The sequence below is a fragment of the Eimeria tenella genome, genomic scaffold (assembly GCF_000499545.2).
Source record: "Eimeria tenella Houghton genomic scaffold, Eth_scaff39, whole genome shotgun sequence".
Taxonomy (NCBI): Eukaryota; Apicomplexa; class Conoidasida; order Eucoccidiorida; family Eimeriidae; genus Eimeria; species Eimeria tenella.
Window position 1 is genome coordinate 56558 of NW_013543318.1, and position 68160 is coordinate 124717.

At 51.0% G+C, this 68160-nt stretch overlaps 14 protein-coding genes across 14 annotated transcripts in view; 7 read left to right on the forward strand and 7 right to left on the reverse strand.

Moving 5' to 3' along the window:
* Positions 1 to 4788: 4788 nt before the first annotated feature.
* Positions 4789 to 5565, forward strand: ETH_00007325 (uncharacterized protein; the record flags this gene model as incomplete). The annotated part of the gene is made up of 1 exon (XM_013376654.1): positions 4789 to 5565. One exon carries the CDS (start codon positions 4789 to 4791, stop codon positions 5563 to 5565), a length of 777 nt encoding a protein of 258 aa, XP_013232108.1.
* A 346-nt stretch (positions 5566 to 5911) lies between these two features.
* ETH_00007330 (uncharacterized protein) lies at positions 5912 to 6743 on the reverse strand (the record flags this gene model as incomplete). The annotated part of the gene is made up of 2 exons (XM_013376655.1): positions 5912 to 6041; positions 6628 to 6743. 2 exons carry the CDS (start codon positions 6741 to 6743, stop codon positions 5912 to 5914), a joined length of 246 nt encoding a protein of 81 aa, XP_013232109.1.
* Positions 6744 to 12451: 5708 nt separating this feature from the next.
* Positions 12452 to 16617, reverse strand: ETH_00007335 (uncharacterized protein; the record flags this gene model as incomplete). The annotated part of the gene is made up of 8 exons (XM_013376656.1): positions 12452 to 12508; positions 12608 to 12703; positions 13001 to 13166; positions 13309 to 13445; positions 13616 to 13942; positions 14303 to 14391; positions 14555 to 14827; positions 14946 to 16617. The coding sequence occupies 8 exons, from the start codon at positions 16615 to 16617 to the stop codon at positions 12452 to 12454; spliced, it is 2817 nt and encodes a 938-aa protein (XP_013232110.1).
* Positions 16618 to 16972: 355 nt separating this feature from the next.
* Positions 16973 to 17896, forward strand: ETH_00007340 (uncharacterized protein; the record flags this gene model as incomplete). Its single annotated transcript, XM_013376657.1, has 2 exons — positions 16973 to 17457; positions 17731 to 17896. 2 exons carry the CDS (start codon positions 16973 to 16975, stop codon positions 17894 to 17896), a joined length of 651 nt encoding a protein of 216 aa, XP_013232111.1.
* A 2568-nt stretch (positions 17897 to 20464) lies between these two features.
* Positions 20465 to 25936, reverse strand: ETH_00007345 (uncharacterized protein; the record flags this gene model as incomplete). The annotated part of the gene is made up of 9 exons (XM_013376658.1): positions 20465 to 20725; positions 20885 to 21877; positions 22007 to 22242; positions 22587 to 22766; positions 22897 to 23092; positions 23231 to 23887; positions 24134 to 24593; positions 24749 to 25128; positions 25280 to 25936. The coding sequence occupies 9 exons, from the start codon at positions 25934 to 25936 to the stop codon at positions 20465 to 20467; spliced, it is 4020 nt and encodes a 1339-aa protein (XP_013232112.1).
* Positions 25937 to 26643: 707 nt separating this feature from the next.
* On the reverse strand, positions 26644 to 28710 carry ETH_00007350 (M16 family peptidase, putative; the record flags this gene model as incomplete). Its single annotated transcript, XM_013376659.1, has 5 exons — positions 26644 to 26948; positions 27103 to 27364; positions 27556 to 27746; positions 27924 to 28071; positions 28180 to 28710. The coding sequence occupies 5 exons, from the start codon at positions 28708 to 28710 to the stop codon at positions 26644 to 26646; spliced, it is 1437 nt and encodes a 478-aa protein (XP_013232113.1).
* Positions 28711 to 32803: 4093 nt separating this feature from the next.
* Positions 32804 to 35811, reverse strand: ETH_00007355 (uncharacterized protein; the record flags this gene model as incomplete). The annotated part of the gene is made up of 6 exons (XM_013376660.1): positions 32804 to 33238; positions 33677 to 33735; positions 33888 to 34005; positions 34279 to 34335; positions 34447 to 35172; positions 35386 to 35811. The coding sequence occupies 6 exons, from the start codon at positions 35809 to 35811 to the stop codon at positions 32804 to 32806; spliced, it is 1821 nt and encodes a 606-aa protein (XP_013232114.1).
* A 2480-nt stretch (positions 35812 to 38291) lies between these two features.
* On the reverse strand, positions 38292 to 39590 carry ETH_00007360 (uncharacterized protein; the record flags this gene model as incomplete). The annotated part of the gene is made up of 1 exon (XM_013376661.1): positions 38292 to 39590. One exon carries the CDS (start codon positions 39588 to 39590, stop codon positions 38292 to 38294), a length of 1299 nt encoding a protein of 432 aa, XP_013232115.1.
* Positions 39591 to 42392: 2802 nt separating this feature from the next.
* Positions 42393 to 43442, forward strand: ETH_00007365 (uncharacterized protein; the record flags this gene model as incomplete). The annotated part of the gene is made up of 1 exon (XM_013376662.1): positions 42393 to 43442. One exon carries the CDS (start codon positions 42393 to 42395, stop codon positions 43440 to 43442), a length of 1050 nt encoding a protein of 349 aa, XP_013232116.1.
* A 1509-nt stretch (positions 43443 to 44951) lies between these two features.
* Positions 44952 to 46145, reverse strand: ETH_00007370 (myosin light chain TgMLC1, putative; the record flags this gene model as incomplete). Its single annotated transcript, XM_013376663.1, has 4 exons — positions 44952 to 45003; positions 45166 to 45257; positions 45419 to 45708; positions 45968 to 46145. 4 exons carry the CDS (start codon positions 46143 to 46145, stop codon positions 44952 to 44954), a joined length of 612 nt encoding a protein of 203 aa, XP_013232117.1.
* Positions 46146 to 52144: 5999 nt separating this feature from the next.
* On the forward strand, positions 52145 to 55311 carry ETH_00007375 (uncharacterized protein; the record flags this gene model as incomplete). The annotated part of the gene is made up of 2 exons (XM_013376664.1): positions 52145 to 54655; positions 55015 to 55311. The coding sequence occupies 2 exons, from the start codon at positions 52145 to 52147 to the stop codon at positions 55309 to 55311; spliced, it is 2808 nt and encodes a 935-aa protein (XP_013232118.1).
* Positions 55312 to 57155: 1844 nt separating this feature from the next.
* Positions 57156 to 58709, forward strand: ETH_00007380 (uncharacterized protein; the record flags this gene model as incomplete). The annotated part of the gene is made up of 1 exon (XM_013376665.1): positions 57156 to 58709. One exon carries the CDS (start codon positions 57156 to 57158, stop codon positions 58707 to 58709), a length of 1554 nt encoding a protein of 517 aa, XP_013232119.1.
* Positions 58710 to 61885: 3176 nt separating this feature from the next.
* Positions 61886 to 64911, forward strand: ETH_00007385 (heat shock protein 90; the record flags this gene model as incomplete). The annotated part of the gene is made up of 3 exons (XM_013376666.1): positions 61886 to 61937; positions 62205 to 63478; positions 64096 to 64911. 3 exons carry the CDS (start codon positions 61886 to 61888, stop codon positions 64909 to 64911), a joined length of 2142 nt encoding a protein of 713 aa, XP_013232120.1.
* Positions 64912 to 65980: 1069 nt separating this feature from the next.
* Positions 65981 to 68160, forward strand: part of ETH_00007390 (uncharacterized protein) — a gene marked incomplete at both ends in the record, with an annotated part of 3573 nt that continues 1393 nt past the window's right edge. Inside the window, 3 exons of the mRNA XM_013376667.1 lie at positions 65981 to 66397; positions 66529 to 66826; positions 66897 to 68160. The exon at positions 66897 to 68160 is cut by the window's right edge and continues 1393 nt beyond it. Of these exons, the coding sequence (XP_013232121.1) occupies positions 65981 to 66397; positions 66529 to 66826; positions 66897 to 68160 (1979 nt within the window). The remainder of the gene's footprint in view (positions 66398 to 66528; positions 66827 to 66896) is intronic.

Below are 68160 nucleotides of genomic sequence, written 5' to 3' on the forward strand. Positions count from 1 at the left end.
GCGCTACTCCTCAGGTCGCCTTCCAGCTGGCAATTCCCAAATGACACTCACGAGGGCCCGTCAGTCTTCCGCCTTTCCCACCGGCAACCTACCCAGTGCTACTCAAATTTCTCCATAGCAATTCAAAGCGCCTTCACTGACTCTAACGCTTACTGGCTGTCAAAATTCACCCTTCATGCACCACGTCAGAAAAATCCATTTTCCTCTCCTCATCCTCGACACTACCACCACAGCCGCATCAACGCTATGCACTGGTGTGATTAACAGACCAAACCTAATTGCTGAAGCCACCAACAACGCAGCACTAGAGTCCGCCTTCAAACGTCGTATCCTCTCGGCGTATGTTAAGTAGACAGGCGTGCTGCTTACAAGAGCAGAGCCCTCCGCAGAACTGGCGGACATTCTCATTCTTTTTGGCCGCGCAGCTCTCCAAAGCCTCGGTGAGTCCTACTGGAATGCTTGCCTCCTCGCATATCCGCGTACATCCTGCGCAACCAAAAGTGCAACCGCGCAAACTGCAAAGTCTCAGGCCACACCCCTTATCATTCTTCCAGGCAGGCAAATCATCGTGTCGCGCGCGACACATCGTTGCGCCACCCAGCGGCGGAAACACAACTCTTGGGATCTTCAAAGCATTTGCCTCAAACCAAAAGGTACACGATTGTCGAGCCCTTAACCCTACCACGCAGATGCGGATAGTCTATGCGCGTTGCTCCACCCTACACAAAACTGCCGAACCGTCAGCTGACAGCTGTGCCGTCAAGATCAGAAGGTCGAAAAAATATCGGCTGCACTCACGCTAGCAGCGCGCCAGCCAAGGCAACCATAGAATTCCTTGCTTCTTTGCGCAACTTCTGCGTGCAACACTAATTCACTTTCCGGCCCGCATGGCGTTGCCTATTCGTCGACATTCACAGGCTCATTTGCACTCGCAACTACGCAAAATGCTAACTTGCCGACATTATCACCATTGAACATCCAATCTCCTCGCAAACGTCTCCTCGCCAAATCCAAGCCCGCACAAACAGACAAATGCACGTCATATGCCAGCACCACCTGCACTGCAGGCACTTCAAACACCGCACCTCAAGTGGCGCATCAGCATGCCGCCCTTCACTCCACAAGCGGCCCTCGTCATCCTCACACCCATTTTACTGTCTCCCGTCGCCACTGGGTACCGACCAAAACGTCCTAATCAACACACACACGGGATACGAGAACGCCACTTCACTCCGAACAGCATAGCCCTGCCAAGACCTGCACTCCACACCTACATACTGAATAGCATCACGCTGATCATGCACAATCCACGCACTTGCATATGAAGATATTCGCCTCATCATCAACTCGCGTTACGCCTCGGATCAGCAGATGCTCACACACACGTCCCGCACTCTGACATTCGAAATCTCACTATGGTTCGCCTCAAAGACTTTAGCAAAGCCTACGTCTACCACACGTCTCCCAAGCCAGAGCAGCATCGCCAAAGCCAACCGATTCCGACGTCTGTGCCTTTGTGACCTGTCTCCGCCAAATAGAAGCAAACCAAAGCAGCCACAAAGAGGACTCGACATCTTCTTCGCAACCTCTGCAAGCACCAGCATGCTCTTGCTCTTCCATCGCTTGATGCTGCCAATAAACACACCGTCGTCGTCGCCACCACGCTCGAGCGTACTTTTGTCGTCTTAATGTCCAGCACATACCGAGCATATACTCGCCACTTCAAGCTCTGCAGCACTCCCACAGAAACACCACATGCGTCGCAAAGCAGGACAAACCAAGCAGCTCAAACGTGTAATGCAAGCGCAGTCGCGCAGAACGCACTTCACTCCCGTCGCCGCTCAGGCCCACCATCCTCGGAAAATATGCTGTGCCAAAGCTCGCTACAGCCAGGTGCACGTGATGTCGTGTCCCTCGACGACACTCAAATGTCAACAATTACGTGCCGCATCGCAGTTCCTTCACAGCTTCATACCTGAGCGCCTGCACCGCGAAACCCGCGTCTCCATATGCCGCTACATGCGCTGTTCCTCCTGTCGCCGTACAGCTGTCAAATCCCAAACAACACTCACGAAAGATCCGCCATCTTCCACCACTCCCAGCCGCACCCTACCCAGTGCTACTCAAATTGCTCCATATCGCTTCAAAACGCCTTCACTGACTCTAACGCTTACTGGCTGTCAAAATTCACCTTTCATGCACCACGTCAGAAAAATCCACGTTCCTCCCCTCATCCTCGACACTACCACCACAGCCGCATCAACGCTATGCACTGGTGTGATTAACACACCAAACCTAATTGCTGAAGACATCAACAACGCAACAGTAGAAACGACTTTCAAATGCCGTATCCTCTCGGCGTATGCTGGGTAGGCAGGCGTGCTGCTTACAAGAGCAGAGCCCTCCGCAGAACTGGCGGACATTCTCATTCTCTTCGCCGCACAGCTCTCCAAAGCCCCGGTGACACCTACTGGAATGTTTGCCTCCTCGCATATCCACGTACATCCTGCGCAACCAAAGGTGCAACCACACAAAGTGCAAAGTCTCAGGCCACACCCCTTATCATTCTTCCAGGCAGGCAAATCAACGTGTGGCGCGGGACACATCGTTGCGCCACCCAGCAGCGCAAACACAACTTTTGGGATCTTCAAAGCACTTGCCTCAAACCAAAAGGTACACGATTGTCGAGCCCTTTACCCTACCACGCAGATGCGGATAGTCTATGCGCGTTGCTCCACCCTACACAAAACTGCCGAACAGTCAGCTGACAGCTGTGCCGTCAAGATCAGAAGGTCGAAAAAATATCGGCTGCACTCACGCTAGCAGCGCGCCAACCAACCATAGAATTCCTTGCTTCCTTGCACAACTGCTGCGTGCAACACTAATTCACTTTCCGGCCCGCATGGCGTTGCCTATGCGTCGACATTCACAGGCTCATTTGCACTCGCAACTACGCAAAATGCTAACTTGCCGACATTATCACCTTTGAACATCCAATCTCCTCGCAAACGCCTCCTCGCCAAATCCAAGCCCGCACAAGCAGACAAATGCACGTCATATGCCAGCACCACCTGCACTGCAGGCACTTCAAACACCGCAAGTGGCGCATCAGCATGCCGCCCTTCACTCCACAAGCGGCCCTCGTCTTCCTCACACCCATTTTTCTGTCTCCCGTCGCCACTGGGTACCGACCAAAACGTCCTAATCAACACACACACGGGATGCGAGTACGCCGCTTCACTCCGAACAGCATAGCCCTGCCAAGACCTGCACTCCACACCTACATTCTGAAAAGCATCACGCTGATCATGCACAATCCACGCACTTGCATATGAAGATATTCGCCTCATCATCAACTCGCGTTACGCCTCGGATCAGCAGATGCTCACACACACGTCCCGCACTCTGACATTCGAAATCTCACTATGGTTCGCCTCAAAGACTTTAGCAAAGCCTACGTCTACCACACGTCTCCCAAGCCAGAGCAGCATCGCCAAAGCCAACCGATTCCGACGTCTGTGCCTTTGTGACCTGTCTCCGCCAAATAGAAGCAAACCAAAGCAGCCACAAAGAGGACTCGACATCTTCTTCGCAACCTCTGCAAGCACCAGCATGCTCTTGCCCTTCCATCGCTTGATGCTGGCAATAAACACACCGTCGTCGTCGCCACCACGCTCGAGCGTACTTCCTGCCAATGTCCAGTACATGCCGATTACAAACACAACATTCATACTCGCCACTTCAAGCTCTGCAGCACTCCCACAGAAACACCACATGCGTCGCAAAGCAGGACAAACCAAGCAGCTCAAACGTGGAATGCAAGCGCAGTCGCGCAGAACGCACTTCACTCCCGTCGCCGCTCAGGCCCACCATCCTCGGAAAATATGCTGTGCCAAAGCTCGCTACAGCCAGGTGCACGTGATGTCGTGTCCCTCGACGATACTCAAATGTCAACAATTACGTGCCGCATCGCAGTTCCTTCACAGCTTCATACCTGAGCGCCTGCACCGCGAAACCCGCGTCTCCATATGCCGCCACATCCGCTGTTCCTCCCGTCGCTGTACAGCTGTCAAATCCCAAACAACACTCACGAAAGATCCGTCATCTTCCACCACTCCCAGCCGCACCCTACCCAGTGCTACTCAAATTGCTCCATATCGCTTCAAAACGCCTTCACTGACTCTAACGCTTACTGGCTGTCAAAATTCACCTTTCATGCACCACGTCAGAAAAATCCACGTTCCTCCCCTCATCCTCGATACTACCACCACAGCCGCATCAACGCTATGCACTGGTGTGATTAACAGACCAAACCTAATTGCTGAAGCCATCAACAACGCAGCACTAGAGTCCGCCTTCAAACGTCGTATCCTCTCGGCGTCATTATCGCCATTGAACATGCAATCTCCTCGCAAATGCCTCCTCGCCAAATCCAAGCCCGCACAAACAGACAAATGCACGTCATATGCCAGCACCACCTGCACTGCAGGCACTTCAAACACCGCAAGTGGCGCATCAGCATGCCGCCCTTCACTCCACAAGCGGCCCTCGTCTTCCTCACACCCATTTTTCTGTCTCCCGTCGCCACTGGGTACCGACCAAAACGTCCTAATCAACACACACACGGGATGCGAGTACGCCGCTTCACTCCGAACAGCATAGCCCTGCCAAGACCTGCACTCCACACCTACATTCTGAAAAGCATCACGCTGATCATGCACAATCCACGCACTTGCATATGAAGATATTCGCCTCATCGTCGACTCGCGTTACGCCTCGGATCAGCAGATGCTCACACACACGTCCCGCACTCTGACATTCGAAATCTCACTATGGTTCGCCTCAAAGACTTTAGCAAAGCCTACGTCTACCACACGTCTCCCAAGCCAGAGCAGCATCGCCAAAGCCTACCGATTCCGACGTCTGTGCCTTTGTGACCTGTCTCCGCCAAATAGAAGCAAACCAAAGCAGCCACAAAGAGGACTCGACATCTTCTTCGCAACCTCTGCAAGCACCAGCATGCTCTTGCTCTTCCATCGCTTGATGCTGCCAATAAACACACCGTCGTCGTCGCCACCACGCTCGAGCGTACTTCCTGCCAATGTCCAGTACATGCCGATTACAAACACAACATTCATACTCGCCACTTCAAGCTCTGCAGCACTCCCACAGAAACACCACATGCGTCGCAAAGCAGGACAAACCAAGCAGCTCAAACGTGTAATGCAAGCGCAGTCGCGCAGAACGCACTTCACTCCCGTCGCCGCTCAGGCCCACCATCCTCGGAAAACATGCTGTGCCAAAGCTCGCTACAGCCAGGTGCACGTGATGTCGTGTCCCTCGACGATACTCAAATGTCAACAATTACGTGCCGCATCGCAGTTCCTTCACAGCTTCATACCTGAGCGCCTGCACCGCGAAACCCGCGTCTCCATATGCCGCCACATCCGCTGTTCCTCCCGTCGCTGTACAGCTGTCAAATCCCAAACAACACTCACGAAAGATCCGTCATCTTCCACCACTCCCAGCCGCACCCTACCCAGTGCTACTCAAATTGCTCCATAGCCCTTCAAAACGCCTTCACTGACTCTAACGCTTACTCTCTGTCAAAATTCACCTTTCATGCACCACGTCAGAAAAATCCACCTTCCTCCGCTCATCCTCGGTACTACCACCACAGCCGCATCAACGCTATGCACTGGTGTGATTAACAGACCAAACCTAATTGCTGAAGCCATCAACAACGCAGCACTAGAGTCCGCCTTCAAACGTCGTAGCTTGCTGGCGCTTGGTCACGACAAAAACACGCGTAGCGCTTTCAGAAAAGCTCAGGCTAACAACACGCGAGCAAAATGCGCATCGTGTCACGGCATCCTCTTATGCTTCCCTAATCGCCCTTAGGAAATTTACTTTACTCTGCAACAACGATGCCGTCTCTGGAAGCCCAGTCGCAACGCACTTGTTTGCCCTTCTTGGGTACGCGTGATGTTGGTTTCCTATCTTCATCGTCGAGCGTGCAGTGTCCCCGTTTTGGCTCCTGCCTAAGTTAAAGTCGGTGCAATCCACCAAAAGCAGTCAGTTTGTCGGTAACAACTTCAATCCTAGCACGTCAAACTGTGCACCTGGCTCGTCACATCGGCACGGCGCATATCACTAGACGCACGATCGCCGCATTCCTCAGAGCATTCTTTCCAGTTCGCAAGAGCATTGCTTGTCAAGTACACCGTGCTAGCGTCACAAAAGCGGAGTGCCAGTATGTTGCTTTGCGCCGAATAGCCCAACCCTATCATCAGCAATCGACACATACCTCCTTAAAACGTTCAATCTAACTGTAACTCGATGCATGCAGTTAGCAATTCAAGTGCCTTGCCTGTGAATCGTGACATGCTGAATTCTTGTGCGAAGTGCACAGAAGGAATTTTATTTCCGCCTCGGCAAAGGTGCCATCTAGGATCACCAGAGCTGTGTGAACGCCAAAGTTGCAAAAAGCTAGCGTAGTTCGTTCCATCAACCTCCACATACGTCTACCAAAGGGATTCCCTGCTAGACCAGTATCCTCCAAATCCACCATATTCGCTCTCAAACCATGATTACGTGTTCGCAACACTGCCAAACGAATCAACAGACCCGGTTTGCAGCATGAGGAAGCCACCCGTCCTTATTGACAAAATCGTGTGCTCTTTCCCTGTCATCTTGCGGTAGTTCATCCAGGGTACGTGCAACTCAACATCGTTCACAAGCATTCGCGCAAGGACCGTACATGTGCCTCGCCGAGTTCGGCAGCCCAACTGCTCGATCCATCTTGTATTTGCACGAGATTTGCACATGAAGACAGATTCCAAATGAGTTCCGGTGATTTCCGTGCAGGCTCCGTGGTACCTCAGGAATGCTTGTAAAGTGGATGGCGATATGATTACTTCACTTTTTAACCGGCTAGTTGCTGTTCACGTGCCCACATTTACCTCACAGCTGCAAAATCGGATGCCATTGGCGCCTGTTCATCTCACCATCTGTGTACTCCGCTGTAGCGCCCCCAAGCAGATAGGTACTGCTGGGCTGCCTCACTTGGACAGTCCGCTCATCTGATGTTTTTATCTGCTGTACTTGTTGCCTTTACGAACGCCCGTTGCTGACCAAGGGCCACATTATTTTCAAATTCCTAGTCTAAAGTCGTCTGTTCAGCCATTATAGTGCTGCCACTGTATCCTTAAACAATAACCGCTCGGATGATGAAAGCACGCAAGGTAGTTGCCACACTTCCACGCTTAACGCATGCATTAGTTCCCTTGTCTGCGTAAAAGCCTCCAGAGCACATACTAAATTTTTCGAGAAACGGCTGTCTCTGATTGGTGGATGCACGCATATTAAGGCATTAGAACTACGTAAACAGCGCAGTGCTTTTCTCACCAGCTTTGTCCACACGGTACTTTCTCAATAGTGCCCTTGGTTAAAGTTGGACTCGCAAGCTCTTTTTCACCTAGTTTGCCACCATTCGCTTGCAAAACTGATAAGCAACCCAATACATCCGTCTTGTTTCGCTGATAAGCCTTCAGGCTCCTTCCAAGGAAACGGTTTTAAGCTGCACCTGCGAATTGCATACACATACTTCCTGCCAACGTTTGCCTTTTACCAAACGCAAAGAAAATAGTATAGTTCGTGCATTTGGGTTCACCCTGTATACTGCATCATTAAGACCGTCTCATGCCCAAGACACATGCATAGTTCGCGCACTTGAATTCCCCTGGTATACTGCGCTGCCCACGTCGTTGAGTAGCATGATTTTGCAGATGATCGTCACTCGCCCTTCCTATTCAAGCACGGAGTCACAAAGTTAAATTAAATGAAAGTCGTGTGACACGTGTAGCTCACGTAAAGAATAAGGGGAAACTTGTTACTTCTTTGCTTTCCACATGCAATTATTGGTAAGGGAAACTGGCATCCATGTTTCTAGCAGAAATTGCCAGAAGATCTTGGAAAGCCTGCCATTTCATGCACGATTCTACTGAAGGGATCAGTGAGCGCGAGGTTGTAGGCTGCCATATGCAACGCCTCGTGTGGCAACTCATTTGGTTTAGCTCAAAAGCAAAAAAAAAGAACATTTGGTGACTCGTGCGAGTATGCTACCCACAATCTGGAGAAAAATGTTCACCCGCCGTTTCCATTCTCTGGATGCTCATGCTTACTAGTTCTACAGGCCACGCTCTACACTAAAAGAGATGTACACTGCGTTCATGTCCCATCTTCGTGTATAGTGCTGGCATAACACTATTTACATTCTGCACTGGCATTCAAGAAAGGTGGAAAACTCTAAAGCATCGACATTCATATCTGTCGTGTTACATCTATTTCAAATCTTAGCCATCTGTCAAAGCATGCAAAATGAGCTAACAGAAATGCAATATTAACAGAAATGCAATATTTTTTACATCACTTTTTTTCATACTTCAAATGTGGAGCCTCACCACAATGTTTCCAGCTCATCGTGTAAAATCATTCTCCAAAATCCGCTAGCAATATCTGCCGCATAGGAGTTTTAATAAATTTCTACTCCCTTGATTTCGTGCCTGCGTTGGCTGCCGAGCGCACTTCCTGCCCAGTCATCATACACTTCTTGCACCATCAAGCAGATTAATGGAACTGGTTCTCCGCCTGATCACTCCACGTACTGTTACTAAGATATTAAAACCCTGCCTAGAAGCTGCGCGCATCTCTTGCTTATGTCCTGTAAAGATCGTTTGCAAAGCAGAGGACTTCTGTCAGTGTGATACGTACTATGGAAGTGGCCGCCTCCATTTCGAAGTATCTCTTGGTGCGATTATTAGATTAATCTGTGGATTCTTCTACTTCCAGGTGTCAGTGTTCGGTTAATATCTCTACTCAAAAAACATCTCCATGTCAAAGTGTGTGGTGTATTGTATTTCTATTCAGTGGTTTCATGTTACCCAGCATCACTGTAGTCCCATCTCCACTGAGTGCTTGCGCAGTGGACCCATGCAAAATTGCTCCCCTATTAATAAACGGTGGATCAGGCGAGTTACATCGGCGCTGCAGCTCTGCCTTTTCCGAGCTTCTTTTAGAAAGTTTTAAAGCGCCTACTCCAATTTCGGACAAGCACGGCGTCTTTCACCAGTATATATTTACGTACATCCTTGAAATGCAGAGTTCTAAAGAGCTCTGTAACGCGCCATTCTAGCATATGACTCAGCGGTTGGGTATGCATTTCCAGCAGGTGCAAAATGTATTCCCTTAGACAACAATGGGCATCTGGGGAATCGCTAAACAAATCAACGCATCTGGCACATGGAGGCTAGCTGCTTGTTAAAGGCTCGTTTTGGTTTCAGTGTACATACCTGCATCTATATCTGTGTATTTTTGTAGCGTGGGTGCTTGCACCTTGCCATGGGCCGCGTTTTATCCATAAGGCCACGCTTATTCTGGCCATGTCGATTGACCCTTTACAGCACTATCATTCTGTCCTGTATATTTTGCCTTGTTTCTTGTAAAGATGCGAGTAGTGTGAAGTAGCATTCAGTAACCTTCAGGTTCTCGAGACCTATACTCCGTTTCGTCGTAGCCGTAGGTGTCTGTTAGTGAATGCGAAACACCTGGGAAACATCCGCTTCAGTGTGTAACAAAAGCACATTAGCATTGACATGTGCTCAACCAGAAGATTAAATTGTGCCTTCAAAGCACATGAAAAAATGACGAGTGATTGTCTTTGATAGGTCGCAGCGCTTGCAAGCCCGTGAAACTGTTGAAGCCCAGCATATGCAAGAAAAAAACCCTCCGCCTGTGTCGACACCATCGAACTTTAGATGCATATCTAGCGCATCTACGTGAGCGCCATTCCTTCTCTATAATGAGGTCCGACTCACAGGACACGAAACTGTTCCCCTGGTTGCCAATCTTCTGCCGGTAATGGCATTTGTTCTACCTCTTGAGTGACTTTTGAATGAAGTATAGCACAGAATAGCAGCAAAGCCTAAGGCCAATGCTACGAATATGATTCCAAGTCTCGTCAGCGGTGAAGGAGCCTGTTGCGGGCGGCTCCTCAGTTCTTCTGATAGTTTAAGGTCTTGAACGGCAATATTTTCTCCGTCAAGAGGAATGCTATGATTGAACTGCATTTCAGCTTCAACCGGAAGGCATTTACTAGTTGACACTGCGAAGAGGACTGCGACAGTAGAGGTCGCGACTATCGAGCTGCGTATCATCTTGAGGAAGAAAGAAGAGGAATAGAAAACGAGATGAGAAAATTGAAAGAGAAGCTTAGTGACACTTTCTTCAGAAACTAGATTGGCAAGGGCTATTTTGAAGCTTTTTGGCTGAGCAATGCATGTCCGGTGTGAACCGTGGACATCACTGCACTGCAATGCCGTCTGAAGGTCAACAGTAATGGCCAACAGTAATGACAGTTGGTATACAGCACGCAACAAAAGCAGAGCATGGCCATAATATCACTGGACCCAAAAAATTGTTACTTAAGATGCTACTCAACTCTTATACTGAACAGTGGGGATTATTCTGCATCATGCTGTCCCAGGCAGCATTATCGCCTTTCAACTCGTAAGCATGCTAAATCAGAAGACATGGACCTTGAACGACAGGGATCAGGCCGCAAAATGAGTGCTTAAACAACAAAATTTTATTCAAAATACTCAGCGTGCGTCGTTATTCACGGTGTGTCCTGCACAATCGCGTACAATCGAACCGCAGAATATTTACGTAAGTGTGCCTTTCAAGTTGACATCCTCGGAACGAAGCAAGACCAAAGAATCCTGCTGTTACAAAATGTACAGAAACATTATTTTTATCTGTAGCGAAGGAAACGAATAAGTTGTTGGCAATTTCCAGAAGTCCGAGACCACCGATGCTGCAAGCTGCTGCGGGTGCTGAGTGATCTCAATGAATGTTCTACAGAGCAATTGCAGACTATACGAGTAGACACGCAATTTTTTGCAAACTATTTGAAAGGTCAACTTTTGGACACAAATAAAGCAAGTTCGTGGGTGTCTTTCCTAGCTCAACTGAGTGTTCCTTCCCTATGGGGACTGGGGACCGCCCCAACTATCTCCCCGTCCCTACAGGCGGAAAATCTCCAAAAAGAGGAGATTCGATGAGCTATGCACTTCGGCCGAACCAGGAGCCACTAAGCCATGTGCATTCTTATGGTTCAACGATTTGTTTTGAGAGTTTTTTACGGACTATTTGGAACTGGGACTGGTGTGGGGAGAACAGGTTCTGCTGGCGACCGAAGCTGCGTCTCAAAATATGACGTCTGCAGCGGGCCTAAAAATTAATGGAATAAAGTTCTCATAGAGTAAGCGTCATTTTAAATGAACTCTGCAAATTCCGAGGATGCCGGAACACAACAGTTAAGTAGTGGGGCGCAACTGGCAACGGTAGAACCCCAACTCCCCAGTGGAACGAAGTAGATGCCCAGCGGCCACTTATACAGATTTTTTCTCTTCCTCCCGCTTTATGGCCCGATGTGCTTTCGAAGGGGGAGTAAGACTTCTCTACATAGACTTTGTTAGCTAGAAGGCTACGTTCCAACGTTGCTCTTAACCAGAGCCTCATTCTGGCCTTGCCAACGTTGCCTAAAGGGGCGCAACCCCTTGGGGAACCGGCCTCTCCTCAAGTTCGGTCTCATTTTCTCAAAAAAATGTCTTTTTGAACTCCTTTGCTGGTAACATGAAAGGCGTTCAATAACCTTTACACACCCCTTCAACAACGACACTCTTCCAGCACACAAAGTCGAGAGGGCTCTCTACAGTGCTGTCCATTCGATGTAAGTAGTCACCGTGAAAAACGAGCAAGCGATTAGTACAGGCTAACCTTACAAAATGGTGGGCAGGCGTGAGGCACTGGCCCTACATATGATGAACCGGAAGGCCCGGAGCTCGAGTGGCTAGATCGTGACACTCGGAGACAGCCCATCAAGGGACTGCGTCTCAATTCGCGTTAATTTCCACCGACATAGCAGAGCGAAAACAGTATGCAAGCCATGTGTTCTAAGCATGGAAAATGCAGATAAATAAGGAGCACTTGAGCTGATTGCAGTTATATGGACGAATAAGGATAATTAGGAACTGCGCACCCAAATAATACGCCGTAGTCAGTGTAACTGACCCTCAATTATTCACATATTCAAAAACTGTAGAGCTGAGCATTCATTCTTATGGAGGGCCGTGCCCAGTCCCTGGAATGCGATATGTAAACTTGGCTCCGCCCTCGAAGCGACTGCAGTCACTCTATTGTAGTCATCCTAGCCAATGCGTCGACACACTAGATCGCAACCTGATGCGCGTGCACTCCACTCTTCTGAGTAGAGAGCAGTTGTACGGAACTGACGAAGTTGGCTGCGTGGCATAATACCAGCAGCCAGCACACCCCACCATCCACTGTCAAATCTCCACCCTTGATGGCGAAAAGTGCTGCAGGCCGCGTCTCATGAAGCGTCCTCTTGCAATTCGCACATGGCATCAGCTAAAGTTGGTATGTATTCCTACGGCCATGACAAGATCAGCCAAACAAATCGTACATTAGCGATGCTTCACAGCTCTGTCAGCAAACTGAGTGCCTGAGTGCCTCCTCGCAGGCTTACCTCCTCAGGGTCTTCTGCTGACTGGTACCGAGAAACATCAGCCTCTTGTTCAGCGATGTCATCATCCACTGCCAGCTTCAGAGCAACACAGAGCTCCTGCATGATGCAAATATTATATATCGCATAATGCAAATATTATATAAACCAGTTCTGACGAAACCAAGTGTGTTCCAACAGCGCTTCCGCTTATGCGCAGAGAGTCAAAAGTCGCGCAACTGCATAGAGACGTCCCCACAGAGTTCAGCCCGTCTGTATGTCACTCCATGAAGGAAACTATAGGAGGAACGAAAAAAAACAAATCTTAACCACGTACTTGATTACCCACAACTCTACTCACGCCTATACGGGGATCGGTGTGCCTCACTAACAGACGTGCCACAGCGTGAATCTTACACGAAGCTCATTCAGTTGCCTCCAACTCTTCAGGTCCCGAAAGCGTAAATCGACGGCGCATGCAAGGTGATGGCGAAAGGCACATTCCGCGGGTTGCTGGGAAATTAATCGCAGAACTGACAAGATATCTTTCCCTTCCATGAACTTCAGGCGAGGAGCAAGCTCGCTGCACGGCATAACAGAGACGCGAGTGAAACTCTTTGCGCTTAAGCGAAATTTCAGACGTAAAACCTTCCTTCATTTCTCGCGAAGCAAATTCTGCAGAACGCAAAATACTTTGTATGGGACAGTAAATGTAGAAGCCCCACCGTAGAAGCTCCGATGGGACATTTGCCCCTAGAGTCACGAAAGTCTGCAGCAGCCGCGCCAAACATTTTGCCTCCTGTCGGAAGTGGTGGGCACGGCAAGAACCTGCAGTATCAACAGCTTCTCCTGGAAAACTATCCTGCAAAAACCAAAAACATGACAATGTCACTGTGGAGGAGTCGCTTTTCGCGGCCACTTTCACTAAGGGCCGTTCATCAATCACAAAGCCTGAATAGGATCTACCGTTCCTGTGTTTCTGCATAGTATCTAAAGGGAGAAAAAGCAATGCATCACGAAAGCTTAACACACCTCTGCAAGCCTCAAGCACACCATATCAGAGAGCTTCCTAGCATACCGCCGTGCGATCTCAGGTTGGGGGTGAGAGCGCACAGCTTTTGCTGCGCTACCTGCTGCAGCCACGGAAAGCCGTCGATAGAGGACCACTTTCTGCGCTTCCTCAGGTTGCCCAGACAACGGCAATTGGTGTTCAGCATCTCCAGCCACTTCAGCTAAAGGCGATTCCATAAGAAGGCAAGCAACCTGACAGAAACACTGCGACAGCTGATCTGATGAAGGAATTGGAGGAAAGTGGGAGCCGGGGTAGACGTCTGAAGAATTCCATGGTTCAAACGTAGTCTGTAAAGACAAACAAGCGTCAACAAGTATTTCCTGTGTGCTTCGCCCCATCCTGGATTCCAAAGATGAGTTAACGGTGCAAAACGTCTGCATACGGCTGCTTTACCTCCCTTTGCTAACGAACCACAAATAAAGTATTCCTGTGGAAGCGGCAACTCAGCATTCAAATGGCGACACATGAAGGCTGTCCCCAGCCACAATAAATCTCGGGGTGCGAGTAAACCCAAGACCACGGGACCAGTTTCCTCCCTGGTTATCAAGGAACTTGAGTTTTCGTTTTGCACCCCTTGAAGCATCTAACGAGGAATAACACTCGCTGCCAGTAGGCTTAAAACGAGGGATGTGAAAAATAATTCTCACAGAGTTACCGGCTTCCTCTGCAGCCTCTCGTTCTTTCTGCAATCGTGCCAGCTCCACCAGAAGCGCAGGCAGCAACTCGGGGTCTGCTGCTGTAGAAACACACCACACACCAACAAAAAGCAACGGGTCAGCCCGCCACTCAAGTCCTTGCTTCGCTTCCCACACTTCATGTATTGGTCGTAAAACGTATCGGTATCGGCGACAAGCAGTTCTACGGCTTTCCAAATTTTGCCGTATGAAAAGGCAACTGACTTTTTAGGCGTCCTTCCATTAGCAGCTCAAGCCACAAGCCGACACCAGGGTCTGCGCTGTAGCGACAAAGCGCCAGAACTAATGCATCAGCCGCAGCAGTTTTTGCATAACCCAAAATTGAGGCGTAAAGATCAACTGCCTCCTTCTGCAGAGCATCACTTTGCCCGGAAGGAGGGCTGAATGAAGCCACAGGCGCCCGGGATGTACCATCGGCATCAGCTTTCCACGAAGCACCTAAGAAACGGCCCTTGCAATAGGAATTTACAAAAGCTTCTGCAAACAAGCGGAAATAACACTGATCAGGACCTGGGAACAGACGTTTTCCGTACGTGCAGCTGCTGGGGCGTACAGAAATGCATGCAGCAAGTTTTAACATTAAAGGAATAGTTACCCGCAGAGAAGTACTGCAACAAAATGCGTTGAGCGACCAGCAGCTCAGCGCCCCTAAGATGACACCGTTTGCATCCCGGGCCGGAATCTCCAAAAGTGATCCAAGCAAGGACAGCAAGGGAATCGGAGCACTGTAACTTCTTCAGAGACCTGAATATCTGTAAGATTGACGCGTCGGGGAGGCTGCATACTTTCTCAGGAGAGGAAAGAAGGGCCCTGATGGCTACAGCCGCAGCAACATTGTTCCCGGTCCCCCCTCGCGAGGCCACTTGCACCAAAATATCTACGCACTCCCCAGGGGTTAAGTACGGGCCTTGCTGTTGCAGCACTTGCTGCAACGCTCGCGTCAAGAGATCATGCCTAAGGCCTACTGAATGCAGAGCCGAATCCACTGAAGCTAACTCGCTGAAAGAAAAACATATGGCAGCCCGAGCTATAGCTGGAAGTGCCGTTCTGTACAGATCAGCGTTGTCGGACAAGGAATCAGCTGTCCCCGCCTGATGCGCTGACACAGACTTCCCATGTTCGGCCGAGTGCGCCCTCGCAAGCCGGTCGAATGACGTGAATGCCTCCAGAAGCAGCGGAAGGCTGCGAACTGGGATGCTACATATTTTGGATTTTAAAAATGACGAAAAGCTTCCCACTAAGTCAGCTCTGTAGAAACCCAAAGATGCAAACGCCTGTGCTGCTGAGAGTGTCTCCGCGACAGTGCAAGTGGCCAACCGAGAAATCAGTTGGTCTGCGCAGCGGTTAAGCATCTCCAAGTGCCGATACGAGACGCGTGAACAAGCCCACAGTACTTGGATGAGGTCTGTGTTGCAAAATGTCTCAATCTGTGCCTTTGTGTGCTCACAGAGTCTGCTGAAAAGCAAGGGATGGTGATGCTGAACACCCCCATAAGCAGCCGCCGCAGTGGCGATCCCTCTTGGGCCCAACTCTTCCATCTTCCGTATGCATTGCAGTGCTAGTAGGTCAAAAAACGGCCTGTTGTGGATGTTAAGTCTCGCAAAAGCCTGCAGAGCGACTGCCAGGTCTGACGCGCGACAGTCATGCGCCTGCAGAGCGACGAGTTGAGAGAAACAATTGAACAGATAAACATCCCTGTAATTTGCTTTCGCGTAGGCATTAAGAATAGCGACGAGTTCTCTTGCACGGAAAGCCCCGGAATGGTCTTTTAGAGCGGAACTGCAGCGCATCCAGAAATTTGGGTTGGTTAGACGCATGCGCCCAGCCATTGTTACGGTGTCTTTTAGCTCTCCTGCAGACTGGAAGTGTATAGGCACCCTGCAAAAATCGGGAGGGACCTTCCTGGGGTCGATTGTTGCTTCATAAGAGTCATATTCATCCAGCCTCTTGCGTTTCGTTGCAAACCCTCTAACACTGCGAGGGCACCTCCAGTGAGAGCCGCTGATAGCAACATTTCGTGATCGCCAAATCAACTGGGTATCAAGGAATTGCGAGGCAGTTTTCTGGGTAGAAGAGTGGCAAGGTAATCGAGCTCCGCTGTCTGTTGGAGGCTGCTTCTCCTTTAGCGCCAAAAGCTCGGACAAAGAACGCCTGTAGAGTTCGAGACGGCTAATAATGTTTGGCCTCGAATCAGCTCCTCCAAATGAAAACCTATAAGGGGACCTGATTGTCATCGCACGGCAAGAGCTTGCGGCTGCAGCTTGCATTGTCTAGGGAAATAAAGGCAGTAGTGGCTTGGTCACCAGAGTATACCCAGAAATCAGTATTCAGCTGAGAGTCACTAAATTTCCCTGTGAAAGAAAGTGGGGAAACAGAGGCCGATCAAGTAATTTCTGCCTATCTTTATGGGGAGGGCTGCTCTCATTACTCCTACGGAAGCGCATGCAGGGGAAAATGCTCCTCCAGAAAATCACCACCTTGTGTCTCCCTTCTCCACACAGTGCCTTCGCTTTGACGAAATTGTTTGTTGCGAGCTGCTTATAACAGCCAGAGAGGCTGGCTGTTCCATAAGAGAAGAATTCGTGTGTCCCTCTCGAGCCCCCTCGGCATTCAGCCCTCAAAATGGCTCACATCTTTCGCGCCGTTCGACCCTTCATAAATCCAAAGGGCTACAATAAAAAGCTAGTTTTTTGCCTGGCAACAGGAACTAATTCTCCCCAGAGTAACGTGACATCAGTGCCTCACTCACGCACCGTTGTTTCAGGTGATACCGCCGAATCCTCATCTTCCAGCAGCATCTTGCCACAGTCTGCTACATTTGAAGCGCTTCTAAAGGCCTGCGGAGGACCGGAAGACCCAGTGTATAAACGGCTGGTGGAGCGCAGCACAAAAGCGTACAATGAAGAAAGGGAAAGCGTGGATGCCCACTTATTACCTCTGCTGAAGCAGAACAGACTCGTGCTGTTCATGGAAGGCACAGTCGATAGGCCTAAATCTCTCGCATCCATGAATGTTGTCAAAATGCTGACACAGCTCCAGAGTGTCCCTCTCATGGCAGTCGACGTCACCACCCATCCGGCTATACTGGGATTCGCGCTAACTCATGCGTAAGGTTGTCACGTCGCATCACAGAAAGCCAGTTCAGCATTCGCACATATGAACCGCCCGAACAGCCACGGACCAAAGATTAAACTGAAAGTTTTCGCCATAAGCACAGCCGATGCTGGGTGACGGGAAACAAATCTTGTTGTGAGAAGTGCTGTGGAGCCCTTTTAACTAATGCTAGCCTGTGGAAAAGCTGCAGAAGGCTATGTATTGTAGTGCTGACAACGTTCCTGCTGAATTGAAACATAGGCTGTTTTCCACACTTGTCTGTTCAGAAAGAAGACCCGATGCCCGTTCCTATTTGTTGATGGCGTTTGCCTTGGTTCTCACGACACATTGGTGCAGCTTTACCAGAGCGGAGTTCTGGCGAAGCAAATTGCAGGCCAACTGCCTCAGACGAGCCCGTATTTCCCTGGAGAGCTACCCATTGCGTTGTACTGAAGTTTGTGGAGCTTGCGGTGGACCCCGTGGCGTGGCCAGCCATACTGCGTAGCCAACGCTGATTAGGCTCACACTTCAGAGCTTCAACTTAGCGAAGTCCGTGGCATTGTAAACTCTCCCACGTAGCATTGTGTTTCGTTGCCTCTTGACACTTTGTGAGTGTTGGCTTCTGCAGAAGTCAGTGGCTTCAAGCTAGAAGCCCAGCCCGTGTTCTCGCGAAGCAATATGCATAAAAAGGGCATGCAGACACAATGGCGTGTGCGTTTGTCGGAATTGGGGTGTTGTTCTTGGGGGTATTCTTGAGTTCAGGTTGTTGCATAGCGTTTTCGGAACTTATGAACTTCGCAGCTTCATCCTGTATTTTTTGGGTTTAGGAGCATTGTAATGGCCAGAAAAAAGAGCGCAAACCAACGGTTTGCCGATTTAGAGGCGAGACCAGATAGGTACGAGACTAGGTGATAGCCGACCAGCACCATGATGCATGGAACTCGGACTGTTGAATGATGAGGCAGTACATACACTCAACCAGCGCAGCCGCCTGTCATTTTTCTGTACCTTGAGGACCAAGCGCCCGCCGGTCTTACACAAGCGCAATTTCATTAGATATGATTCGTGAATTCCAACAGTGAATGAGATCAATCGAAAAGCTTCCCATCTTCGGGGGAAATCGAATCGGAAACGCATTATTTGAACGGCGCAAGTGAAGTGCAGCTAAGCAGTGCAGTGCAGAGGGGTGTACATCATATATGAATCTTCACGACTTTCCAGCTAAAGAAATATCAGGAAAAATAAAGCTCAGAAGAGCCGGCTTGTGGCTTCAATTTAAATGCGACCACCACGGTTGGGGAATGGGGTCTGGTTTTCGTCGGCGCTTGCACCGTTGGTCGCCTTTCTGATGTTAACCCCGCAAGTCAAAGCCTATCCTCCACCTGTCGAACTCGAGAGCGACGTGCAGGAAGCGGAGACTCATGTCATTTCCTCAACGAAAGGCAGGAAATATTTCCACTGACATCGCTCCTGGCTTCATAAGTACAATTTCGCAGCTGTCTCGTACTCAATACTGCTACCTCACGTTCCTACCACCGTGACAGCAGAAGATTTCTCAGCACGGTACGAGTTCAATTCGCATTTCTGGAGGCATTTGGCATTAGGCGTATGTCTAGTTTGCATGTTATGGCGCTTCAGAGTGATTGCGAACAAGGTCTTGAAGGTTAGTGGTGGAGTGAATAGGCCGAGCCGAGTACGCAGACTACGGTAGAGTCCAACAGATAAGTGTCCAAAAGACTCCCTTAGACTGGCACTTCCGACTAGCTGAGGTGGGTACCCTGCAGATGATGCAGCTTACGTCTAAGGTGTAGCGTCCTAGCTGCATGCAGGAAATTCCACAAGGCATCAAGCTCGTATTGCCGGTCGAAGTAGAGCGGCGCCCGGGCAAGACTAATTTAATTCCTCGCCTGGGAACCATTCCTTATTGAAGGCTTACAGGCGACTATACAGGAGCCGTTTGGCGAGCTACTGTTGTAGTGCCAGCGAAACTTCAAAGACTGCAGAGTGTGCCTGCACGTAAGCTGTGGCATCCACTCAAGTACTGCAGAAGCGGCCACTCACGTTGTACCTGCACCCAGCAAAAGAGGGCCCCACAGTTGCTGCGGGTGGGGCAGCGAGTGTTAGCGTGCGCGGACGCCTTCCCACTGAAACGGCTAAGGGATTGCAAAGGCCTTTCAGCGGTTTGCCTAGAGAGTACCCCTTCGGTACGGGAGCAGCCACCGGCCCAAGTGGGCCACCACCGCGACATCGCGAAAAGCCATTACCCTCTGCTTCGGTTTCCGAAAGCCTGCCCCTACCATCTTTTGACAACTGAAAGGCATATGAACCGTGAACAGGACTGCTATACTTCTTGTTTATTGCGAATAGAGCTTTTCACCCACACTAAAGCATTTTACTTGTTTCTTGCGAAAAGAGCTTTTAACCCACACTAAAGCATTTTAGAATGCTAGCTCCGCAGAGCTACCTCAGCGGTACGAAGAGAATGTCAGGAACAGGGGGGAAAGGGTGTGGGTAACTTTTGTCACAGCCTTTGTCAGTGCGGCATCCAAACTGCGTATGCAACGCGCAAATTTATGTGGAAAGGTACACAAACGTCTGAGCTGCAATACCCTTCACACACGTACACAGAGCTTACTACATCGCAAGCGTAATACGCTGCAAGAATTTTTCACAAAGAAAAATTGATACTGGCAAGATCAGATGCTCGCTGGTTAAATGCTTACGCATCTATGAACGCGTGCTTGAGATGGTTGACAATCCTTCAAGCCTAAAAGAAGGAATTATCCGTTATCCCAATCAGCGATTGGCAAAGTATTTCTGCACTAACATTAAAAAATTGTGATGCTGCGCTGTCTAGAGGCACAGCGTAGCAGGGACTCGCTCTCCTTAAGGCGCCTTTACGAAGAATCCCGACTGCACGTGATCCGGCCTCATACACTTCCTCCCGTTTGGTGAAGCAAGACATCCCTCCCAGGGCTTCGAAGCAGCGCTACTAGTTACGCGATAACCAACGATCTTGTCCTATGTTGGAGCAATGAGAAGGTCTCCACTGCCCGAGGCACGAAGCCGCGTCTTCGAAGGCGTTATGGATGGGCCATTTATTGCTTGCTTGGGAGGTCGAGAAAGAGCAGCTGGTGGAACGGGACCTGAGACACCAATAGCTTCCCACATGCTTTCCCGACGCATACCAAGCGACAGCAACAGCGAATGGATGTCTTGGAGAGTTATGCTGTTGACAATACGCTCAAAATCTGCAAAGTATGAACCGGTCTTCCGAGGAACCTGCAAGCACAAAAACAGCGAAACCGCCCTAAATTCAACATATCGTGCCGCGTAGCGTTACCACGTTAAAGGTGCATGCACGAGTGCACGGTCCTTAGCAGAAACTTTCTGGGCCGCCGCTTTCGAACATTTGAGGCATTCGTCTGTGTACTTGCTCACATCACTTAGCTGTAAGCCGCCAAGAAGATCGAGCCAGTACCGCGCGTATTTGCGATCGTGCTCATGCCTCATAAGTACTTGTTGCTTAGCTCCTTCGAGCTGTGACTGCAGTAGGGGACGAACGGTTTTTAGCTGCTGCAGCGCTACATGCGTTGCTTCTAGGACCCGTTCCGCTTCTTCTGGCTGAGTGTGGACTGTAATGATGAAAATGCCCCCCCGAAGAATGTCAAATGACATTACGTCGAACGCTGCTTCATATGTTAATCGCTGTTCTTCTCGCAGGATCGAGAAGAGACGCTTGGTTACTAGCTCTTGCAAGATCCAGAGAGCCACGCGGGGGAAGGCTGGGTGCTTCCTGTGCTCACTGGCGGCTAAGCCTACCCTGTGCTCGTGAATTTCCGGTGTTGTTGTTGTTTCCTCCATGCTGCTCGGTGTGGAGTCGTTCTTGCGTTCTACGGCATCCATATGCTGCCATATCCACGACCCATCAGGGTTCTGGCCCCATCGATTACACGCGAAGCCTCCAATATGCACCACAGCACGCGCCTCGCTATCTCGCACAAAGACGTGGAGCCGCCTACCCCAGGCCTTCGCCCAATTACCAGAAGAAAGGGTGTCACCTGTGTTTGGTGGCAGACTGGATTTCTGCACCCCGCCACGTGCTGCCGCTTCTTGAAGATAATAATAAGGGGAGTACAACGAGATTTGCCTGGGCTCCGTAGGACGCCCTGCCCACGGTAGTTCCGCTTCATTTATCTGCTTTGGAACAATTGTGCCCAAATACTTCCCTGCCAATTTCGCAACGTGAGCCGAGTCCACATCACCGGTGACCGTCACTTCAACCTCACCGCGAGCTAGCTGTCTTTCAATGAGAAAGCGTATTTGCTTCTCCACGAAATGCAAGTCAAGGCTTGAAGTCACGCCAGAATTAAATGCATCAAAGCGAGGATCACGTCCAGTCATGCTGAATATCAGCTCTCCCAGAGAATAACCCTGAAAAAAGTTCACAAAGGACAAAGCTCCCGTTTGCGACAAATTACAGCTTTGCGCGGCAGGATGAAGTAACAGGTTACAGACTGTTACCTAATCATATAGAGCAAAGAACTCCTAGCAGTTGCGTACCACCAGATCTCGAGTGTACGCGTGGTAATCCATGAGGACGCGATGCTTCGCGCGCCGAAAGGCTGAATCTTCAAAGCGAAATGCAGTGAAAATCAGGTGCAGAAGCTGCATGGCGCTTTCAAGGGTAGAGATCTTGCCAGACTTGTCAGCTTTTTCTACGCCGGCATCTCTAGATGCAAAGGCCGGTGTGCTAATATCAATGGCAAGGAACTCGTCCAAGCACTCTATGCTGACTCCTGTGCATCCAGTTCAAATAAATCAAGGCACAAATCGCCAGCCAGGAAAAGCTAGTGCACGCTGAATCTGGCCAATAGCCTCAGACAAGACCAACCAGCAAGACCAAAGACAATTGCAACAGGTCCAAAATCGTGTGTGCAAAAAGCAACGCGGTCAGTCACAAGCTGAGTACTAGCTTCTCTGCTCGTTCGGAATCGCCAGCAACGCAAAAGCCTGAGTCCTACTCTTAACAATAAGAACGTGGTGTTTTACAGTGAAGATCCTGCGCAAGCGGCATTTGAAGTGAATATGTCGCCACTTCCTCAACAGCAGCATTCATTGTGAACGTTCCCTTGGAACGGACCTATAAGCCTCTCCTGACAGAACGTTTCAATCTGCTGACGCGTATACGGACCCAAAGCCCCTCCCTCCATCATCGTAGCGGCACCGACGACCATTGCTGCACTGTGTTTCCTCAAAGATTCAGGGCTTCCGCTCTCTGCAACGCTCTTCGAGACGTTTAGCGCAGAAGCCAGCCTGCCTCCTGTGAGCGAATAGAACCGAACTTTCACGAGCACTCAAATGGGAGCGAAAACAAAAATTATTATCGGCCAACATTTGTTAGTAAATGTGTAAATTAAGACCCATCCATAGTATCAGGTCACAACACGTACCAGGAATCAGCACACGGATCAGCGCGGACCCGCGTTCTTCAGCCAGCGGCTTTACAGTAAGCTTGATGCCATTTGCATACTTCAGGACATGCGCGTCTGGCCCAGCCTCGTCCAGCTTCCGTGACATTGGGGTTTCCCTTCCCGCCCTTCGCTCCAGCTTCATCGATTGCTCGTTCGTCAACAAGTACTTCGGCGCCTGTATATCAGGGCAGAAATGAAAGAGCCTATAGCCTTTCTTCAAAATCAGAATCCAGTAAGTGGAGCGGAGTTTCGTTGGAAACGCTGCTTCCCCCAGAGCCTACGAAATTGAAAAGCCTCTGTACGCAGATCTCACCTGAACCCCCTCCCTATGGAAATTGATCGGACAAGTCATGGCGTCGCATATTTCCCTGAGAATTGATTCCTCAGGAATTGCGAGTTTCCCCTTGCAAGCACTGCTGGCAGTCTTCTCATCTTCAACTGTATGGGGCGAGGCAGGGGCTTCAGGCGCGATTTCTGCTACTCCTAGCTGCTCCGACTCGATATGGTCTTGCAGCTGTGTGGAAGGCACGCGCCTCCTCGGGGGTTTACAGTCGCTACGTTGGCTTCCTGCTTGTGTAAGGAAAGTGCAGATGGCGTCAGGTCCTGCGTGCTTTCCATCCCTATCAATAGGTTCACTCATCCATTTCAACATGTTTCGTGTTTCTGCATTTACAAGATCAAGCAGTTTGCCCATTCCCCTCGGGTCTGGATTGTCCGTCCCTGCATTCTTCCCACCAGGGTCTGACTGAGGTGATTCCCACACGCCGCCTCTGGCGAGGAGCAGTGCAAGGTCACGCTCGTCCTCAAGATGAACTACAGAGTGCCCACAGGCAGCGCAGTCCATGAGGAGCCGTAGCACATCAGCAGACGAGAGCGACTGCATATGCATTCTGTCGAGATTTACTCTATATGAGTCCAACAGACTCCCCAATTCCGCCATACTTAGTCCATGCTCCGCCATCTGGCGTACCTGAGCGGCCCACGATTTCAGCAAGTCTAACACTGAAAATAACCCTAGGTTCTGGATCCTGGAAGCATTCACCTTTATTGCCCGTGAGAAGATAGAAATGCATAACTATCACTGAAGTTGAAATTTCACAGTAAGAGCATACCAACCGAGAAAGCCCCAGTCAAAAGCGAAGGAATGCTTCGATCAACTGTCTAAGGGCCAACCGTGCAGTCTGCGCTCCTCAATGAAACAAGAAGAATCGCATACCTCTTCGACGGCAACGCGTACAGCATCACGCCAGCGGGCTTGATCAGCCTCGGCTTCAACGCTAACAATGCGGCACCCCTCTTTAACTGACTCAGTGTCTGCGACTTCAACACGCATCCATGTGTCGTCCGCTCTCCGGCATCGCTCCGTCAGTCTTACGGCGAGGGCCTGCAGGGCAAGCTTCCGGGAGAGAAGGCGGAAGAAATCTTCCGCAGTACGCAGCGGCGCTATCGGGAGCTTCCGGAGGAACAGCAGCGAGAAGTGCTGCAGCAAAGGATGCTGCCATACATGCAAGCGGGACCTTAGCGAGCGCCTAAGGGATGCCGATACTTTATCTTGAGCCTTCAAATCTACATTTGGCACCTCTATTTTGGTCCCAGTTACTTCCGAACAAGCCCCAGAACTAGCAGTTTTGTCACTCCTGATCCAAGAATGGGCCAAAGGAGGGAAGAAGACCGAACTGCACAAATACCGCCGCACACCGCGCCGACGAACGCCAATGACGATGTGAAAAACACAATACGATGTTTTTCAGTGATGTTACGAACTAAAAGCACTGCTTTGCGTTTTCTCAACAATATTTCGTATGTCCTCCAAACTTTTCAAGATGCTCACTCTCTCTTTGCCGTCGTTTGTTGCCACTGGTCGCGGATTGCACACCATTCTTCAACCCCAGCCTTGTCTCCTCGAAGGGCTCCAAGGAGGTCATCTACATACTGGAAGGCCACTCGCGGTGCAACGTCGCCCACAATAAAAAGCGTGGCGTTCTCTGGGCGGTAAAAGCGTGCAAAGAACTTTCGCACCTGGTCAACAGTCCAGCTGCGTAGAAGTTGCATGTCCCCGATAGGGAAACGGGAGGGAAGAATAGTATCATTGTGAAGTTTGGACAGTTGAGCTTGTTCCTTCCTGTACAAAATTGTGTTCACCAGGGACGACTCTGAAAGGACTGCAGCCTTCTCCTTAAGAAGCCGTTCTACTGTGAACTGCGTAGGGGCCTGAGGGCAGAAGGAAAAACCCACACAACGGAGGAATTTAATGGCAAAGTCTGGAGCATTAAAAGGTGGAGGGGAAGAAAAACTGTCAAACTTTAAGGACAACCCCTGGGGCGCAGCAAGTGTACACCACAACAGTAGAATCCTAAAGTACCGTGAGGACTTCTCGCATCATTTCCAGTGCGGCTCTCAGCCGGCGCAGACTCCAGGCGTGGCTACCCTCAGCCCTTTCCCAGTCTATGCCATGTGGCTTCTGAATTTGCGAACTGCTTCCCCCTCTCCAGCTGGCGAAATAGACCGTGTGATGGAAGTCTGTGAACGCGTTAGCCTCGCCCTGTAGAGACAGGACCTCTCCCCTTTTTCGGTTGCCCATGAAAACTAGGTGCTCGCAAAGGTGAGCCATTCCCTGCTCAGATTCACTTTCTGCTGTGCTGCCAGCATGCACTTCCAAGTGAATCTCTAAGCTGCCTTCTGGGTGAGCATGGGGCAGCAGATATACTTCCAGTCCGGAATCCAAAATCCGCCGCTGCAAGTATGGGTGAAGAGGTAAGGGCGTAGACGGAAACAAAGGGGCGGTGGCCTCGCTTCCTTTTGTGATGCTCGGAAAACCTGTATGGGAGTTTTCCTGACATGTGGAATCTCCATCAAAATACCTATTTGCCGCGCATAAACGATGATTCTTTGTGTTACGACTTGTTGAAAACTGTGCATGCTTCCGTTCTTCCCATGTACTGCAGCCACCACCCGGTGGCGGTAGTTGTACAGCCGGTCGGGCCCTCAGCGCCGTGGCAGACGTCGGCAGCCGGAACATCTGCGCGCAAATAACCGCAGGACTATAAAAGTGTCTCACGCAGCACTGTCCACCATCTATACTGGTTCTAAGTTGTGTACGATGTTCCTCTAGGGATGCTTGCTCTGCCAAGTGATACTATGCCGCCTGCTTCCGCGCCGCATATATCTTATGAAAAAAGTTAGCATCACGCGATGGAATCGCGCCGCACAACAAAGTCAAAAAGCAGCTAACAGACGCCTCATGAAACATGAAATATTTCTTTAAAAACACGCGAGTTTGCTTGGGCTGCCACAAAGCTCAGCTCGGCAAATAGCCGCTAGAGCACGTGAGCAGTCCCTCGGAATAACTTTGCAGGCCGTCAAATTCCTTCTGTTTTTAGCTGCCCTATGCCCAATGCCATTCGCGCTCTAAATAACGGAGCGCTAGATATGGTAGCGAGACCGCCCGCTTGGCCTTCCCCCATTATTGCTGATACTCCTGTTGACCAATCTTCTTGGTCCTTTCGGAAGCCTGAACAGCAGCGCACTGCACTGCCATCGCCCAGGACACGTCGCTTCTCCAAGCAGATGAGTTCCTTTCAACCTGGCAGCGGCAGCGCTTCGGGAGCCGAAGAGAGTGGCAGCTCCCCTTTTAGTCTGCGGCAGGTCGCTAACTCCATGTTGATTCCCACTTCTTGACGACTCCCGGACGTCGCACCACTCTACCAACCAGGATTGTGTGAATACTTAATAGCAAGGCTCGGTGAAGCTGCGACTGCTCCTGCAGTCATCCTCCATCCACTTGGCGACATCTTTGGCGTAGTAAGTGGCTATTGCGTCGGCGCCGGCCCTCCGGAATCCCTTTAGTGTCTCCAGGACGACGGCCTTCTCATTTATCCACCCTTTCTCCGCTGCCGCTTTGATCATTGCATACTCGCCAGACACCTGGTAAACAGCAAGAGGCACGTTTGTCTTCTGGCGGACACGTCGAAGGACGTCCAGGTACGACGACCCCGGCTTCACCATCAACATGTCAGCCCCTTCCTGCACATCTGCAGCTCAGGAACACCCGCAACCCCAAAACCCGAGAAACTTCGTTCAAACTGCGATAAAACTTCAAAACCCAGCAGCAAATTTTACCCTCTGCTTTTTTACTGGTCAAATAAAAGCAGTCGCCCCAACGAAAAACGCAGCTAAGACAAGTACCAAGTTCGGCCTCGCGTTCTGCTTCCAAAGCGTTGGATATGTCCATCTGGTAGGTCTTCTTGTCCCCAGTTCCTTTTAGCGGAGAACCAACGGCATCCCTAAATGGCCCATAGAGAGACGACGCGTATTTGCATGCGTACGACAACACTGAGGTGTCAACACAGCCTTCCATATCCAGTGCTTCACGGATTGCCGTCACCCGACCATCCATCATTTCGCTAGGGCAGACCATGTCCGCTCCAGCTCTAGCCAAGTTGACGGACTGGAGCAAGAAAAAAGCGCACACCGAAAGCACAGGCCATTAAAGCACCCAACAGTGTGGATCAGAGGCTTTACGTACACAGACGTATGCGCAAGTAGCTCTCACTTTGCAAGTGAGCGAGAAACACTTCTTTAATTTCATCACAAAATCTGCTCAAGAGAGTGCGGGCTAACACTCATGCCAGAACTGACCTGCTTGCATATTTGATACACTGTCATGTCATTCAGCACAACTCCTGTCTCCTCATCGACGATCCCATCATGGCCCGAAGTACTGTAGGGGTCCAGCGCAACGTCAGCCAGAACCAGAACGTCTGGAAAGGCTTCTTTGATAGACATGATGGTGCGGGGCATCAGCCCATCTGGGTTGTTGCTTTCTTCTCCTGAGAAAAATTATGCAAAAGTCAAATGTCCGCGAATCAGATGCAGCAATCCCCAACATTCATTGCCCCACCCCAGCTGCAAATCCCCTCTGTATTTTACGGAACCATGGATATAACGCGATCAATCAATTCTTCTGTAGCAACGCATCTGCCGTCTCTGCGTACAATCCTGCTTACCCAAGGGGCTTTTGAGGTCATCATCCACCTTGGGAAAGAGCATGAATGCGTTTATGCCATAGCGCCGCGCGTCTTCAACCTCTTTTAGCACATCCTCGGGACTTAGCCGGCGGTGGCCTGGCAGCGACGGAATCGGAACGCTGCGTTCCTGAAGGAAACCGCATCAAGTGAGCGGCAATTATGATATGTCTAGAAGGCATTTCACAAGGGGCAAAGCCCTCACTTTCAGTGCTCAGCGTTTCACGTGAAGGCTTACTTTGTCGTGCACGAATAGGGGATAAATCAGACTAGAAGGCTTCACAACGTTCTCTTGAACAAGCCGACGTGTCGCACGATCTTTGCGGTTGCGACGAGGGCGAGCTTGTATGGGCAGCCAGACTTCCCCATAATTGTTATTCTCCAAAGGTCCTCTAGGTGCAATCGGATCATACTCTTCGTCGGCATCTGCCGCATCATCCTCTTCATCCTCATCTTCTAAGCCGGCATCGAGTTCCTCGTCCCCCTCGTCTTCATCGTCATCTTCATCTTCGTCCTCGTCAAATCCTTCCAAGAGATCACTTCCAACTCCAAGCGCTCTTTGTTTTGCATCAGTGGGTCTCTTTCCTTTACGATCGTTTCTTGGCACGCTCCCTCTAAGGCCTGTTCGCCCGCCGCCCGCCTCACTAAAGGCCTTTTCCATGGATGCCAATGCACGTGATATGCGCTCCGACACACGGCCCCTTGGTGCATTTGCTGTCTGCCTCCCCATAAGCCGCTGCACAGAACCAGCGCATGATAGCAATGACATGGCAGCTGCTCATGTCAGCGCTTGTCAAGGACAAAGCAGGATCCGAATCCGCAAGGATTATCACAAAACTAACACCAAAAAAAACGTCTCCAAGTTAGACATGAAGAACTTCATTCGCCACAAAGGGTGGAAAAAGAACCAGGCTGCGTCAAAAATGCAGCAACGGCCAACCAAAACGTAGTGCATCACTCCTTCCTGTTGGGGCATATCTGCTGGATGTGTGAAGCGTACAGCTCCCCTGCTTTAGCATCACTGGGCTGTCCAGCTGACTTCTTTGAATTCAGGATCCAACAGGGGCTTCCAGTGAAGAGCCCCCGTGCCGGCGCGAGATGATGCACCGGTGCGTTTGTGTGATGCTGATGACTAAAGGGCAGCTGCCATGTGTTGCATCTGCTGCATCATATCCCGCTGCAGTATCGCAGTTGGTACTCTGCCCGAATGGATCAGACAGTGGAGCGGCTCCTTCGACATTTATCCCTCGTGAGAGTAAGGGCCTAGTACACTGAACGGTCCGTGCCGACTCGTAGGTTCCCACGAGGCACACATACCTCTGGAGCATTTTCTGTCACGTTTTTCCGCCTCCGAATTCATTTGTTTGTGGAACTTTACTGGCACAGGTTGTCACCCGCTGTGCACGCGGGACGGGAACACCACCGGTGGGGGGACAGATGAAAGGAGGTCTTTATATACTACTTTCGGCCGATCGGTCGAGGCAAACAGCTTGAGCCGCTGTGACCCTCTTAGTTCCACATAGAGCTGATCAATATACTTATCTAACGGTAATACTGTGGAAGAAGATATGGCCATTATATCGGATCATGCAAGTCCACAAAAAATGCACATCACGCCGCGCAGCCAGCTCCAACCTCGTTTACTTTATACCAGTCACGTTGTATCCTAAGCACGTCACTTCACTTCTCACAATTTTGCTTCACGTATAGACTCCTTACTTGTGCGCCTGGAGTGACGCGAGCTACAAGAGACCGGGAGCTAACTGAAGTGGGCGCATGTCCTTCAGGCGGCCTATCCCTCATCTGTTGCGCAGCACTGCGACAACGGCAGAACGTTGGCGTTCAACTCTCTATACTATTTTAGCGTGACAAACGTTATCACAAAGCAACAACTCAAGCCCTATAAAAGCAGAGAAACAGCAGGCTTTGCACGCATTAGGCGTACCTGCGGCTGTTGGGTTGGAAAGACTTTGACCCCTCCTACGAAGGCCAAAGGGGTGAGCGTGAGATCACGTGTACGGCTTTTGCATGATGCGCTGCATAGGGGGCTGGGAGAAAGTGAGGCCGGTTGGGCAGCCGGCTGCCTCCTCATCATTGCCGACGACTCCCCAATGAAACTGAACAAAGCCGCCACGGCGGCGGCTCGGAGGCCAGGAACCATCTTTACAATTTCCTTGTGTTCTGGCCACTCTGCTGATGTCTTGCGCAGAGCCTGTCTACCGGTGTTTTGCTTTCCTCTCAAGTGTACGGCTGAATTGTTCCCAGGTTCTAAATGTCCAGAAGCTGGAGCAGGAGACCCGCGTCAGGCTAGAACGACCGCACACAAGCCAGACGACAGCATCCGATGAGCAGCGCAAACAGCTACCGCAGTACCAGAGGGACTATACTGCTGTGATATACAATGGTGGCAATGGCTCAACTAGTCCAACACTGGAGGCAAGTGTGCTTGACCCATAGATTCACTTTGAACGGCCACGGGATGAAGCCGCCCCATAAAGAAAAAGAAACAAAGTGTCGCTTGCTGACTTTTGACATCCGGGTTCATGTAGGTTTGTAGAGGAGACAAGTGGGCTTGCTACTCCCTTTATTGTGTCTCCCTCCCCTGTCTACCCCACAGTCACGTGACGTAGCCTCACACGAGCGAGGGTACGCGTTGGCTGACAAGAACACGAATATGTTGTGTCTGTGGCGTTACAAATGTAACCATGGAAGATTTAAGGGTAAATCGCATTATAGGACGGCAAGGCATGCAGAGTCTCATGGAGCCTGCGGGGCCGTCGCAGCATGCGTGCTGTCCTTAGAACAATACCCGCATGTCTTCAATCTGTCAGCGATGGAATCCAACGAACCTGTGCAATCGAAGTACAGGGAAATTAAGGAAGTAGCTTAACGCTGAGCAAAGAGCCCACCCTGCACCGAACACAGCTCGTCTCGATGACGGCGGAGCAGTTCCGCTTGTCTTCAAAGATACGGATGAAATACACGCCGTTTGTGCCATCTACTTGCAATAATGGCTTATCCAAGTATCAAATGGGTATATGGTGCATATTTACATAATGCTATCAAGTTTCATCACTCTGCTGCTCAGTAGTTGTGTTTGTCGGCATGGCTGTGGCTCGCTACACATTGAGGTAATCTTCAACAGTCCACGGCTTGGACATGGTTTTAAAGCGACAGCTGTAGTGTCTTTAAGCTATTTTATAGCATCCAAGTTTTTCTGTCACACTGTCTAGTCTGGCTTCCAAATGATGCCTCGCGTGCCTTACGAGGCTGTTCCTTAGGCTACCACTGCTTTCCAGAAGCTGTTGTGAAGTGCTCAAAAGTGAAGGTGTTTCCGCTAAACGCATAACAGATGTCAACGTCAAAAAAGAAGCATTTTTTTCGAAGAACTGGTTAGGGGTCCTTCAACTAGGGTTTTTCTTTATATCTAAAGCGCACAAGGGCAATAGCGAACTTTGTGCAGAGCGGGACTCGGGTCCTCCACATGTGGCTCATTCGTTAGGCTCCTTTGTGTCGCTTCAGACATTACTAATGCTTGTTTTGTGTCTTTGTTTAATTTTTGCTGAGCAGCAGAATAGCTGACCAAGAGGGCTACCATGCCGTTAACCGTGAGGTAGGCATTTTGGTGTCCTAGCAACTAGATAACCGAGTGCAAGTGTATTTCCAACTCACAGAGTACATTATTGGAGCCAGATATATGCCTTTCAATTTATGTCAAGTTAGCAATGGGAGGCAGGGCAGTGATAGGGGCCAGAAGTCTCCCTATGGAGAATCAAGGCTGTGCCATAGCTGGTAAAGAAGGCAGGCGGATTCATACGTGTAGCTACTGAGGTGCAGTAGGTTTAGTTAAGTTTCTAAAGGACATATCCAGCCCTATTGTCCTTCCCGCACATCTACCCGTCCCGTGTACAGTTTCATCGGTAAAGTCCCACAATGGACAAGTATACATCGAACTTGTTTCTGGCGTAGGGAAGTTCTACTCATAGATTGTCTCTTTTTACTTTGCCTTTAGCCACTGCGCTGCTAGTGCTGAAGTACTGCTATGGTTCACGGGGAGCTCCTTCGACGAATACGGATTCGTAGTCGGTTAGCTTGGTGCAAAATTCCGGAGCACAGCTATAAGCCCTCCCGGGAGCACGATAGGCCGAAGAGGGAACTCGTTTTTTTTTTAATGGCCGAATAATTGTTCTTATTTGCCTTTGTGAGCTGTAATCCTCTTACACAGCACATGCCTTGACGCAATATGCTTAATGTGGCACGACAGTTCCAGGAGGAACTTTGTTGCTCCCTTTCAAACAACAAAACCAGCGTTTGTCATGGGTGTTTTTCAAGAACAGTAGTGTCCTTTCTCAGCAAGCACAGTACTGAAGGTTTTTTAGGAGTACGTACGTGCGTCTGCCTGTTTGTTCTGTGTCGATAAACGGTATATATGTAGTTGGATTAGCTAACGAAGGGAGATTCAAGAAATGAAGTAGGAGTCGAACCAAACGCCAACAAAGCGTACAACTTGTATGAGTTGGGCGACAACAACGCCCTGCAAGCTACCTTTTCCCCTGAAGCCCTGGGCAGCACTTGCCATGATCGTGGAATGAAGCCACAATTTGAAACATATTGTGGACTGAGGTCTGTCTCACCTGTGTTCTACTTTTACATAGCGTTCTGCGGAGTGTCCTACAGGTGCATTACTGGCGGCCCGGACAGGAATTAGTTCCACTAGTGTGTCCCTGCCACACTTGACCGTTGCCTGAGTGAATGCTGGTCTTGCTGAAGGGGCAATGAGCTCCAGGTTTTAAACTACTGTTGCCAAAGCCTATGCTAAATCTTACGTGGTTGAAGCAGCTGTGGCAGTGACCTGGCCGTGCTTATTTACTTTTGCACACCATTCCGCCTCCCTTGCCGCTGCTGTCTTTCGTTTCATTCAATATTGTGGGCATTCCATCAAGTGCTTCAACGGACGAAGGGCAAGCTTCAGAGCTCATAATCATGCTGTGCATCATCAATCCTCCATCATCAGGGTCATCCCCTGAAAAAACAAGGGACGAATTTGGTGGGGTAATTTTTAAGGATAAATTATTCTCACATGCAAGAGGCGACAGTGCGGGGTCGTCTCCCCGCTGTAGAAGAAGCTTCAAGGTTTCCCAATGGTTTTGTTTATGTAGCTCTTGAGTATCGAAACTGTCTTCAAGTCCAATGTTCCCAGGCTCATTGAACGATGGTAGAAGCTTTAATGTGAATTTATGGCCTTGTTCTCCCCTTCCCAAGGCATAATGAGTTCTTTTTTGAGTCATCTGACTGGACTGCAGCAAACATGCGTCATCAACAGTCTGTATAAGATGCGTAAAGGGGCCCTGTATATAGGAAGTGTGCTGATTTGTCTTCGATTTGTCTGTTTCTTTGGACGTGTTTTGACCGCATGGCTCAAGCTAGGGTGAGCACAATTGTGGGCCTTCGGAGCATGGATATTTTGTGTCAAATGGGGAAAAGATTCTTCTAGCGCATCGGTAGCCCCATTAAAAGGCAGCTTGTAGGAGCTGAACAAGTGTCTCTGCACCGTGCATCTGACGCACCTTTTGTTTCAGTGCAAGAGAACGTTCTTTTTGTCCGCTTTTCCTGACGCTATCCAGGGCACTGCAGAGCTCTGAGTGCATCTGATGAGAGACAGCTCCGTTTGGAGAAATTTGAGGAATCTTCTGCCCATAGAGAGATTCCTTGTAACACGACATACTCGTATTCACCTGCCTGGGCGATGAAATTTGAGAAAATCTCCCCACCCTTTCCACTCTTCTAGTCCACACTGTGGGCAGACGCAAGCAACACAACGCCAGTATACCTGCACAGTGGGACTGAAAAGAATCAACCATTGAAAATTTTGAAAAATCAATCGAGCCGTGTTGCCTTTTCATTTGCTTGCATGAAACCGATAACTGAGAAGTAGAATAGGCTTGCCTGCCTCATCTTCAGACAAGCCCTCGCCATCACTTTCATAAATCTGTCGTTTTTTTTCTATGATACTGCGCAGGAAGAAGCGAGCTAGCAAATACTGCCGCTTCATTTCCTCAATGTCCTGCAGCCGCAGCAAACGGATTACATTGGAAACTTGAGTGCCAGTCCGGCTCCTGCAACAAAACTTGACTGAAGCCATGTGGGACTTAAGTTACCCTTATAGGCTAGTGGTACTAGACACAGCATCTATCTGATAGCAAGAAAATCCCTCTGTAATGTCAGTCATACGCTTCCGCAGCACACTGACCAGAAGAAGCGGACCTCGGTTTCTTTCACTGTGAGCTGAGCACTAGCCTGCTTGGAAGGTGCCGCAGCAAAAGGAAGGAGAACTTACACCAAGGGGATAAGCAAAAAGCTTAGTGGCCAGCCCATGTCTCCCGATGTAGTTGACCTGTTGAGCAAGAAAGTCAAAAAAGGGTCCGCGCATGATATATCTTTTTTAATTTATTGCTACAGTCTCTATGCGAAAACACAGCAGTGTAGTAAAGGACATTGGACTCGCCTTCCATGCGTTCTGATGAATGTACAGCCCTCGGACGCCGCTCTGAGGCTTTTTTCCAGCCTTTTGTCGTTTCGTCCTTTTCACTGTTGTTTTCAATGCCGTCAGAGAACCGAGCTCTCGGAATGCATTGGCCGCAATACTAACAGATTGCCGCTCAGGGCATTCGCCTTCAGATTGATGTGTAGCCACGGCTGCTTCTGCACCGCCACCAGCTGTCTGAGCACTTGTTGATTTCATGTAGACTTCCTGATGCAGCGGCTTACTGCCAGGTTCGGGGCAGTGGCCACACTTCCCTTTTGCATCTGCGCAGATATATTCGTGGATGAAGTGCGGTAGGCTAGTGTTGTCTTGATCTAGAGTCTCCAGGCCCCAGTAGGTCCCAGATTCCTTATTATTGCACGTTCCAGCTAGATGCTCAATTGTGAAATTCCGAGCAGAGTCGCACTGCCTGGTTCTATAGTCTGCTGCCTTGCCCTGTGCGCTGGTGGGCCCATGCTTGTTTTCTGCTCGCGATTGAAAATGTGGTCCAGTTCCAACTAGAGACAGTCCTTGAGGCTTGCTCATGAGCTCTGAGACGTCCATTGCCTTATGCTTAGTGTGAATCTTTAGCCGCATCAGTATTCTGATAGCTTCGCGTGTTTCATCGTCTGTTGGCAATCGGGCAGTTTGCGAAACGAAATTTCGCGACCACTCGCACAGCAACCTCGCTCTTTCATATCCATACAACTGGAAACAGTCACGCAAAAGCGCAGCCGATGGAACCCATTCAGCACGCAAAGTACAAAGAACCACTCTACGGCCAACCAGTTGGTGCTACAGGTTGTGGGGAAGGCCAACAAGGGCGTTAGCAGTGTTAGATATTCTTCTGTCAATCGGTTAGACTACGGAGCGTCGAGTGCTTAACAGGCTAGTTCTAAAAGGAAACAGGGAAAAGCACACCTTGCAGGAAAAAGACCGTTGCCTTTTGCTGCCGTCAACCATGAGCTCCGACCGCCAAGCCATTTTATTCGCATGAAAATACAATCTACCAGCCACAGCCCTCTGGCCATTAGATGGGCCGACGCGAGCTGCTGTATAACCAGATTTATGAAAAGCTGAGGCTCTCTGCACTGTTTCAGCAGCCTGAAGGCCTAGCACGGCAACGAATTTCCCTGGCGCTTCTCTAGCCTCCACTGTTTTCATTTCTTTAGACTTTTTATGTATCAGCGGCCTTCGTGGGCTTCCCAGTGTCCTGTGTTTTCTGTTCCTCTTTGCAGGTCGGAGCACTGACCCAATTTCCCCAGCTTGCTCGTGGACTCCCGTAAAGGCCAGTGAAGTAGACGGCCACGTATGGTCCTGTTCAAATGCAGCGTCTAGTCCGGCCATAGTTTCATGAGGAAATGTCGCTCTTTCGTGGTAGAGCTGTTGACAACTGGGTTGCGTCTTATTCCACTGAGCCGCTGATGTCCTGCTGCAGGAGTTTATTTGCGATACGTTGTGCGACACAACTCGTCTCATGCTCTTTGGGGGCGTTCCGAGGCAAGGCGACTCTATGCACCAGCCAGTGGCGCCAACGGCACCTCTTGGGAACTGCTGAGACCGTGGCTCTGAGTCAACTCCAGGCAATTGGGAAAAGTCGCTGGGAATGGCTTGAGGCGAAAGGGGAGAGAGCGCATTTAGTGCATCCGTGGAACTGTTGCGTCCTTCTTCCTGCTTAAACGCACTGTTGACACAATGTGGAGGGGGAAAGTTGAAAATGGAATGAGTTGCAGCGACAAGGACTGAACTACCCTGCTTCGAGCAGGCAGAACAGTCAAAGTGGCAGGGTGCCTGCTTTGTGGAATGGGGTCCTCTAGGCATTTTCTTTGGTCGCTTGGAGAAGCCTCTTTCCTCAGCTCTGTGTTGGGACCGTGAGATTGTGGCACCGATGCTTCTGAAAACATCCATCGCAGCCTAACGAGCAGCCGTACGTTTAGAAGACCCTCAGGCTACTCCAGGAAAGAGCTGTACCGACGTAAGGTCAATGCAGTGACCCTGACGGGAAGGTGTACAATGTACAGCGCACACTACAGCGAAGTGAGAAATTCGAACCGGACGACAAATTTCGCCGTTGCTTCCACTGTAATCGCTATTTTTAACCTGTACCAACAGAAGTAAGTTGCGTGATCTGCATTTACGAAGTAAGAGAGAAAGCGAGGGTTGCATTGCCTACGTCTGGAGTGCCGGATGGTCAAACCGTTGCCAAACGTTCTCAAGGGAGCAGGTGGCAGTCTCCTAGGCTTTATTACCGTCCCCCAAATGCTTTTTGCTCGGATTGTTGGATAATTTTCGGTCTTTGGTACCTGAAGAAATAGAAACTCACAAAAACGGCGTCTTGACCGACACATTTTAAGCACATTTCGAGGCGTTGCTGTGCCCGCAAGCTATGCATCAGTCTTTAGTACACGCAAATATAAAAGCTCACAAAAATCGGGGTTCTTAACGGAAAATTATGACGTGGTGATGAACTGAGGTCGCTGCTGCAACTGTGACCAAACACGCTGATGAACACAAGAAAGCATGTGCCAGGAACTTAAGACATCCAAACACATAAGGCATGCACACAAATTCTTTTAGATGGGAATAGGGATTTTTAGCGAAGAACTAGTCTCGCAAGAAGTAAGGGGGGTGGGCATGTTTGAGACCAGCCTTAAACACCTTCGCTGCAAATGCTTAGCAAGCCAAAAGCAGGGATGAGGAAATTATTAAAACTATTAGCGTCATGGCAGACACTGCTTCTAAATATTGAAAACAAAGTGTGGAGTTGATCTGAGCTGGTGGTCCATCGTCCAACCTGCACAGGCGACCACCGTGTCCGCTCATCCACGCTTGGTATTCATCCTGAACTACAGCAGCAGTACGCTACAATGAAGCTCAAAAAAACCAAGATTGTGTCGACTAATAGCGCAATTATTGATAGTGATATCTACTGGCTGAGGCGCGGTGGGGAAATAATGCGGCAAGGTCTTCTTGTAGCGGGTGAGTGACCCTGTGCTCGTTGCCCCGAAGGGAACGACCATGTCTGACAGCAGTTGAACCAAAGTGGCATTCCAAGGCTAAAAACGTCACACCTCAAGTATTTCTATCCTAGATACAATCCGTTCTCTGCGTTTGGTGCCCCACCAGGGACCCCTGTTGCTAAGGCCAGCCAGTGTCTTCATCACGCAGTTGCCTATTGCCAGCTGTAGTGCTGAGCCCAGCATGGCAAGGGACGCAGCAGGCCTTACAACTGACGCCTATATTCAAGTATGTGTATGTCATAAAGGCCAGCTTATTGCCCACAAAGCTTAGCATCCAGGTAGAAACGATACGAGCCGTCAATCTTCCCACCGAACCCCACGCTGGCAGCTTTAGAATGTTCCATATTCTCTTGCTTCCTGATAAGTCCTTCAATCAAACATGCTTTTTGCTACTGCATACACTACAAACTAATATCGAGTGCTGGAGCGAATACCAGTGGACCTCAGCTGAAACTGAAATAACCGAGGCGGCGCGCAGCAACAGTTCAAGCACAGGCGCGCATTCGTTCTCCTAGGGAAACGTACGCCAGTGGTGGCGTCAATTTTTGGTAGGAAGCTTCCATATGCAAAAGTCCCATACAGGCCATACCATGCTTCTAGTGGCACAACTAGAAAAAACATTGTAAAACGGAGTGCTCCCATGAGGAGCTTCACTGTCAACCCAACTCTAGCAGCCAAAAAACGATTGAAACAGTTTCAGAGAACAATTCCATCCAGTTCTTATGGCCATAATACAGATTCCGTAGTCTGTAAGAAAAAACGCTGTTCGAGTGATTTGGCCGCTTCTGTGCAACGCGCATCCCCAAGTTAGAGCCTCCTAAGGAGCACTGACGTCACCACTTGCCCTTCCACTCCTCCAAATTTGAACGAGCGATGCGGTAAAAACCCAACTCGTTCAAAGGGTGGGCTTCCACGAGCAGAGCTGTGCTCGCTGTCCTCTGCGACCAGTCCTTTACACTCTTGTGGAACTGGCGTTCTGGACTCTCGCTTAGTGGGCTTAAGTGAGACTTCAGCAGTGTCACGATGCGGCAACTTTGACTCTGGTGTGGAGCAAAACAAAGAGTCAAGTTCCTCCAGCGTGCAGTTGCAAGAAGTAAGGAAGAGTAGCCCATACGGCGGCATTAGCCGGTGGACGCACTGTACGTACTGCTCTGGAGTGTGCATAAGACAAAAAACGTCAAAGGTTCCCTTATCAAACACAACAGGAAAAGGCGGAAGAGTACTGGCCGGCTCGCATGAACACGAAACCACATCGCAGCTTTCCTCTTCGCTGTCCGCTGCACCATTTTGTTTGGACACTTTCCGCAGCTCGTACGCTTTTCCGCAGCAGCAGATGCAAGGATGCTGTCCCTTCTGTATTTCTAATCCCTCTTCCGGCTTGAGATCTCTCAAGTCTGCCTGTCTTAGGCAAATGTGCGGGGATTTATCGCTGCTGACCTTGGGACATATTCCCCACAAGTTGCACCGCGCCAGTTGAATGGCGCTGCGAGAATAGTCAACGCCTGCCAGGCGCTCAAAACCGTACCGACGAAGTCTAGCGAGAAACTGGCCACCGCCGCAGCCCAAGTCCAACACTGGGAGCTTAGTAAATTCTTGAGAAATCCGAGGCCCCATCCCCTGGCACCAATCACACTTGCCGCCAGCACAGGCATCAGTTTCGCTAGTATCTGCTCTGCGTAGTGCATGCACCCGACGAAAGAACGGCTCTAATAGGTGGCCTTTGGAACATTTCAGAGTGTTAAGGACCCAGGTGGCAATCTTCGCGCACTCCGGACCGAACCATTCCTCGCCGTCTACCGAGCAGCTGTCACTACTCCTTCTGCTGCTGCACCTGCTACTGCTCCTGCTACTGCTCCTGCTGTTACATTCTCTTTTATGCTCGTTGCCGTGTCCAAAACTCGAGCGGTAGGCTTTTCTTGTCCGTGCGTTAGTCAGTTCCCTCTGATATATTTCTTCCCACGTTGAGTGGAAAGCGTGGCGAGACAGCTCACCATCCTCCATATCTTGCCTTGTAGATCCCTCTACTCTGTTGTGTTCTTCGGAGCCATGCCTTGCTCTATTCTCACGAGGCTGCGCCTCGAAGATCTCGCCAGTTTCGCTTTGCATAGCGTGACCTGCTACGAGTACCGAGAGAAAGAGTAGAGCACACTTAGGTGGAAAAAGCGTTCCCCCTTACTATGCAGAACCTAAAAATGGAAAAGGCAAGTTTTTAAAGCAAAGTAAATATACAGATCGATTAGCGTGGCCTGGAGCCAACGTCCGTAAGGCCATCGGGGCCCCATGTGGGGCCCCCATACCCCAAGAGAATTCGATTAAACGCTGCTTATGAGGTATAGCCGAATGGCTGGTACGTATTATCAGGATATCGAGCACTTTAACAAATCTACCGTCTAGGGGATGGGTAGGGTGTACGTCTTAAGTAAGGCTACCACGACGGTGTCCTGGTACCGTTGTAAATAATTCGTTGTTTGGAGGTATGTTGAAAGAAGAGATACTCCGAGCCCCAGTCCCTTTGCTGTAGAAATAAGCTGATGCAAATTCATCATTTAGATGCTTAGTATGTTTTTTCGTAGTACTCTTTTCTAGCGGGAACACTGCGCGGTGGCACGGTATTCATCGCTGCGCAGACGTGCCCTAAGCAGAATCTCAGACTAGCCAAACACGCAGTAAACTCCGTCATTTGGTTCATCTTTTTTATGCAGAAAAAACATGCAGGTACTCCGATTTGTGCTGGGTTAAGAAGAAGTAGCTGTGCACGTCCGCCAAACTGGTGTATCCGAACATCTAGGGAACTGCATGATACGGTTATCCGGAAATCCTGGAAACTGCTACGCAGAGTATGGCTGACAATTGTGGTGAAAAGCCTTGAAGATTGAGGGCCATGTGGAGCTCAGATGATGTATTCTCACCATCAGCACTAAGCGAGAAAACGCTCGATTTCGTGCTATGCTGCTGCAGTTTATGAACAGCCACTTGAGGCGCAAATCTCTTTGAGTGGTACGTGAATACGGCTAATAAAAATGCCCAGCTTAGGAAGGAATAAATAGACTTCGGGGTATTGAGCAGAATGGCACAGCATACTTCGGGAACGCAGAAAATTCAGGCGAACTCCGGCTCCGTTGCAGATATCAAAGGCCGTTCACCCGCACTGTGAAGAGTGTATCGTCGAGAGATGTGGGGAGAACGCAATTGAAGACAAATGCGCCCCTAGCTTGACAATGCCCTTAGGTCATTTTCAACTGACAGGCTGAATCGATGCCTGATCTCGATTATTTTCACTGAAAGCATCAAAAGCATCACATGAATCAGCTCTCTGCTCCGTGATGAAGAGTGTGGCTCTGTGGAATAGAAGTGTTGCAACAGTTAGTTTATTGTTACGGAAGTTGATGAAATGCTGGTGGCGAGAACATTTGTGAAAATATGGAAGATGTGGTGGCGCTAACAAGAGCAAAAACGCTTTTCCTGGCCGCCAAGCTCTCGCTCTAACACTAAAGGTAAAAGGAAAGAAGGCTAGATGGCTTCTGGTGCGTTTGTCTTTGGGTAAGAATTTCTGTATCAAGGGCTGGGAATGGCCAGAGCTCAAGTGCACTGCCGGCTGCAGCGTTGTCTAGCTTACCTTTGGTTACATCTCTCTAAACGCAGAGCCCAGAAAGGTTGGCATTTCGTGCAGCTAGGTCTCTGACATATTTAGGGCAATGACGCGCTAGCATAGGCTCAGACCCTGATGTGATGAGTGAGCTGTCGGCCCCTTAAACACTTTCTGTACTGCTAGCGAATTTCATTGCATTGTCTCGCAACTTGCTGCACTAATTGGCGAAGATGTTATTTTGCTCGTCAGCAGTACTGCGCTGTTGCTCGTCACCGAACTCAATATTCGCGATGGCAGCTATCTGCTGGGGTTGTCAATTAGGGACAGAGACAGGGTGTATTGCGTGACAGCTTGAATGCTCACTAGGGAGCTTCTGATGGCTTCATGTAGGGTTTTGTTAGTCACCGTCCGCCGATTGCTGATGCCAAGCTGTGGAGCTGTCACACGAGGCCAGCAATGCGCTGGGCGGGACTCTACGGATTACCTAGATTTGTCTGTATGTTTTTGAAAACTCGACACGAATGTTTCCTCACTCGTGAATGAACGCTGTTGCTGTTCACGAGCTGCGTCTCGATATTCGCAGGCATGGAGAGTTCCAGAGGAGTCCGCTAGCACCCATAAACCATGGGCGGCAACGCCTTTAACTGGAAGAAGCATAGCCTTCTAGATAAACTCGCAGCATTGTACCATGCTAAATAGAAGTTTTGTAGCTTTATGTGGGAGCCAACACTTAGACACTTCCCCACGGGCTCCCCCCTTCCCCTGCTTGCCCAGCCAGATGAATGCAGCCCCCGAAAGTTCAACAATCGTAATACGCAGAATTATATTTGGAACTTCAACGTATGAAGTAAGATTCACTTGGAGCGTTAACCATTGTTTTAAAGGGGACAACTTCACGAGATACCTCCCGGGGGGTCCGGCCACCCGCCGCTGTCCAGCTCTCCGCGAACTTCGTTTTTTTCTAAACCTCCGTAATTGTTTTAAGTTCCTTGATTTTATTCCTTTGAAATCAAATGGAGAGCTACACGCATGTGAGGTAGCCCTTCCGCATATAGGAGCTCATTCTGTTTTTGTCTTCACCTGTGTAGTGCACGATCACGCAGTCACATAAGCAGCCGCATCACGTAACTCTCACGTTGCTGCCAAGGGTGAATGAGCCAGCTATCAAGAAGCCGTAAGAAGGAGGCTAGAATCTGAGTTGGAAGGAAAGGGGGAGGAGTCGGCGTACTCGCGGTGGAATTCACATTGCGCGGCTGCAGAGGGCTAGGTGAAAAAAAGAGTGCCTCTCGCCATCATTGACGCTCTCTGCATGCAGACCCATGGCTACCTCCCCTCCATCTGAGGCACAGCAGGCCACTGTTCCATCCTTGCCCCTGCCAGTACCTCGTGTGCGACTTCGCCTGGACCGGCGGCTGCTCCTGGTCTATGGGTTGCTGCTTTTGGATGTCGCGATGATTGGGATAACTTCACTGCAGCACGTATGGCAGCCGGCTAATCTTATAGACAAGGTTCTGCAGAACCACAGCGCCCCACTGCACGCAGACATGTCGTCTCACTTGCCTGCCCTGCAGCCGCAGCTACCAGTGGCTGTCAAGCGGGAACTCGGGATGTCTTGCTGCTGCGGCTGGCTGGCCTTGGCTGTGATGGGTATACTCTCCTTGCTCGTGTCTTATTCACCCTCGTGTCTAGATACTGTTTCCACGGCCGCATCCGCGTCGGCCAAGGAGAGCTGTAGAGGTCAGGGCTCACGAACAACGACAACGGCCCGCCGTAATCGCCCAATTGCTGTACAAACGAAGAACTTTGGGAAATGCGGAGCGTGTTTGCGCACAGTAGAAGAGGTAGAGCTTCAGGTAAAGCTCAAGTACCTTCTTGTGGCGGTCGCGTCCTTTTGCGTCTTTTTTGCCCTCAACCTGATCGTGCAGATCCACGGGCGGTTCCAACAGAGCAAAGTGACTGTGGCTGCTCTTAAGACATTCGCAGCGGAAAACACGGAGAATGCGCAGATGATCTCTTCCCCTGGCCTGTACGGGCTCGAACAGAGAGACCCTCAGGGTTTCCCTTATGAAGCGAAACAAAGCAGCAGAGTGGATGGGGTATACAGCGCCTCTGATACCAAAGGTGGCGCGCAGCTGTTTGTTGGTGAGATGCCATCACAGGACACGTTCTTTTCTCAAGGCGTTCACCCTCAGTCCCCTTCATACTTCTACTGGAGAGATTTCCGCTTCTGGATGGAGCTCGGGAGAGAGTGCTTTCTAGACGGGGAAATTCAGCTCTCCGGCTTGTGGGTGGTGCTGCACTTGGCAGCGCTGTTGGGGGGCCGTGGTTTTCTTCGCTCGCCCCCAGCAATGCACGTTAGTGCAGAGTGATGAGTGGCATGACACGGAAAGCTGGAAGAAACGAACACCAACCTTCCGCGCGGCCTTACCGCTGGCAAGGCGGCAAACGAAGACACACGGATTTACGCTGCTGTTGCAGGCTGCTAAAGGACAGAGAATTCTGTCTGCAGGCGTGACCCTGCGCTGTTCCTCTCGAGCAGGTGGCACGGCTCATGCTCTAGAACCGTGCAAAAGGGATGCAGTAGATTCCTTTTTGTGGAGCGCGCAGGAACAAGCTTCCTTCTCACTCGGGTCCCCCTGGCCTTAATGTATGAGAGTCAATCAATGTATGTCATATGAGGTAAATACCATGTGCGTGCAGCTGGCTGCTGGATAGATGCCCACGAATACAACGGTATGCTTTCAGTTCTCGAAAAGTGATTTTGCGTGTCATGTGCATAATGGTGAATCGACACGCGCTCCCTCCATGACTACCTCTTCAATTGCGTCGGGCTGCGCTGCAGCTGCTTGCGAAAAGCTCCATGTTCGCATGAAGTGTGCAGCAATGCCCGCGTTTGTTTGAACACAACCTGCCCAAGCATGTAACACTTTACGAGTCACTTCCTTCCGTTTTGCTCTCAATTTTCGCAGGGACCCGCAAAATGCTCCCATGTATCGCGTATGCGGCTCTCCACGTAGCGGCTCCCGGAAGTGGCAGACATAAGTCCTCAACCTATTGCGTCTGGTATAACTAGCCGGGAGCTATTGGGTGTAATGCGTAGGTGGGAAGTCACCGCTGTTGATACCGTCAAAAGTTTGGCAGAAGAAGTGTAAAAGTCACAACAAGCGTTCTCCTGTCAGTGCAAGCTCCGCCGTATCTCGCCAGCGTGCGCAACGCAACAAAATACGCTGCACTATTTGCTATGTGCAAGGAGAGCGCAAAACAGCCACAGCAGTGGTGCACGGAAACCCAGCAGGCACACGAAATAGCCCGCGTTGAATCTCGTGCAGTAAAGAGCGCCACTAAAAATTCAGTTGGCGCCACCCTACCCATCTAATCTAACGTAGTGTTGCCTGTGCAGCTGGCTGTCTCAGCAGCCGTGAAGCACTTTGAGCCTCTGCTGAAGCACTGCGCCGCATCCCTTTCAGGCTGGGAAGACAGCACTGAACTACTGCGCCTTGTGCCATGAACGCTACGTGTGTCTATGGGTGTTTGTGCGTGTATGTATGTCTATCTGAAATGTTTGGCTCAGTCCGCTGTGCGTCGTCACTTTGGTACTATAAGCATTTCCGACAGAATGGCCACTCAAAAACAGCCAAGGGTATATGCGTGTCCGGAAAAGGTTATTCCCCTCCTCCCCTTGGTCACCAGGCCTTCCTTCAATTGCGTGCCAGTACCCTGTAACGTAGACACAGCTCAGCAGCAGCAAATGATAAATCCGCGGTTTATGTCTTTAAATTCAAAAACACTCAAAGCTATCAAGGGGCCCGGCCTGACATTCAAGTCTCGCTATCTCCCCGTTCGTCCCATTATTAGTGAAATGCATTCCTCCCCTTATCTCACCGCGTGCAGAAGTCTCTGTAATCGACTGTATTGCCGCTGAAGAACTTCCTGTAGAGCAACAATATGCGACAGTACAGAACACCAGATCCCGTAACATTCGCAAGTTTACTCAAGTTGGCTGAACATGAATGCTCATCAAGGTCACACTCATCATGCCCAGGAACGCAGCTATGTATCTGCTACAAGAAACTGAGGTTGAGACAAACTTACGATTCGACCACGCTCATTTCCTCCTTGGTGAGAGGCTCGCCGAAGGTCATCAAAATGTTGCGCATTTGCTGCACAGTCAAGGTACCAGTTCCCTGTTCACCAACAAGAGGACAAGTTCACGCATCGTTAACAGTCCAGTACTTGAATATCCCCAAAGCATATACGCTTTCACACGAAATACATGGTCAAACCAAAGATATTACCCAGCAGCAGCTGCAGCAACAGCACTTCATCCAAACAGCAAAAGACTAACATTCGGGTCAAAGTGAGCAAATGCTCCGACGAGATCTTCAATGTTGTCTTCAGGATGAGTGCTCTGGGCTGCGAACTGCTGGAAGGTGGCGTAGTCAAGTTGGTTTCCATTCTCTTGTTCGCATTTTTCGACATCTGCATATGAAGGAGCGAGGCCGAGCTGCCTGGCCAGCACTGCGGCATCTGAAGTTGAGACTTTGCCGCCTGAGGCTTTCTCGTTGTACTTCTGTTGCATTTCGTCGTTTTCTACCATTTCTTTCAAAGCCTCTTCCATGTCTTCATCAGCCTCGCCTGCAGCGCAGTGGCCACATCGGGGCGGTCCTCACTAATGCAGACGGCGCGCGTTTGTTTGTTTTCACCCATTAAAAGATGAAACAAGAACACAAAAGACTGCAAAATATACTCTATTTGGCAGTCTAAAGGGCACGTGAAGGCCCAGCGCTGCCGCCAACGACACCAGCTCGCTGTGTGGCAGCAAAAGGGATTCTAAGGCCACAAGTTTGACTCTAATTCACTCTAAGTGACAAGCTAAGTGGCTCGGGCAGCTGACCTTCTGATTCCGAGTGCTCTGAGCCGTACGCATCATCCTCAGGAACAGGCTTGGGCTTCCACTCAAAACCCGGAATCCACATGAAGTAATTGAGCTCCTCATCATAGGGCTCCAAGACCTCCCCTGGGCGGGGAAGCTTGTGATAGCAAATGGGGCATCCTTTTTCGGCCCGGCCCATTTTCTTGACTTTTCCCGAGGGACAGGTAGCTGCTGGGGGGCCGTTGCCGCTCCAGAGGTGGTAACAGAGTGAGGGAGGAAGGGGGGAGCGGGATGAGCTGAACAGCAACATTAAGGCATCTAGGAAAGCAAATGCTATTTGGCTGGTCATCGGGGGACAAAGCATCACAGGGAACGAGAACATATACCACATGTCTGCATAGCAGCGGCGCTGTACTCCCGCCGGTGCCGGGGCATCCGCGGAACAAAATCCCGCATGGCTTTGACTGCCCAGTATTAGGTTGCAACGACTTTGCAGCCAGGATGAAGCAGTCAGCAGCCGCAGCTGCTGCGCAACAGGCCCTGCTCCCGGCACACTCGACAAAGGGGGTCAGCAGTGCAGCTCACAGCGTTAAAGAGCCTTTCCCTAAATATGCGATGCCATTAAGGCCTCTATATTGAGGGTGGGTTCATACAGTACAGCTAAGAGACTCAAAAATAAGCACTGCGAGAATCGCTAGAAAGCAATCGATGCAGTTCTCACAGCCGCACCAAGGGGGAGATTGAAGCGGAGGTGTTGACGCTGTTTCCGCCGGCACAGGGGAATCTTCGAGTCGTACAATAAACTTTTCGATTCAAATCGGGAACTATTTCGTACATGCAGGGAAGCACTGACCCAAGATGCAGGTGGTGGTGGGGCACCTGCGAGCCTCAACAAGCCACGCGTCACAGACGATGGACGGTCCATACAGCTGGTGAAAGGTCGATCCAGCGAAACTTAAAGAAACAAGGCGCATTTTTTCAAAATACCCAAACACTTGAGCTCCACATTAATAATTGTAGCACGTAAATCATTGTAGTATCTCTTATCCCTCCACTCAGATGGTGCCAGCCTCCCCGGGCTTTAGCAGCAAAGTCTCTGCCGTTTCTGCACGGGCCTGGGTTGCGCCCACCAGTAATAAAGCCGTTTATCTAAGTTGGAGTTTAATGCAAATAATGTCATCAAATTGAAGCCATAACACGATTCATTGCCGCCGAGGCTACGCTGCGCCCTGTGGACGGGAGATGGTCGTTCGATGGCTTCTTGTTGGGCCTGATTCGGGAGCACAGCAGATCAATTTCCATATTTTTTCCATATTCTGTCAAGCCACCCCCACAATTATCGAGTCGTTGAATAAATCAATTGTAAAGATGGTCTTCGCGCTCCCTACTGGGTGGCGGGGCCTTAACCTACGGTTGCCTGAGTTAGATATGCGGGCGAACAGTAGGTGAGTTGCTGGAAAATAGGAAAAATTGTTCGAGACAGTTGCAGTACAGGTGCTTACACTGCAGCATTCTTTGTGATTCTTTCCAGTTCCCACCAAACAACAATTCGTATTCAATATATGACTTGCCAAACCCACATTTTTGCTGCATTTCTATGTCATTCCTTCCTGCATCCTTGCCCGGAGTTACAGTTTTTTGAAGTTGTACCACTTTCGTAATAGTTGATGTTACATTGTATCCATACGCCAAACTGTTGGGGGTCACTGCATGCACCAGAGAGGCTGAGAACGAAGGAGAGGTAGTGAAAGTGTTTACTTGTGTCATTAGTGTATTCGTCCCATGTGCTGCCTTCAAAGGTGTAGCAAGCGGCTTTAGTGGTATAAGGGCCGTAAGGAATTCAATATGATGATTATTCAAAATTATATATTTTTTGGACATGCTTAAATAGGGGAAACAAATACATCTTTATCGGAGCCTATTTATAAGAAAAACCCGGCGTGAATGCACGCAGACCTGCGGCTTCTATAGCTATCTTTTTCTCTGCTTTACAATGCAGAAGTAAGACCTTAATTATGCAGCTGGAGCCTTAGTTGTGCAGCTTGCGTAGCGAGAGGCGGGCACTCACAAATGTTCATCAATAGGTGGGCATCAACAGCAGTTAAAACGGATCCAAATGGCATTAATCATTTCAATGCCACATTATTTTGGCCTAAAGCTATCTTGTACATCATTTTGGCCTAAAGATATCTTGTTTGGGGTGCGAAAGTGGTACGTAAAGAAGACCCTATTCTTGAAAGCATGCAAATCTGATCGAGTCATACTGGCGGATTCTGCATGCTTCAGAATCCCGCATTGTCACACTTTAATATTGAAAAATTTCTTGTTCGCCTTTGTGCCGCTTTCTTCTTCAAAAGATTCATTTGGACTTGATAGGAATTCGCTTCTTATGAACGAAAACTTATACGGCTTCGGGAGTGTCTCGCTGCGACCATATGCTCCACAAATCCTTCTGGCATATAACCAAAAGAAACAGAAAAGCTTATCTACAGTTCTAGCCGAATTTCCCTCTTTCTAACTTTGTCTGCAATGCTTCGCAAAGCACTCAAAGCTAGACTGAGTCGCTGACCAGTCATGCAGTTGCTGCCTGCCATTTTCTCAACACCAGAAGTTATCTCAGTAATTGCTCCATGTTTACCCAAGCTGTCCTTCACACGCCTGTAATGCTGGCAACGCACTGAATCCACAGGCCTCCTACCTCTGTGTTTCCTTTGAACAACTGCTTCCGGATTTGCGCAGTGAAACCCGCAGTCTGCAGCGGTGAACCAGAGTTTTGACAAGAGCATACGACAGTACTAACTTGTTTCCCTATTGGTAAGGACCTCTGCGAGGTGCCGTGTCTGCAGAGCCGTTGAGTAAGGCACTGGCGACCCCTCAAAGGCCGCCATCCACTTCCGAGTTATTTTCTGACTGAGCCATACTTAGAGGCCCTTTGCTTTCACAGCGCTTTAAAGAGAGGTGGAGGCCCACCTTCGCTGAAGACTTTGCATGCAGGCTTTTTTTTCCATTGTTTGCATGTGTTTTTGACTGAGCAACATGCATGTTCAACAAAAGTTGTAATGCCAGAAACGGTGAATGCTGAGTTCAGCTTGGAGCTGTGTGAGAAAAGGAGTGAAGGCAAGCTAACCTACGGGCCACTGGGGTCTATGGTCTCACCAGGTGCCATCCTAGGCGGATGCATATGTAGCTTAATGTGTCACAGCTTACTCGTCGGATGAATTGCAAACAGTTTTAATTGATGAAACTGGAATCTACGAAGCCTGAGGAACGTGTCTGGAGGTGCTAGGCAACGAACAGCTGGAGAAGACACTCTAGCAGTTTTGAATGCGCATACTTGGGAGCCATCAAAGGTGATTACAAGTTCAAAAATGTGTTTGGCGCTAAGTCATAAGTGTCCAGGTAACCGCGTTAGGTCCACTAATTCTCTGGCACGAATTGCTGGCACTAAATCTCTCTCCGCGGCCACCGATGCGGCGATGCCTTTGCGCAATCAGAGAGCTATGAAGGTGTGACTTGAGTTTCTGGGGAGCATAGTCAAAGCAAGTTTCCTTTTTGTCAGAATTTGTCAGGCTGTCGCTTAAGAACTATGCACGCAGTACCAGCATAGTCCTACATTTCTGCTGATGTGCTGCGCCTGGCGCCTTTTTCCCTCATATAATAGCCAGGAAAGAGAAACAAATATTTTTTCCCTTGGAAGCCGTTCGTTTTCCCCGTAATTGTTTCTTTTGCTAGCTGTGGCTTGAGGCAATGCATAATCACTGACCCCACCATGAGCTAGCCACAGTGCCTTCAGAACAATACACTGGTTTTGAATGCAAAGGCATCCAATGGAGTGGAAGCTCGTGAGTCTTTCTCCATAAGCCAACTCGCAAAAGCACTCACTGTCTGCTGTCGTGGGGCGCTACCACGGTGCATTTCACTCATCATTCATGGAATAATGCATTAGGTATTATTATGTGTACATTGCTGAAGTAAAGTGATTCATCCTGCCTGTTGTTCTAGGTCTGGTACTACGTAAGTCACTTAATCCACTCATGTAGCCACAAAAGCTGCCAAGCGCATACCGACTAATTTCGCGTGCAGTTGTTCCTTTACTATGCCTGAGAAGTCAGATCCTGCCTTAGTATTCATTTCTCTTATTTCTGGTTGCATCAGATCATGAACTCCACCATGTGTATACCGCACTACTCAGTGTACATGGTGAGACTGGGTGGCGGAATGCTACACCCCGAGTACCTGTTTCAGGGGTGCCCTAGCGCCTGAAGACTCGCTGGCTGAGAATAACCTCGCGTTGACTGAGAATAAAAGTTAAATTTGGGACTAGAGCAAGCATTTCGCAGCACTATCCCTACAGAAACATGCAGATCTTGTAGACGTGAGCCACGGCACCTCGCATGGGCCGCAGCAGTTGGCACTGCTGCCTCACTTAAACAGCGCTTCTAAAGTTTTCGATATGAATTGTTTATCTTGCTTTATTCTCAAAAAGCACTTTCCTTTCAATTTAGCGAAGGAAGGCGACAAAGGGTCTTGCGTTCTCACTCAGCCTCGCTCTCTTGGTACGCTGGAGCTTGCGAGCTGGCGCAGAGCCTAGGGGAGGCGGCACCCTTGGGGCCATCGGTTTGCTGTTTTCCTGGCTGGTGTTTATATCGTTCGTCTTTCTTTTGTATGGAGGGCCTGTACAATATATTCTTCATGTCCAAGTGAGATGGATTGGCCTCCGGCAGCATCAACTGCGCACTGGCCGACGCCGCCACCTGGCATTCCCATCCCGTAAGCTGGTGGGGTCAGGGGTTTTCTCTACATTTTTTGGCCAACGGCGATTTCCGAATTTTCCCCATCTTTGTGCTTGGCTCCTCTCAAGCTAGAGGCCCTAGAGGGGGCGCTTTGAGACGCCGTAGTCTCAGAGCATCCACAGGACGTTCGTCTGTTCCCGCACATCATCTGTTTCCTTGCCCGCAGTGTATCGACACCAGATGGAATGCATTTTTTACTCTTTATTTGCTACTTTTGAGCTGATCTGCGCCAAGAACAAATGAAGGGCCGCCGCATCTCTGTGTCGCGATCCTCTGAAACCCACTGATGGGCGTGTCTTCTTCCGAAAGGGCATCCGCGGGCTTTTCGGACTTCTCCCGCAGCCTCAAGGGCAAACAAAGGGAAATGTGCATTTACTGTTCACTTGGTTCTTTCTACTGCGAAACGACAGCCCTCCAGAAACCGGTCACTTGTGGGGCTGATTGATCCTGCAGTTCTATTTCGGCTCCCGCGGTGCAGCGGGTGTCTACGTCCACGGGGTGAATACGCACCTATATCAATTGATTCGTGGCGACAAAGTGTAGTTGGGGCATTGGGCTGTCTGTGAGCAGCTGCAGTGCTTCCACGCCGCAACCAACAGCTCGTTTGCGCTATCCATATGCATTCATGCTAGCGGTCAGGCAGCACCGGTTTCGGCGCCTTCTTATTTTGGACCTTAGCAATAGCAGGAAGCGCCTCACCCAGTGTGACTGAGGGGAGCACGAGTTCAATTTTCTGCTGCAATACACAGAGCAGAACGCCTACACCGCAGAGGACAGGCAGGTGTTCCCTGCCTTCCGCTGCTTTCCTGAGGAGGGACGAGCGCACGCGTCATCTATGGTTTTAAGAAGTGATATCGGGAGGGCCATTGCCAGTTCGGAGTCCCCAGGCTTCCTGGCGGATTCGCACGCCGTGTGGATCCCCCTTTCTGGAACTGTCACCTGGGTTGTAGGTACACCGCAGCCTGCGGGAGGCTGAGCACTTGATTCAGCAGCCACATTTCCCCTTGTTGAATAAAGTACTAGTGAAGTAACCAGCAGCCTCCAGGAGCTCCCGTGCTTGCCCGCCGCAGCGCTCGGCGGGTCCCGTAAACAAAGTGGCTCTCTCGTGTTGCGTTTGATGGAGGGCCTCCGACAGTTCTCGCGTTTTATTATCCGAGTTTGGTTTGCTGTTGCCGCGCTATAGCCTTCTTGAATTCGCCTTGAAGGGGCGCTGGTGGTCGCTGGGAGGCAGCTGATGTGTGTAGCACACATTGTCCTCATTGTATGTTGTTTCTGTCCGTGTTCGCTTCGCCTGGTTGCAAGTTGCTGAATTAAAGTTTCACTGTGCACTTGAAAAGCATCTATTTTTATTTTTGTCTTCTTGTTCCTGCCAGCCTCTCAGCGGTGCAGTTCCCACAGACGGGCAATGGACGGCGACCTGCAGCAGCAGCAGCCGGGGATAGCGGCGAGCTCTTCTTACGGCCGCCCCTTCCAGACTATGGTGATAAGAGACACTCCAGGGTCTTGTATTGTCCCGGACTCCCTCTCCGACTCGCTGGCGCGTCAGCTCTCAGCGCAGCTCTCCAGCAGCGGCCGCATTTCCACGGACAGGTCCCCCTGTCTGCTGCCTTCCCCCTCCCCCCCCGCTGCAGTTTCGCAGTGGGAGGGGGCGGCGGTGGCAGCAAGCGGCGCTGTCTATCACGGGACTGGGGCCAGTCCCGGGCTGGTGGGAGAGTGGAGCCCCGGCGGGTCTGTGCCCGCCAGTTTGTTGCTAAGTTCAAGTACCTCTTCGGGCGTGCAGCAGCGGCGCGAATTCAAAACTGCAGCAGAGACGATGAGTGCTTCCAGCGGCGCAGTTACTGGGGAAGACGGCTCTGCTTTCCTCGCCGCTTCCAGCCGGATCGCCGGCCACCCCACGCCGGCCACGCAGCAGCAGCCCATGGGTCTCGCGTACAGCCTCCAGTGCGCAGGCAGGATGGGCAGTATGGCCCCTCTGCTCTCCTCTGATGTACAGGCAGATGTTGTTCGTTTCGTGGTAGATGAACAGGGGCACCAGCGCATGCGCAGGGACTCTGCGTTGGATCTGCAGGCCCCTCCTGGCTACGAATCTATAGACCTATCTGTAGCGCCTTCCCTCGAGGCGCGACCCGTGGCCGAGCAGGATGTGCTTATTCAAGAGTTCAATGCACGCTCCAGAATTGGGTTTCCCGCCTCGGGAGAAGGCACCTTGGGCCTCGAAGCTGGGTTTTGTGGACAGCAGCCACAGCCAGACTTCGCGAGGCGGCGGTCCTCGACCCTCTCGCCGTCTTCGCAGACAGCACGCGACAGAGCCGCCGCCCGAAAAGGAAGGAGTCAGCGGACCACACTGGACACTCCTTCCCCTTCTGTGGAGTCTGCTGCGTCTGCGCCACCTGTCAGCTTTACCCAGAACACCGGGGGGAGGGATGGGATGGCCCTGGCCAGATCCGAGCCACTGGAAAACGAGAAGAGTCACGACCCCGTGCATATGGATGTGGGTTTGTCTATGAGCAAATTGCAGGGGGAGGTCAGGTCGTTTGTGAGTATTCTGTACGACTCCGTCTTCAATTCAAGTCCGACATGGCAGGTGCCGATGTACACGTCGGCGGCCCGCGGCGTACACACCCCGCAGCTGCCGGACGTTGTCGTTACCATGCACTCGCCCTGGTGCACAAGGAAACAGTGGCTGGACCCGCAGCTCGTCGGTGGCCGACCTCTTGAACACCCTGTTTTTGACCAAGGAACGGGCCACGCGGACGCACTTAGACAGCTCACAGCCCTGAAGTCGTGCATAGGGGACTTCGCGGTCACAGTGGAGTGCGTGCAAGCTTGCGTCGCCGGGCCCGGTCGCCTCTCTTGTGCCCTGAGAGGCACCCTGGTCGCCCCGGGCCTCCTGTCTCGCGACCCCGAAGTCAACGAGCCAGGCCGGGACGGCCACCCTCAAGCTCCCAAGATGGGCCGCTTTGCTCATTTCCTCACGCTTATCCCGAAACACCTCAACGATGACGCCGCAGACCCTTCAGGCGACGGCAGCAGGAATACGGTCCCAACAGATCCCCACCCCTGGATTTTGGTCGCTCGGAGTTTGTATTTTTTGATCGAGTCTGAAATGTTCGTGGCTATTAATGCGTCAGAAGGAACAGGGGGCGCTGCGCACATTTCCTCTCAGGTTGTCAGTGGCCATTCGCTATTGTGTGATGCGGATCTCAGCCCAGGAATCCCCAACGGCTTCGAAGCCCCCCTCAGCGTTCCAGCAGGAAGGGGCTCGCGAAGCGTGGGGCAGCTGCAGGAGCTGGCTGAGCAGCATGTGGCTCCAAAGAACACCCCATTGAGCTGTTTGTCGCTAATGCTAAAGCCTGCCATTGCTTTGGGGCACGACCGAGGCGTGCCTCTTCCTGGGAAGGCCAGGGGCTCGCTGCCTTCCTGCGACGACCTCCCTACGGGAGCCGAATGCATGAAGGCTGCAGTGGCCCAACTCGCGACGGGTCTGCTTGCAGATTCTCCTACTCGAAATCAGCAGCACATGACGGGCTCGGCTGCGTGGACCGCTTTTATGCACAATCCAGCGCCGCGGCAGCGGCGCAGCCGCAAGAAAAAGAAGTCGAGACAGGCAGGAACAAATGCTTCAGACCCAGAGACGCAATTGCTCTCCAGTAGTAGTCTTTCGGCTGTTGTTTCCCAGTCTGCATCGTTCCAGCTGCCAGCCACTCTTCAGCTGCAGTCCTTCGAGCAGCAAGCCATGCAAGACAGACGCGACGACCTCCTCAGCCTCACGTCTTTGCCGTCTAAAGGTATATTGACCCTTCCGGGCTCCCAAGGGGTCCCTCCAGATGCCTTTGAACGGACTGTTTTCGTCTCGTGGATTCCAAGAGCCGCACGTGCCCAGGAGCACACGGACAAGGAAGAAGCGGAGGAAAAGGTAGGAAAATGCACAAGTGTTGCCGGATTGGATTTGCGAACGTGCCACTGCTCATATTGTAATTGGATGTTGGTGAGTTTTGTTTCATCGGGCTGCATCTGTAGTGTTCCTCGGTTACTCGGCAACTCCGCTTGTATCTTTGTATCTGTTTTCTTGTGTTTGGCAAACACCGGTTGTTTTGTTGAGCAGCTGGTCTTTTGTTTCATAGATTTTGGCCAAAAGGTTACCTGTAAACTCTAAGGCCCTAAACGCTGAAACACCAAGCCCTGGAGTGTATATTTGTAGACGCAGCGCACGCATGCTGGCTAGCGGCGCAATTCTGCTGCCTGGTTGTTTGGTATGTTTTGTTTGTGGCGCAGCTGAAGACGGTTCTTTCGAGCGAGTTGGGTATTTGCGGAATTGAGCGCGTCTTGGTATTCCCACCTCGGGGCTCTCACTGTTGCATCACCTTTTTCAACTCGGAGGCATCCATGGCTTTCTTGTTAGAGTATGCTGGCGGCACGTTTACACCCAACACGGAGAAGTTTAAGAAGCGCATCTGCGCCTCCTTCAATGTTGAATTTGACAGAGGTATTCAGAGAGTTTTCATTCGTATTGAAGGGGTGAAGCTGATGCCCCCGGCAGGTCGCGCCGCCGACACGGAGCCGAAGTCTTAGGCCCTGGTATTTATTAAGCATCCATACTTGACCGTCCAAGCACTGCCTTGTTCGACTCATTTCAATACACCGAATTGTATTTATAGTTATAGTTTCTATATTGTATGCAATTGTCCTTAATTTCCCCCACACCCCGTTTACAAATGGTCTCCACCTCGCCGACGTGGCCCCACGTGGAGATGTGTTTTTGAGCTTGTGTTGATTGAAAGCCCACATTGCTCAGGTCTGCGTGCGTTTATCGGCATCGGCCGTCTGATATAATATTCGCACTCATCGTTATTTGCCGGTCGCTCCTCCTCCAGGAAACTGGCACGCGTGACAGATGAACTCACAGAGCCGCGCTCAGTCTCAGGAAGCTGTAGAGTATGTCTGCCAAGTATTTCGCTTGTTCTTTCCATCCGGCGACTTGGGTAAAACTCGCCGTAGAATGGGTCATAACACTGCTTAACTATGCTGTAGTGTACATCTGCCCAGCAGAAGCGCACATAGATTCGTCCGCATTCTGCTGGTATCGCATGCAATAACGACTGCGTAGATGTCCGTTCGGGCCGTTTTGATAACCGTGGCCTCACTGCGTCGCCAATACAGGGAACCGCTCATGGTGGTTTTGCGTGTTCGCGCCTTATCGAGGGTGACTCGTGCATTTGACAGCCGACGCTGTCCATGTTGTGCCAAATGGCATTGATTGCTGTCAGGTCCCCTTTGGCCTTAGTTCGTGCACTTGTTTTCGACCGTGGGTGGTGTACAATCTGGCTTTGCGCATATTTAGTAGATATAAGAAGTATCATGTTTGGCTCCGCCTCAATGTTTTCCGGTACACACAGACGGGTTGATTTCTACTAAGGAATGTTTCACGGGTGACGCCTACATGCAAGAGCGTGGCTTTTAGCTGGCCCCATACTTATAGTAGTCGTTACTACTTAGAGTCCGCACGCAGTATGGTGCGGCCGACGCAAGGTGCGGATCTGGCGCACTGCAGCGATGTAGTGTCTGCTAGACTTGACAAGTTGCTTAGGCCGGAGTGACTAAGCTTATGGCCGCCGAGCTGGAGTGCAGCGAACCCCTTTCTGTGCCCATCTGTAGTCTAGGTAGTCGCGCAGACAGACTCATGTTTGCGGAGTATGATAGTGCGTCCTTGGCATTTTGGGCTATGAAGCTGCTGAATAAGCGCTCATTCGTAGAGGCGCATGTATGCATTCTGAGCAAACATGAGCAAAACTACCCAGGTCAGCTGCTCAGTGCATGCACCGTCTTGGAGTAGCGATGTCCAGTGGTACAGCGGCTAACTTTGTTGGAGCGCCGTGCCCAGCTCAGCAGAACCCATAAGGGCGACGTGAGAAGTATAATGGAAGAAGATGTATCATTACGCAATGTATACGCATTGTATCGATACATTATGTCTCCGCAACCGTCAGTAGTTGGTGTTGTGAACCGGCTCAGTCTCTTGTGGTAAGTAGTGCATGAACTGATGCCTCTATTGGCTTTTGCCATGTTGTAGTTTCTTGTAGTCAGCAACAACACCTGATCGAAGATTTTATTGGTTAACGCTAGCAGTAAGAGCGGCAATTAAGGAAAATACAACAGAGAGACCAGTGGACACTCGCGAGCATCCGTCCTTGGTCACAGCCCTGATCCCTGTACAGCGGGACCTCGTTGACGTGGTTTGCTTTTGCTCTGACTTTGTCTAATGCAAAACACGATGTGCAGCACGTGTGAATGAATTCTTTTTGTGTTACGCACATCCTTTTCCCCAATTCATCCTTGTTCTCTGCTTCGCTACGCCGCCACAATCGCAGCGGCCAAAGCCGACGCAGGTGTGCGGCACTGCAAAATCCCGTTGCACAATGGAAGGCGACGAGAGCTGCTGCCAGTCCAATTTTTCCATCCCTCATTGTGACTGCTGGAAGCAGACTTCTGAGAAGGGGGAACACTTCTGCAAAAGTCGCGCTCGTCCCGGCGCTGCTGCTGACGCCTCGCACGAGCACCGGAGAGATAGTGACTTTCAATCGGCTTCAGATGCCCAACGAGGCGATGACAAAAAGTCAGAAGAAAGGAGGAGCCAAGGCCGAATCAGCAATGCCTTAGTTAGCGCTGGGGGCGGGCTAACAGCCCTGTTTCTGGGCGCGCTGTCGTTTGCCTTGTCAGCTGGCCTCCTGGTGGTATTCTACGCGGCGGTCTGCTGCCTGATCGCCGGTGTAGACTTTACAGAGAGCGCTGTCGGCCGTTTTATGTTCGATCAAGCTCCGCTTTTGGAGAAGCTCGCCCGACTACCCCTAAACGTAGCTGTCGTATTCGTGCGGGCGACGACCTTTATCTACTTCACATTTATTGAGTGGCTTATCGATTCCTTTCATTTGGTAACGGGTGTTTTGAGGTTCCTGTTAGTAGATCTGGCATTCAACTTGTACGATATGTCCATGGAGTACACGCGTTGGTGCCCGTGGCCGGCGGTCTTGTTATATGGTGCGTTCTGGGCGCTTTTGCTCCAAGGAGTTCTTCTCCTGTTCGACTTTGGCCTTGGTGAACTGTATGAGAAAGTTAGGGCCTACTTATCTCTGCTGAAGTCCGTCGCGGACTTGGCAAGAAGGGGGGAACAACTCGACGCGCTGCACCCTTCATTTCCCTTTTCAGGGGGCAGGCCACAGCGCAGCTACCGCCAGCGCAGTGCTGCGTATTCCTCTACGGCAGAGGAAGCGGGTGGGGTCAGGAAGGTGGCGAACCTCCCCAAGACGGGTGATACTTCAACAGACAGCTTCGCAGCAATGCCCTTCAAGCCATTTGTTTGTCAGGCAGCTACAGACGAAACTGGAAAGTGTTCAGAGGGCTATCTGTCGTCAACTTCGAAAGCCCCCACGGGACTGGCTGGATCTTCTTCCCAGGCTGCAGGAGAGGGCAAAGTGAACAAGCCTGATTTTGATTCGAGGACCTTGAATGCAGACTCGCCAGAAAAAGCGAAAACAGAGACCCTCTTCCGACAGCTCAGAAACAAAGGTACTAACGCCTTGTTCCCCCCAAAGCTAGAGAGAAGAGCGTTCCAGGTGTTCTGTTCAAGCAGTGTGGCAAGCGAGGGCGACACGACGGAGTCTCTGAGTAGGCCTTGCATGGAACTGGAGATGAAAAACGCAGCGGGTTGGCCTCGCGACATTTCTTCTGAACAGCGAAGTGTTGAACCGATGGAACAATTGACCCCAGTGTGCTACGAAATGGAAGAATTCGCGAGTAACTTTCCAGAAAACGCGCCGTTTCTCGAAACCCCCGCTGTCGAAAGTGAGGGCGAATGCGGAGACGCGGATTTTGTAGACCACGAGTGCGAGCCAGAGGAACTTGGCGTCAACAACGATGAGGACTGGTGCATTGTCGCACCCGAGGTCGCCGAGTCAAGCACAAAGTTTTGCTGAGGCGCTGTGGCCGCGACAAGGGAAGTGCCACAAGTGGGTGTTATGGGCACTTCCAGGTTGTTCAGTGCCCACCAGCACAGAGTAGGGTGGTGGCGCATGTCAATTCTCCACTGCACTTCGCAGCGAATTTGCTGCTGTTTAAGGCGGCCTTGCGCGCGCGCAGACTGAATTGCAGACTGAATTGTGAGTCATACCCGCCGAGTGTCTTGCATAGAGCGTGTTGGGCAGTGACTTTTACGGTTGTTTTTTTCATGTTTCCGCTTCATAGGAAGGCATGCGTTGATCCGGGGAGTCTCGCCGGGACAACGTCACGCATCAGCTTATTACGGTTGACCGAAGAAGACGCTGTATGCAGTGTACGACCTACGCCTCTTTTAGCTGTAGGGGAGGACAGCAAGCTTGGCTTGAAGTCACATGAGGGCCTGCATTGACGAACATTCAGAGCCTAGTGGAGGTTCCACACATGCACACTGTGTGAGCAGATAATGAGCCTGCCAACGCAAGAACCAGGGGCTCGCTCTTCGAAAGATGCGAAGATGCAGCTTTGAGCTGCATATGCATCTTTTTGAGAGTTTCGATAACAACAGACATTTTTAGGCATCCAGGAAGATCAGGGTGCAGCTCTCCTGTGCAAAGCATGGCAGTGTCCCAAACTGTTTTAACAAGAACCAGATTACAGGAGCGTTTCTTCTTGTGTCACAAGGCAAGCTGCGTCCTTCTGACAAATGCAGTGCAACCCAGCATACCACCAGAGGCGTTAGGCCTACGATTCACAACTTTGAGCACAGTCGCGCACAGGAATTCACAGGCCAGGAATAGAAATCCCGCGGTGCTGTTTCGTACGCCCCATGTGAGTTCATGCAGCTAGCAATGCCATCAAATCGTATACTGGCTATTCACTGCTACATAGACAAACTGTCTTGGCTGAACAGTTCATTTGTGGTAGCGCAAACTTTGGGTGAAATATCAAAGCATGCTTTTCCCGTCAAAACATGGCAGTAGCTGCTCTTGGCCAGTGTTACATGCAGAGAGTGTAGTAAATCGCCATGAGAAACCAAGAAAGAGGAATTTTGGGTTTTGAACAGAAGATTACTTGGTAGGGAACCAAATAAGTAACTAGGAAGTCGTTCGATGAAACCCTGTTTCATTTGAGCTCATTGAGTTTATCGGTAGCTAGTCAAGTTCTACAGGGTCATCATCTGTATTAGCATCTCGTCAGGCTATTCTCAAGAAAGATTGTCTCCCCGTCACAACAGTAAGCTACGACGACTGCCCAGAACACCAGTAAGGCAGTCTTTGCTGCATTTGCAGCCCTAGAGGCACTGGAGCGCCAGCTAGCAGGTCCGAGCAATATGCGGGCAACGTCGAACCTTTGTACCGCTATTTCTACTCACGGCGGAGATAAAAAGCACAAAACTTAGGTTCTACTGAACGGTGGCAAATTTTCCGCAGAAAGTCTTCCTGGAGGCAGCAGTTCATGACAGCGCTGCAACTCCTGACTTCGGGCATTCCGTGAGTTCTGGGGGGGTTTGTAGAGGTTCATCTACTGCGAGTCAGGTTGTGAGAGAGCACCGGAAGAAGCCAAATACTGATGCTGTTTCTTAGCGTATTGGGCTTCATTTGGGAAGGGTTTTCAGTGTCTGTCACACGCCTCCGGAGGTGACAGCAGAATGGGGCGTAACGGAGCACCAAGGCTAACATTTGCTAACCAGAAACTACCTCTGTGTTGACTCTAATATACCCTCTCAAGCCGCTGAATTCTGCTTAACGACTGCTAGCTCTGGGCTGTTTCCGCGATATTTATTGAGTTTCTCGCCAAGACCCGCAATCAGGACTCTTTGCGTCTCTAAAGGTTATTGAAGAACACAAGGGCGGATATACAGGGCAGCAGGCTGCTTCAGCGGTTAATCTTCATAATTATGCAGCAAAGCTACCGGGAGTTCTCCCGTCGTTCGCCGAATTTATTGCTTCATGCTGAGTGCGCGAACATTTGGTCAGGAAGAGTAGAGAACATGCATCTGACTGCATGGTATGTGCTCATGTTGAAGGAAATGCTAGAGAAACAGGCAAGAGCGTGACGCCGTGGGCTCATTTGGGACACCAACGGAGTACTAAGGTTACAGAAAATCCAGACCTAGGTACTAGCTTGTAGCTGGTGACATTCACACGGTGGCAAAGTAAGTAAACTTAGCAGCGGGTCTGCAGCCAGCTGCAAGACGCGGTAACTGCGACTCGTGGTGAAAGATGGGTCATAAGTGCTGCATATGGCCCTATTCCAGATGCAGCCAAGAACATCAGCTCCTTAGCTGTGCCCTTGGTACTCTCTTTCATTGCGCTAGCAATAGTTGTTCCTAGAGCCAACATACGGAGGCAAAAGTGACGCCTCTTACGTGGCTGGCCAACATAAGGAGACAGAAGTAACGCTTGTAGATTGGCCCACAACATCTGGAGGCATAAGTATGGTCTTGGACTTGGTGAGCCACTGCGTAGATGAGGGTCTCGCGCTGCATGCTTATCTATGACTAACTTGTACGTGTGCCCTAGAACTACTGTGGAAGGCTGTTTGTTAACTAAGCCCCATACTTGAACCCACAGCCCCCAACACGGACCATAGGTGTACAGTTGTGAAGGACTTGTCCTGCTTGGCCGGGGCCAATTTTCACGGAGATAATTTTGCCTCCAAGTCTTAGCAGACAACTTTTAGCATCTTACGCAGTCAGCTACGTCGTCCATACTCATTCAGCCTCAAAAGCATCTACGTAAGGTATACACCGCCATGTCACAGATGTTCCTTCGCGGCCTTTACAGGGACGCCGCAGCTTTCGAACAGCAAACTTAAAAATAGATTTAGATTATCGTTAGTTACAACAACTCAATATCACCGCAGAGAATGGCGATAAGAGGATTTCAAAAAGACGAGGTCTTGTGAGACTTCGGATCAGCAGAGGTGGGGTGGGGCTTCGCAGGGTGCTGCAGGCGCATCTCTTGCCCACCGCCACAGGTGCACCCCACCGCACTTGGGGAATGGCTGACTGCTCAGCATCACTTTTGTGTATTTCAAGCTCGTTCAACTTCAAAATATAGACGGCTCCTTGTGGCGCTGGCCCCAGAAGCTGTAATAGTATTCTCTCACGTGCATTTGGTTGTGTTTACCCCCAAAGACTTCCGTTGCGAAAATGGAGAACAAGGAGACATTTGCCTTCAACGCTGATATTCAGCAGTTGATGAGTGAGTTTCCGTATAAATGCGTTTTTATTTTCATAATCTCGGCTTATTGGCGGGCTGTTTCCGGTGGCGTGCATTGCCAGAGGAGTGTGGCCGTGCGCTGTCCACGCATCGCGTCGCCGCTGTCTTCTCCGGCTGTGGCGTGTCTTTCCTTCTTCGAGTTTTAGCGAAGTTTGCGGGAAGTGAAATCCCGAACGATGTATGGCGTTGTGGAAGCAGGGGATTGGTGATTGGGGGATTGTGTGCGCGTGTGGGCGGTGGTGTGTGCAGGCTTGATCATCAACACGTTTTACAGCAACAAGGAGATTTTCCTGCGTGAGTTGATCTCGAACGCGTCCGACGCTCTCGACAAGATCCGCTATGAGGCAATTACAGAGCCGGAGAAGCTGAAGACGAAGCCGGAGCTGTTCATCAGGCTGATCCCCGACAAGGCCAACAACACCCTGACCATCGAGGACAGCGGGATTGGCATGACCAAGGCGGAGCTGGTGAACAACTTGGGAACCATCGCGCGCTCGGGCACGAAGGCCTTCATGGAGGCACTGCAGGCCGGCGGGGACATCTCCATGATTGGCCAGTTCGGTGTGGGTTTCTACTCAGCCTACCTGGTGGCGGACAGCGTGACAGTAGTGTCGAAGCACAACGACGACGAACAGTATGTGTGGGAGTCCGCGGCCGGGGGCTCCTTCACTGTGCAAAAAGATGACAAATACGAGCCGCTGGGCCGCGGGACCCGCATCATTCTGCACTTGAAGGAGGACCAGGGCGAGTACCTCGAGGAGCGCAGGCTGAAGGACTTGGTGAAGAAACACTCCGAGTTCATTTCCTTCCCCATCGAGCTCGCCGTCGAGAAGACCCACGAGCGCGAAGTGACGGAATCCGAGGACGAGGAGGAGAAGAAGGCCGACGAGAAGGCCGAGGAGAAGGAGGGCGAGGAGAAGAAGGAAGGCGAGGAGAAGAAGGAGGGCGAAGAGGAAAAGAAGGAGAAGACCAAGAAGACCAAGAAGGTCAAGGAGGTCACCCGCGAGTGGGAGCAGCTCAACAAGCAGAAGCCCCTCTGGATGCGCAAGCCCGAGGAAGTCACTGAAGAGGAATACGCTTCTTTCTACAAGTCCCTTTCCAATGACTGGGAAGAACACTTGGCTGTCAAGCACTTCAGCGTCGAGGGCCAGCTCGAGTTCAAGGCTCTCCTCTTCGTCCCCAAGAGGGCCCCCTTCGACCTCTTCGAAACCCGCAAGAAACGCAACAACATCAAGCTCTATGTGCGCCGCGTCTTCATCATGGACGACTGCGAAGACATCATCCCGGAGTGGCTGAACTTCGTGAAGGGTGTTGTTGACTCCGAGGACTTGCCCCTCAACATCTCCAGGGAGAGCCTCCAGCAGAACAAGATCCTCAAGGTCATCCGCAAGAACCTCGTCAAGAAGTGCCTCGAGATGTTCGCCGAAATCGAAGAAAAGAAGGAAAACTACGCCAAGTTCTACGAGCAGTTCTCCAAGAACCTCAAGCTCGGTATCCACGAGGACAGCGCCAACCGCGCTAAGGTAAGCAAAAGAGCTCGTTTCCACGCCTCTTGATCCCGTTCGAGATTTATCTTACATCTACTCCAGTGGTGCATGTGGAATTCACGCCACACAGTTGGACGGAAATGGTGGATTCTTATGAATACTTCAATTCATGTAAGCTGGCCTATATCTCCAAGGCAAATTCCCGTGCGTTTTCCGTTTGTATCGGAGGTTGTATCGCAAGGGCCAGACACCTTGGGATAATGCGTCTTGGTTCACTTTGGCCCATGTTCTTTGGTGTCGGTGCCGAGACGCGGACCTTGAGATCTCTCCCTGCCTGTTGGCTTACCGGTGAAACTGCCGCGATCATGGGAGTAGATTGCGTTATCCGCGGCACAGCTTTTGCAATTTTATTATATTAGTTCACTTGGCTCCGGGATGATCGGGAACATGCACCACGCCTACACTGCATTGCGGTGCCTGTGCGGAGGATATCCCAAACCACACTCAGTCCACTGATGGTCTTTGTGGAAGGCTGCTCTATAATGGAGTTGTATTTCATGTCTTCATTTCAATGAAGATTGAGGGATATTAAATGTTACTAGAGCGAACGCGGAGAGCAACTGTGAAGTGCTGTGCTTTGCGTGTGCTTGCAGATCGCTGAGCTGCTGCGCTTCCACAGCAGCAAGTCTGGAGAGGACATGGTGTCCTTCAAGGAGTACGTGGACCGCATGAAGGAAGGCCAGAAGGACATTTACTACATCACTGGAGAGTCTCGTCAGACTGTGGCGAACTCTCCATTCCTGGAGAAGCTGACGAAGAAGGGTTACGAGGTGCTGTACATGACAGACCCCATTGACGAGTACGCAGTGCAGCAGCTGAAGGAGTTCGACAACCACAAGCTGCGCTGCTGCACGAAGGAGGGCCTTGAGATTGACGAGTCTGAGGAGGAGAAGAAGAAGTTCGAAGAGCTGAAGGCCGAGTTCGAGCCGCTGCTGAAACTCATCAAAGAGGTGCTGCACGACAAAGTCGACAAGGTGGTCCTCTCCAACAGAATCACCGACTCCCCCTGCGTGCTGGTGACCACTGAGTTTGGCTGGTCCGCCAACATGGAGCGGATCATGAAGGCTCAGGCGCTGCGGGACAACAGCATGACCAGCTACATGGTCAGCAAGAAGACCATGGAGGTGAACGGCCACCACAGCATTATGATTGAGATCAAAAACAAAGCTGCCGTCGACAAGTCCGACAAGACTGTCAAGGATCTCATCTGGCTGCTGTACGACACGGCCCTCCTCACCTCCGGCTTCAGCCTCGAGGAACCCACCCAGTTTGCTGCGCGCATCCACCGCATGATCAAGTTGGGTCTTTCCATTGATGATGATGAAGAGGCAAAGGATGATGACCTTCCTCCTCTGGAGGAGGTTGAGGGCGCTGCCGACGAGGCCTCCAAGATGGAGGAGGTCGACTAAGAGGTTTGCATGTGGCTTGCGGGCGTGAGGGAGTCAGCAACGGCGAAGTGAACGTGCAAACATTTCTGCATGCAGGCGATGGTCTCGTGCGAAATGTTCGAAATTCAAATGGTTAAGTGATCGCGAGGGTTCACAGATTCTCTAGATACAACTTCCTGCGTGGGGCAACTGTCCCAGTCACAGGAACTGGCAAACAAGACTCTGAGCTTCAAGCATCAAGATTTTGCTGTTACATGTTTTCCCGCGTCTACTCCAAAGCACTTCAGCTTAGAATCTTAGAGTCCACTTCGAAGAACAATTCACTTGTAGTGGAAGGACGTAGTAGTGACACTGTAGTGCGGAGTTGCGTGGGGAGGTTGAGTAGCAGAGTGCTACTTGTTCCCATTTTAAAGGGTAAATGACTTGGTAGGTAAGTTTGCAGTCGTAAGGGCGTAAGGGGATGTCTTGGAATAGTTTCAGGCTTTATTACCAGCTCGGCATTGGCTTACGGTGGCAATTATCCAGTAGCTGCGTTTGGTGGGTCGCAATGTGGGACCTGGCAGTAGTCTGTTCCACCGAATTAATAGGCTGGTGCTGGTTTGTTCACTTGTTTTGAAAATCAACTGGGACTGCCAAATTTGTGCACAATGGCGCTGCAAAGTGGCAAATGCCTTAATTGTTTGCTGCTTAGTGCCCTGGGCAGATCGCCACTGTTGACTTGCTTGGTTGTATGCACCAGCTTCATGCACACGGCGCAGATGGAGGCTTTAATAAGAATGTGTCGAACGAGCTTATTTGAATTTTATACTTTCGAACTCTAATTCATTTATTTATGTGTTAAAAGTCGTCAGCCACAAATGGCCTGCTCCGCCCATCGGTCCCAGAGAGCAGCAGCGGCTGGGCTGCTCGCGTTGCTATTCTCTCTGTCTTCTGCAAATCGCTAGATCCCCGAAGTAATTAATTTACATAATTTAAATTGCATTTCTGCGTCAAATAAAAGGGACTTGTGTCCTGCCAAGCCTTCTGGGCCCCACCATCGATCGATTGTTGAGATGGTTTCGGCTGCGGTTGGTCTTCAGCGCTGCAGGGAATGAACACCTCTCAGCTTTCCCGCGAGATATTTGCCTTGAACTTGAAATGGCAAAAGTCTTTAGAGTTTTCTGCAGATGGCTCTTTGCCTGGAGCCTCTGAAGACGGCACACTTGAGGCAATCGCAGCGGGACTGCAGGCGTGTGCAAAAGAAATTCAAGAAAAATGGAGTGTGGAGCTCGCCCTAGCCAAAGACGCGCAGGGCTGGGGGCCCCCCCAAGCCGCTGCAGCAGCAGCTCTCACTCAGGCTCTCCTGGGCAAGGAAGGCTTGCTGGGAACTGTTGCTGCCGCTGCGCTGCAGAAGGGGCCGCAGCAAGTGACCCTCAAGAAGCTCGCGCTGGACCTTTGCCGCACTTTTGTCTCACTTGAACTCCCAGCTGCTGCCCCTGTGGACTCTGAGGCCCTTGCGGAGCTAACAGTAAGTTCAGGGGGCTGGCAGCTGATCTTGCTGCCCCAGACAGGGGCTGTTCTAAGCTTCTCGTGGCTTGACTTCACCGCTGCTGCTGCTGCTCCTGCTGCTGCGCACTCTGCTGTGTCTGGTGTATGCAGGAAAGCTGTCTCAGCGCTGCAGCTGTGGACCCGGCCCACAAGGTCAAGCAGGCGGCGCTGAGGCTTCTGCGGGCGGCCTTTGCTCCTGAGACAAGTGGGGGCCCCTGGGGCCCCCCCTGGACTGCGTTGCCTCTGCCTGCTGCTGCGCTGCAGCACCTGCTGCACCGCCTAGCAGCAGAACTCAGCTGCAGCGACAAGCGGGCGGGCTCTACTGTCCGCGCCGAGCTTTTGCTGCTCTTGGGTGGGCGCCTTTCCCAAGTCTTCAGAAGACCCGGAGCTTCCGTGATGAGCTCAGTAGGTGCAGCTAGAGTAGAAGTAAAGCAAGTCAAATGCTGCTGCTGCTGCTGCTGCTTGCGTGTGCTGTGCAGCTGCGCTGCTGAGCCGCCTGCGGAACTACCCCGAGCTGACTGGCCCCTGGCTACTGCCAGTACTGCAGCAAATCACCTGCCGCCTGGGGGCCCCAGAAGGGAAGCTCAGCGCAGCCCCCACGGAGGCCTTGGGGGCCCTGGAGGCGCTGCAGCAGCTGCTGCACAGCCACAAAACCCTGGGGGCCCTTTTGCCTGCAGAGGTGTGGGGCCGCGTCTATGCCTACGCCGTGACTTTGGGGGCCCCCGAAGGCCAGGGAGGAGCCCAGGGGGGCCCCCCCGGGGGCCCCCAAGGAAGCGCGAAGTCATACCAGCAGCAGCTGCTGCAGCCTGCTGCCTTAGCCCTCCTGGCCGCCGGGGCAGAGACCTTTGCACCTTTTCTAGACAAAGATATTTCCCAGGAGTTTGCTGCTGCATTGGAGGCGGCGGGGGAGGGGGAGCTTCCCCCAAACAAGCTGGGGGGGCCTGCCTACTGCGCAGCCAGCAGCAGCAGCAGCAGCAGCAGCAGCAAACAGTGCAGCAGGTGGGGCACCCTGCTAGACCGCCTGCTTGGCTTAGCCGCCTCGCCTCAAGTCTCCGTTGCAAATGCAGCAAGGCGGGCCCTAGCCCGCATAATGCGGTGCCTGTGTGGCTCAGTGGCTCTGGGGGCGCCAGGAGCAGCAGCAGCAGGAGCAGCAGCAGCAGGAGCAGCAGCAGGAGCAGCAGCAGCAGCGGGGAGCAGCAGCATCCGCGGCAGCAGCAGCAGCTGCGACGAGAAACTAAAGAGGCCCTTGCTGCTGTGCGCTGTCCCGCTGCAGCTCTTTGGGGCCCGCCTTGTCTCTGAGCTCTGCAGCGCCAGTTTGCTGCCAGCAAAAGAGGCTGTGTCTCAGCCTGAAAGTTGGTGGCAGCAGCAAGGATGCAGGGCGCTGCTCGTGCCGCACTACATAGGCATGTTATCTGCTGCAGAGCAGCAGCAGCAGCAGCAGCAGAAAGGGCTTGCTGCTGCTAGGGCCTGCCTCCTTCTGGCGAGCACTGGCTGCGGCCCCGCCTGGCAGCAGCGCCATGGCCCATCTGTAGCGAAGCAAACTCTTCACTTTCTGTCTTCTGCTGGAGAGACATTGTGTTTGCTGCTGGGGGAAAAAAGTGTTTCTTTTGCTGCTTCTTCGGTTGCCCCTGCCGCAGCAGCAGCAGCAGCACCTGCTGGTACTGCTGCTCAAGTGTCAGCTGCTGGCTCCGCGCTTTCAGAGGAAACAGCCGACGCCAAACGCCGCCGCGTCTTTCCCCAGGC